Source organism: Camellia sinensis, chromosome 10 (genome assembly GCF_055761805.1).
Source record: "Camellia sinensis isolate YWXY chromosome 10, ASM5576180v1, whole genome shotgun sequence".
Taxonomy (NCBI): domain Eukaryota; kingdom Viridiplantae; phylum Streptophyta; class Magnoliopsida; order Ericales; family Theaceae; genus Camellia; species Camellia sinensis.
Window position 1 is genome coordinate 104,120,509 of NC_138970.1, and position 71,606 is coordinate 104,192,114.

Here is a 71,606-nt window from a genome sequence, read left to right on the forward strand (position 1 = left end):
TCCCACAGGTCGGGCTTAATGATAGAATTTGCGCAAATGCGTTAGGAGTAAAGCCGCGGGCCTAACTTTCTATCAACCGGCCCCCTATCATCTGGTATCGCCTAGAGCTTCTGTGGCTTATCGTCAGGGAGCCGTCCAACGTCAACGAGACTGTCTCGATTCGATACTTCAGTGGAGTTGACTTGTGTCTCCGTTGGTGTCTTTCCAAAAAGGAGATAGCATGCTTGTGCAGATTGCTAGGAACCATGGATTTGCTCAACGCTGTGTTCGGTCGGGAAGCGTAGCAGCTGATGATAGGTGCTTGGTACGGCCTGAATAGTATACAGCCAAGTTCACCCCATGATAAGGTTATACGGCGAAGGGAGCTTGACGACCATGAATTCCACATCCACTGTTTGGGAGCCCGCTCGAACGGGTAACGTGATTTTCCCTAACGGGTACTCTGGATTTGCGTTGAAGCCGAATAATGGATGAGGAGCCGGAGACAGGTCTGATTCGTTAAAGCCGAGTTTGAGAAAGGTCTCGTAGTACATGACCTCCGAAGTGCTTCCCTGGTCTATGAGGACGCGTTCGATAGTAAATCGATTCACGTGTAGTTCAATGACTAATGGATCAATATGGGAGAGCGTTATGTTGATAAGATCGGAATCGTCGAAGATGATGCTCGGAGCTTCGTGGGGCTGTTTTCACTTGTGTGCGTTGCTTCTGGGGGGCTGAATGAATTAAGTGTATAGAAAATGGCGTTAGAAGGCCGTATATCATATATATTACGCCGATGGGAGGTGACTCCTGCCGAAGGGCAACAGTTTTGATTGTGCTCTTCCGGACGTGTTGCTGGAGCCGACCATCTTGCATCAATTCCTCGAGGTGGTCTTTCAAGGCATAGCAATTGTCCGCATCATGACCATGATCTTTGTGATATTCACAATGCCTGTCCCGCCTTCTCGTGTCAGGAGGTCCCACCATCTTGGACAGTCATTTGAAGAATGGAAGATGTTGGATTTTGGTCATAATTGAGCTGATTGGCTCTAACAGCTCTATATATTTCTTGTCGGCGCGCCTGTTATCGACCTGCAATTGCTTATTTTCCTGGTGCGAGCATTGATAGCTAGATCGGCGGGAGTCCCGTCTCCTGTCTCGTTTAGCCCGCTGTCGTGGTTCAGGGCTCTGAGGTGGTGCGGAACTTATTGGCTGAGCAATCTCGGGAGGGGCCATTTTGTTGACCGCGTGTCCGACTTTAACCCGCAAGGCGTCATCTTCCACTTTGCAGTATGCCTCTACTTTCTTTATCAACCCCCAGACTGTTTTGGGGGGTCTTCTAGTCAAGGAACTGTGGAGGGCACTATCTGGGTGTAATCCCATTTTGAAGGCGGTGATGGCCATGGAGTCGTTACAAGCATCGTCAAGAAGAATAAAGCATTCCCAATATCGCGCCGAATATGCTCTTAGTGTTTCTCCTGGTAGGATTTGCATTGCCCAGAGAGAGTCGGCTTGCTTCGGCTGGACTTCGTTGGTGATGAATCTAGCCCTGAAGGATTTTTGTAGTTGGTGGAAGGTTTTGATCGAAGTCGGCTCCAGTTTATAATACCACCAGACCGCCAATGGTCCCAAATTGCTGGGAAATATTCAGCACATGAGGGCCTCGTCGTCTGCATGCAATGTCATGGCCTACTTGTAGTGGCGGATGTGGTCGGTGGGGTCTGATTTGCCGTCGTACAGGGTGAACGATGGTGCTTTGAATTTCTTGGGTAGCACAGCCTTTGCGATCCATCGTACGAATGGATCGTGTCGGTCTTCGTCTGAACTGTTCCTTCTTCGCTTGTGCATTGCACAGGGACTTTCTTCAGAAGAACTGGTGGTTTCGTGTCGTCCCTTCTTCCTAGGCTCTGGGAATAATGAGTTAGAGTCGCTATCAGTGTCTTGTCGTGCTCGAGGTTGTCGACCACCTGCCTTCAGAGGTTGTTCTGGATTTGGACGCGCAGCCTGCTTGGACTTCGCCATTTCCAGGGCCAAATCTTCACGAAGACGTTTGTTCTTAGCGATCATGTTTTCTAACCTCTGTTCATTTTGCTTTGCTTGTTCCATGATCGCCTGCATTGTCTCGTGCTCCGAAGTCGAAGGTGAGGCGAAACTCAAGGCACGTCTTGCAGCGATAGTCTCTGTTCCAAGCAAGTTTGTTGGAGTGGTTTCCTCTTAGGGTATAGGGTCGACAGTGACTGTCGGAGGATCTTCCGTCATGCTCGCCATGGATGTGCTTCAGTATTCCCACAGACGGCGCCAATTGTGGAGAAGTGGTTTGGAAATACTCTTCTGATCCTGGGGAACGCTCAAGATCCTCTTCCAGTCATTGTCCACTTGTCGCCATGGATGTGCTTCAGTATTCCCACTTGTCGCTCATTGTCCTCTTATTTACACGGCTCCATGGTTCAGTATCTATTCGGCCCATCCATTATATTCGGCATCTTTATCGTGCAGAGTAGAGCCGTGTAATATATGTCTTCTAGAGTATGCTTCTGATTATTCCAATTATTCAGCTCCCACAATTGTTGATCCCCGGAATCAAATCATTTTCAGAACATCACATAAGCATGTAATTTACATTCATGCCTATTAGGGGCTAGGGTTGCCCTGATCTAATTTGGAAATGAGATTTAGGATTTACTAAATGATACAAAAAGGCAACAATAAAATCCTAGAAAGAAGGGTACCTATTCCAGTTTGGAAGGTGGTGATGCTTTCTATATGCAAAAGGTAAGTTTGGTCACAAAAAGGTAAATCAGTTATTACAATCAATATACCTCTCATTCCTCAAGGGAATGATCAAACAGTACTAATAGCATAATATGATGCTTGCTTTATTGACATAACATAGCCCACGAATAGTGTCTGGGATATTATGCAACAAAGCACATTTTCCTTAGTCTAAAATGATGCAATGCAAATAATAATTAACTGCTAATTTCATAAAATAGAAATTGTTATGTCAAGCTAACTTAATTCCCCAGCAGAGTTGTAACACCCCGAAATAAATACAATAATCCATCCACAATATTAACAAATAACAAGAATGATAAAATAATTATCTTCCATTAATTCCAATCTCTTGTACAAAAGAGTAACATATACAAATATACATTCACAAGTCTAACCTTGGATCTATAGCATATGTTACATAGTAGAAGGAAAGATAAACAATTAAGGTAATGCCCTAAAGGCTTACAATTTCCCAAGATAGTACTTGGTTACAACAAAATTGATTTAATCCAACACAGTTTAAGCCCTTGGCTTATTCAAAATAAATACAACATATATGCAAAATGAGGCTCTTGCTTTAAGTCCTCCCAAGCTATTGCTTTGGCGGAGGCATATCATCAACACCTGAAAATATTTTTCTACATAGGGTGAGCCAAAGGCCAGTAGAAATAATCCAACACAGTATATGAGTTTTAATAGAGTTCTAAGGTGAATGCATATGCAATGCTTGTGCCCAAAACATTTTATCTCTTTCAAACCATGCAATGACAGGCTTACATCACAATTCATAAAATATTTCCTTTTCAATAGAAAACAGGGTAATGAATCATAGCTCTAAGAATTCCAAAAAAATATAACCTTTCACGAAAATTTCTGTAAATCGGTACCCACGTAAACGTAGGCTATACAAGCACTACTATTGCCATTTCACTGAAATTTCGTTCGTAAGATCGACACCCATGTACACATGCGGTTTTTAGGATTTTCACCATAGACACACAGGCTAACTTGATTCAACAAGACAACAGTTACTTCCTAGATTTACCCATTTTTCTCAAAACGGTAACATTTACAATGTGTTAGCTATGCAACAATGCTCAATGCAAATGAATGAGAAATTGGTTTCAATTCACCTAATCCTCATACAATTTCTACAACAATCAATGTTATCCTCTACCGATAGTTCAAAACAGATATTTCTAATCAATAGAAAATTCCAATAACAGTAAACATTTTCATTATTTTCAAAATGTGAGCAATATTACATATCCAACTCCACCATCATCATTAATATCCACATTCTTTCCAATCTTACAAAACGAACATCATCTTTCAATGTTTTCCAACACAAGTCAAAACCCATAGTTTTGGAATAAAACCTCTAGTTTTGGAACAAAGCCTCATTTTCTTTCAAAACCCCTTTTGAGTGAAGAAGACCATTATTTCAACATATACCAACCATCATCACCCACAACCTTTTTCCATGGTTCCATTTGAAAACCTCTCTTTTGATTTCAAAACCAAAACCCTATATTTTTGTTCAAAATTCCCAAACCACGATCTGGGTTTTTTAAAAAAAAAATCAATTAAGTTAAAAATCATACAAAAGTGTTCCCTACCTCAAGCTTAGAAGAAGAAGATGAGAACTCGACGTCAACGAAACCAAGAACTTTTCGGATCAAAAAGCGGCCCTTGACAAGCTCTATAATCTATCCCAAAGGACCAAGATAAGAAGATACCTCTAAGTGAGTAGATTTGAAGATCTTAAGTGGGAAAAAGTTAAGTTTAGAGATAAAAGAGAGGAATTACGATCTGCGAGGAAAAGAAGAAGGAAATAATAAGAGGAAAGTGTTTTGGAGCCTATTTATAGTGGCTAAGTACTGATAGAATAATAGGCCCAGAGTCAAATGAAAATAACAGGTCAAAATCTCCAAAAAGTAAAGCCCAAAACGACTCAAAAATCTAAAAATAACTCAAAGGGGTCGACCCCCAAGTCGGTGGTGTCAACCCTCAGGAAGAAATGCCAAAAACACCAATGTTTGCAACAGACAAGGTGTCGACCCCAGAACCCGTGGTGTCGACACAAATTTTTTGAGATAACTTTTTAGTGACTATTCTTGTGACAACAAGAATTGAATTTCAAATATTTTTCACAACAAATTTTTTCTTTTGAGGACAAAACAATTTAATCCCTAAATAAAAAGTAAAGAAGCACTGTCACTTGTCACCCAAATTTGCCTTTTGGCGAGAGTTGAACTCTTCCATGGGATGAAGGGGGGACGGCCCAGGGGACCATAGCACCTCCCATTTCTTTCGAAATTGTTCTATGACCTTTGTAATTTATAAATATTTTTATAATACATAAAATGGTCTATCTAAATTTTTAAAAATATTTTATTGACCCTATTTATTCTAACAATATATATGGTATGACCTTAAATTATTTCACATATTACGCAATAGCAATAATTCTTTTAATTTGATAAATAAATGCCATTTTTTTATTTATATAAATTATATTTATCAAAAAAACATTTAAAACTACAATTTAATAAATTATACGTTTCAAATCTAATTATATTATATAGCATTATAATTATATGAAATAATTGAGATAACTATTAGTAAATGATCGACACAAGTTTATTAATTTTTCTTACTAAATTCATAATAACACTTAATAAATAATTATTATTTTAAAAAAATTATTTTCTAACTATATTTAACCCGGTCCCCTCTCCTCAAAATTTCTAACTTCCTTTCTCTCCCGCCTCCCGTGTGTGAGGTCGGGAGATGCCATTGGCGTAGAAGGCTGTTGGCAGCTAGGTATTTGGTGTTTGTATTAGGGGTGGGTGTCGGCCCTTGGCCCATCTAAATTCGTCCAGTTTAATCTTATCTTTTTAAGATTTGGAATAGGAGTGGGCATACGTTGCACTGGGTTAGGTTCGAGCCGGACAAACACTACATAATAAAGAATTTTGTATCTATCCAAGTTAGTTCGACCCTAACATCGAGCCTCTATATCTGCTCAAGTTCAATCAAAAAAATAATTATAAATTTCAAGCCACCTATCGAATTATATATTAAAAAAATTAAAATATTTCATAATTAAATTAACATAAGGTCGGGTTAAGTCAACATTTTTAACCCGATATATTAATGAGTTGTGTTTGGGATTTTTACTTTCATCCCAGCCAGATCGGACTGACTTGCTATTAAATTAATTAATTAATTATAATATATTAAAATATATATTTTTTGTTGGGATATAAATTTTATCTTTATTAATTTTATTAAAACTCATATTTGTGATGATATGATTGAATTTATTTAAGAAAAATTTCAATTTGTATATAAAATTCTTTAATTTATAATGATATTAGTATATTTATTTAAGAAATATAATATGTAATTGAATTTAGTTATGGAATATTTTAATATTTTTTAACATATAACCCGGTAGATGAGCTTGCAATTTATAATTATTTTTTAAACTGAGCTTGGGTAGATGTGGAGGCTCGATGTTAGGACTGGACTACGCTTGAATAAATACAAAATTTTTATTATGGCCTATTTTGGCAATACAGTTAAAAATCAATTTTTTAACATTTTGATTTTTTTAGTCACATTATTTGACTATTTTTTTTACACGTTTTTTTTAAAAAAAAATTATTAAAAAATCAATTTTTAAATTATTTTTCAAAATAAATTGATGTAATACCTGCTTGACCTGAATCTGGCCCGACCCGACAAATGCCGACGCCTAATTTGTACGTGACGACGGATTTGTCAAGATAGGAACAAGAACAAATGATCAAAACTCCGCGTGTCATTGTCTAAGGAGCAACTTGCGCTTATACGACAGCTCTCTAAACAGGCACGAGTACTTCTTGTTAACAACCATGTCACGATGATAACGATGCCCAAACCAAATAAAAGAAGAATCAGGATCCCTTCTTTACATTTATTTTTTATATTTTTTATTTGTAGGGTCATTGAATTCACTTTTAAGCCTAATTGTAATAATTCGAACCGTTTATATTGTAAAATTTGTTCAATATATCATACGTGTAAAAAATCAAGTTGATCGAATATCAAAAAGCATATATTCGGAAAATTCGAACTAAAAATTATTTTTTTAAAGAATTTAATAAACAGTTTTCTGAACACATACTTTCTGATATCCGATCAATTTGATTTTTTACAGGTATGATATACTGAATAAATCTTAAAATGTAAACGGTTTACATTATCAAAATTAGGCCTAAAAATGAGCCCAATAACGCACAAATAAAAAATACAAGAAAAAAATACAAAGAGAGAATCTTGATTTATAAGAGGAATCTATCGTCAACCGTAATTTTGGACTATTATTAGCCAATGAAATAAAAGATTCCATGAGTGGATAATCTTGATGCTCCGTTTATATGCCCCTTTGTCTTCTTGGGCCTTTTTATACTTCAGTGGTTTTGAATATTCTAAATAAATATTTTTTTTTAAAATTTTATAAAAAAATAGAGAGAAAATATTGATAAATATAACAAAAAAATAAAATAAAAAATAAAAAATAGAGAAAATGATAAAGAAGACTTTAGTACTGCACTTTAATATATTATTGTTGTTGTTTAACCAATCATTTGAAAATTTTATCTAATTTTACACGTAAGCCAATCGAATCCAACATATCAGCACTGTCTTTATTCTTACAGTAAAGCTCGCCACTAAAATCCATTCTCATAGTGGGATGCCTGCAGCTACATAAATCCAATCATCTATGTTAGGATAAAATACACTTCAATCTTTAAAATTTATTTTCTTTTGTGTCTCTCTATTCTTTTAAATTTTAATTTTGTCAAATTTATTCTTACAGTTTTTAAATAATCATTTAAATTGTTAATGGAATAATTATAAATTTTAATTATGATTCCTAAAGTATACGCTTTGTAACATTTTGATTCTTTAACTTCTCATTTTTCGATAATTTTATCTCTTACTATTTTAAATTTACATTTGATCTTTTTTTATCAATAAGAACTAAAGTGAAATAGAACACATATTTTAAAAATCATATTTTTATTTTATTATCATTTTATTAACTATTTAGATGGTCCATTTAAAATTAAACTAAATGGACTCCAACTAAAAATTTTAAAGTTGAAATCGACAAAATTAAAATTTTAAAAAATTAAAATGACACAAAACACATATCTTAAGAAACATAAATGCAATTTATGCTAATATGTTATGGTACAGTTTAATAGAATGGTGCTATCCTGTATGCAGCTTTGTTCATTGTCATCATGTCATGCATCTTCATCAATATCAAACATTGATCTGCATTTCATATTTGAGTGAACAGAGAAAAAATGGTGGAATTAGTGAATCAATCCGAACTGTTCCAAACTGTTTGATTCGGTTTTTTTAGGGTGCAGTTTGCTTCCTATTCTAAGGGTGTGTTTGGTAACGTTTACGTTTTCAGTTTATATTTACAAAAATTTTATAAACTGGTTTTTGTTTATTTTTAGGAAAACATAAACTACAAACGCGTTTGGTAATTGACAAAATGTTTAACAAAATTTAAAAACATAAAAAAGAGTGAAAAATGACAAGTGGCGGCGGAAGACGGTGGTGGAAAGTGGTGACGGTCAGTGGTGGGTAGCTGGTGGTGGTGGCGGGTGGTGGGTGGGTGACGGTCAGTGGTGGGTAGCTGGTGGTGGTGGCGGGTGGGTGACGGTGGCGGGTGGGCGGATGGCGGGTGGTGGTGGGTGGCGGGTGGTGGGTGGTAAGTGGCCGATGGTGGGTGGCGGGTGGTGGTGGTGGTGGGTGGGTGGGTGACAGTGGCGGGTGATGGGTGGTAGCGAGTGAGTGGTGGTGGCGGGTGGGTGGCAGATGGCGGGTGGTAGTGGGTGGTGATGGTGGGTGGGTGGGTGGTGGTGGTGGTGGTGGTGGCGGGTGATGGGTGGCGGATGGTGGATGGGTGGTGATGGTGGGTGGGTGGGTGGGTGGTGGCGGCGGGTGGTGGGAGGTGGATGGCTGGTGGTGGTGGGTGGCGGGTAGGTGGTGGGTGGTGAGTGGCCGATGGCCGGTGGTGGTGGATAGCGGGTAGGTGGTGGGTGGTGGTGGTGGTGGTGGGTGGGTGACGGTGGCGGGTAGTGGGTGGTAGCGAGTGGGTGGCGGTGGCGGTGGCAAGTGGTAGTGGGTGGTGGCGGGTGGGTAGTGATGGTGGGTAGGTGGGTGGGTGGGTGACGGTGACGGGTGATGGGTGGTAGTGAGTGGGTGGCGGTGGCGGTGGCGGGTGGGTGGCGGATGGCGGGTGGTAGTGGGTGGTGGCGGGTGGTGGCGGGTGGATAGTGATGGTGGGTAGGTGGGTGGGTGGGTGGGTGACGGTGACGGGTGATGGGTGGTAGCGAGTGGGTGGTGGTGGTAGCAAGTGGGTGGCGGGTGGTAGTGCTGGTGGTGGTGAGTGGGTGGGTGACGGTAGCGGGTAGTGGGTGGTAGCGAGTGGGTGGTAGTGGTGGGTGGTAGGCGGTGGTGGCAGGTGGGTGGTAGGTGGTGGTGGCAGGTGGGTAGCGGGTGGTAGTGGTGGTGGGTGGATGGGTAACGGTGGCGGGTGGTAAGTGGTAGCAAGTGGATGGTGGGTGGTGGTGGCAGGTGGGTGGCGGGTGGGTGGTGGGTGATGGTGGTGGTGGTGGTGGTGACGGGTGGGTGGCAGGTGGTTGGTGGTGGTGGGTGGCTGGTGGTGGCAGGTGGGTGGTGAGTGGTGGTGGCAAGTAAGTGGCGGGCGGTGAATGGTAGTGGCAAGTGGTGGGTGGTGGGTGGTGAATGACAGGTGGGTGGTGGTGGTGGTGGTGGTGGCGGCGAATGGTGGGTAGTGGTGGCGAGTGGGTGGTAAGTGGGTGGCGGTGGCGGGTGGTGGCTGGTGGTAGCAGGTGGGTGGTGAGTGGTGGTGGCAGGTGGTGGTGGTGGGTGGTGGTGGCGGAAGACGGTGGTGCAAAATGGTGGCGGGTGGTGGCTAATGTTGGGTGATAAAAAAAAATTAAAAACTCAAAATGGAAACACATTTTTTGTGTTTTATTTTTTTGCTAAATTTATAAACTGAGACCACTGATTTATAAATAAAAAATTTTACCAAACAGGTTTTTATTTGAGTTTTTTAAATTTTTGTAAATATAAACAGAAAACTGAAAACGTAAGTGTTACCAAACGACACCTAAGTAATCAATAACTATTTATTATGGTTCAATTCATGGAACCTTTAAAAGAAACGATTTTCAATCTAAAAAACTGACACATTACAACATATAAGAGTTTTAGAGACCAAATTTTTTAGTCTCTAAAAGTGAAAATTTTGTTGCAAAAGACATTTATAAATCAATTTCTATCATCGTGAGGATCGTCACTAAAGGTCGTCCCGAAAAATAAAAAATAAGGCTTTTAGTGACAAAATTTTGAAAATGTCACTAATAAATACACTTTTAGAGACAAAATAATTTGGTCTCAAAATGGTTTATTTTTTGAGACAAAAAAATTGGTTCCAAAAAGATAATAATTCATCACTAATGTCCAATTTTTGTTGCTAAAAATATAATGACACTTTTCGCAACAAAAATATTTAGTCCCTAAAAATTAATTTTGTCCCTAAATTTTGGTCTCTAAAACATTAATTTTTTGTAGTGACACCATGATTACAAACCAAAATTGATTGTTTTTAATAATATTGTAATTTTTTAACAAAAAATATATACACAAAGTAAATAGAATGATTTGATAACTCGTAGTGATTTTTTAATTTTTTTATTAAGAATTCTATTTTCCAAACAAGGCATATGTGGGTGTGAGTAAAACTTTTTGGGTGGGTCCAAAATGAGGCATTATAAGATAAAAATTTTGATTTTGATTTTTTTTTTAAATTTTAGTCATTTGAAAAAAAAAGAAAAAAAGAAGAAGATGTTGTTTAGACTCGTGAGACTCATTACGGATATTTCTATGATCCTTACTATTTATTTTTTATATGACAACGTACAAACTATTTAGAAAAAATCAAGTCAATTCGATAGCTGTAGGTTACATTAGTTTATGATATTTATTTGTAAAACACAAATAAATAGCTTTTAAAAATTAGGCTAGCCATTTTTTGAGAGATAAATGTATTAAACTAACGTGATTGTAGTTATCGAATCAATTTGATTTTTTTTTTTTTTAATTTTTGAATGATCTGTATATTGCATTAGAAAAATAAATGATTCGAATAATTGAGGTGATACCATGATAAGTCATGACCCCAACAAGAGAAAAGCTAGGTCTTAGAAAAAAAAAAAACATTTAAAAATCAAACTAAACCTTAAATCCCATCAAATGGAGTCGACTACATAAATCCTTCGTATTCACTCGACTCTATCAACGGCGATTTGATTAGTCATGTTAATGTATATATGGTATATATTGCTATATATATTAGGTATTGATTTCCTAGATATATTAGATATTGCCATAGTTAGGTCTCTTATAGGACATTTTTTCTCATAATTAGATTTCTAGTAGGATACTCTCTCTTAACTTATATATCCAGGGCTTCTATTATATAAGACAATTCATTAAATACAATAAATATTATTTCATCTCTCTGTTATTCTAATATGGTATCAGAACTAGATTAAATACCTAGTAATTTCGCTTTACCGGCGGGTGATAGCCTTGCCTTGATCGCCCACTGGACCTCTACCTATTCAGCTTTCAAATTTTCGTATTAGTATCTCTTCGTTGTAATTTCTTCCTCTATCTACTAATTTATTCCTACTCCAAATATCTTTATCATATTTTTTTTTTTTTTTTTTTTTACTTGCAATCCACTTTTTTGTGTGTTTCTGTTCCACTTTGTCTTTCCCTCTATTTTAACCTCAAATAGGTTTCTATCTTCCAACCTATTTAAGTTTAAGAGGGGGTATTATACATACATCATGGTGAGCATGGTGATATACCATGCAAACCACCCAAGTCGCCTCCTTGGCGTACACTCTAAGCCACCCCTCTTGGTGCACGTCCCTAAGTCGTCCCTCTTGGCGCACCACCTAAGTCACTCTCTCTGGTGCATAACCTAAGCCGCTCTTTGCGCACCATACAAGCCACCCCCTGGCGCACTCAGTCATCTGTTGCCATCATCGTTCAACACCACGTCATAAGTTATGTGTGTGCCACACTTGGTTCAACATCCAGTCTCTGGTGCACAACCTAAGTCGCTCCTTGCGAACAATCCAAGTCGTCCCTTGGCGCACTCAATTATATGTTGCCATCATCGTTCAGTATCACGTCATAAGTTATGTGCCACGATTGCTGGTTCAAGATCCAATTCTCTATATCTATTTGACATAACCCCTTTAAACTGTCTTGACATTGATTCCGGTTAGCCAATCTCTATAACGGCCTGGCATGACCCCGTAAACTGTCATGATATTGATTCTGGTTAGCTTTTACAATGGTCCAGCATGACCCCTTTAAACTATCTCGATATTGATTCCGATTAGCTCCTATAATGGACCAACATGACCATAAACTGTTTCCCGGCATTAACTCCGGCCTCTGATCTCGACATTAGTTCTAGCCAGTTTCTATATCGGTTCAACATGACCTTAAACTGTCCCGGCATTAGTTTCAGCCAGTTCCTACAATGGTCCGACACGACCATAAACTGTCTGCTGGCATTAGTTCTAGCCTCTGATCTATTTCAAACGTCCTTGCGCTCCCGTTCAAATTTTCCAATTTATTTGCCTTTTATTTATTTAGTTTTATTTCATGTTTTAGTTTCTCTCTCCAAACTCAAGATGTTTATCCTCCTTAAGTTTGAGGGGAGATGTTAATGTATATACGGTATATATTACTACATATATTGCGTATTGATTTCTTAGATATAGTAGGTATTGCCATATTTAGGTCTCTTATAGGATACTCTTTCTCATAGTTAGATTTCTAGTAGGATACTCTCTCTCAGCGTATATATACAGGCCTTCTATTATATAGGACAATTCATTAAATACAATACATATTATTTCTTCTCTCTACTATTCTAACAAGTCAAATTACGGACATTCATATTTCTATTTACTACACTAACCTACATCAATCTAGGTCTCAATATATTTTCTCTCAACTTATTTTCTATCGGTATTATTCCTACCTATTTACGAATATACTCATTCTTAATTCTGTCTTTTCTAATTTTGCCATACATTTATCTTAGCATTTTCATCTCAGAAACACTCATCTTATCTATATGTTGTTTCTTAGTTACTCAATACTTCGTCCTATATAGCATTACTAGTCTAATAGCCGTTCTATAGAACTTTCATTTTAGTCTAGTGAATACTGGTTTATCGCACAATATTCTAGACACACTCTTAAACTTAAGCCACCTTGCCTTAATTCTATGGATCACATTCGTTTCAATCTCCCTAGTCGTGAAAAAAGACACATTACAAAAAATTAAAGTTTTAGAGGCCAAAATTTAAGGAAAAAATTATTTTTTAGAGACAAATAATTTTGTTACGAATAGTGTCGTCATTATATTTTTAGTAACAAAAATTAGACGTTAGTGACGAATTATTATCCTTTTGGGACCAAATTTTTCTCTCTAAAAAATAAACCATTTTGAAAATAAATTATTTTGTCCCTAAAAGTCTATTTATTAGTGACATTTTCAAAATTTTATCGTTAAATGCTTTGTTTTTTACTTTTCGGGACGACTTTTTAGTGACTATCCTCATGACGATGGAAATTGGTCTCTAAATGTCTTTTGCAATAAAATTTTCACTTTTAGAGACCAAAATATTTGGTCTCTAAAACTCTTATATGTTGTAGTGACATTTAGAAAATATAAAAAAAAATAAAATAAAATGCATGCTTTCAGGTACATTCTCACCATAAACTATACGTTAAATTTGAATCCATATGCAAACTTTTCTAAATATTTGTTTAAGTAGTTTGTTTTGGAAAAAGTTAGAAGTTAAAAGAACATACAATTGAGAGCGGCCACCAAAAGCAAAATCGTTTCCAGTGGAATAAATATTTATAAAACTAATAAATTTCTTTGAAGCGAACAAAAGAATAAAAAATTGGACAAGAATGAATAATTTAGCTTTATGTGTTTGTGTTTGACAAAGTTGGTCGGTTGCATAGATGGATGTTAGGTAAAACTGTTTTATATAGACAAGGCTTTAGTTGCGTTTGTGCTTTGTGTTTAAATACACAAGGCCTTAGCTCTTGAAGTCCCACCTCTCCTCCATCAATTCACCCTCACTCTCTCTCTCTCTCTCTCTCTCTCTCTCTCTCTCTCAGCCAGCAAAACATGGCAGCCAGTTCTTCATTCCTCTCAGCCACGTCAAGGAGGTAAGTATAAAATGCTAAATCATCTGGAAATTCTTTGCGATCATATTCTCCAAAAATTTTTAGGATTCATGAAGGGTGTATTTGAAAACATACTAAAATAATCAAAAAGGTAAAAAATTATTATCAAAAAATAAGTAACCTTTTTATTTTTCTACCTATCTTTCTATAAAAAGTTAAAATTAACTAAAATAGTTAATTTCCAAAACAATTCTTAATTATTTGAGTTTATGCTATGTATTTTAATAAAAGAAAAGGTATACGTGGTTCTCCTTAAATTTTATTAGCTAAAATATTAGTATGCACCACTCTTTTGTGTCTTTTTAAAAGGGAAATTCTAATATACACGTCATTTAAAAATGGTATACTATATGTATCTTTAAATATGTCATTTTATTATTTAATTATGATTAATTTTCATTTTTAATTATAATATTATTTTAGTTATGACTTATAAATTTTTTAATTATGTATTATGTTGTGTTTAGTTATAATATTTTTTTTTAATTATGACTCAAAAAATATATAATTATAATCATTTGTTATAAAATGTATATGATACACGCTCTTTAAATAATGTGTATCATAATATTTTCCTTTTAAAAATCAACATAAATAAGTGATGCGGAAAGTATTTTAAAATCACTAAATAACTTTTGATTAATGTGAATGTTTACCCACCATATCATGGGCTTTGTACTACAATGAAGAAGGTCAAGCATTCGTCCCTACTCGTAAGGGTCAGACCGTGTTACAAAAATAATGATGTTGATAATATGTCACTATAACATATAAGAGTTTTAAAAGTTAATATTTTGATTTTAAAAGTAAAAATTTTATTATAAAAGATATTTAAGGACTAATTTCTATTGTCATGAAGATAGTTGCTAAAATATTGTTTCAAAAAGTCAAAAATAAGATTTTTTAGTGACGAAATTTTAAAAATTTCACTAATAAATAGATTTTTAGAACAAAATAATTTAGTTTCAAAATTGTTTATTTTTTGTGATAAAAAATTTGATCTCAAAAGGATAATAATTCAACACTAATATCTAATTTTTGTTGTTAAAAATATAATAACGACACTTTTCGAAATAAAAATATTTAGTTCCTAAAAAATAATTTTATTTCTAAATTTTAATTTCTAAAACTTTAATTCTTTTATAGTGTGTTGACATTTTCATATCATATTTTATAATTTGTTTAATCTAGTACATTCACTTGTAGTGGATTCTGTTTAAATTTTATAATTAATCTGATAATTATAAATTATAAATTTTAAACTTTAATTATAAATTATAAGTTTTATAATTTTTATAAAATAAAAATTAATCTGATAATTATAATTATATTATTTCAACGCATTTATTTTAAAAAAATAGATAAATTACGAATACATTTTTTGCGATTTATTTAAAATATAGATTCTCTCATATAGTTTGGAAAATTACAAATACCCTCTTGTTGTGATGTTTTATTTAACAAAATTAATTGAAAAAATAAAATTCTTAACTGCTCTTCGATATAATAATAAAATTAGTTGAATTATTAATTGAAATAAATTTATGATATCATTAAGAATTATTAATTGACTGAATAATTTATTAATAAAAGAGACAAACCTTAAAAGATATATTTGTAATTTATCCTTAAAAAAATGAATAATAAATATAATTTTAAAAATACATAATAACATTGGTAATATTATAGTACATATCTTTGTGAAATGAGGAATTCTATAATACATACCTTAAAAAATTCAACAATGATAGAGACCACTAATTTTGGAACTCTAAAAAGATCACTAATGACATGGCACTCAATCAAAAAAGAAAAAAAATACAACACCAAGGCAAGAACATCAAATCATTTATGGTGGGGCCCACTGCCACATCATTAGTGATAGCACTAATTAGTGCTCTCACTCATTTTCCTAAAAAATTAGGTATCATATAACCTATTTATGATTTGATTATAACAGTTGTGTGAATCTGTTTGCGACATTGAATCTATTTGATTATAACAATTGTGTGAATCTGTTTGCCTCATCGAATCTGTTTGCATTGCTATTTTCTTCATGTAACAAAAGGATTTGGTTTGGCAATTGTTCCCACTTTCTTAATTGCAGATGCGCACACCATTTTCAGAAGAATTTTTTTACATAGAATCATATTTTTTATTTTATTTTCTCATTTTAAAGCATAAATGGGTGGGTCCTAAAATATTTATGGATGTGGGTCTCATTGTTATATATCTGATGATTGGAAAAAGAGATAAAAACTGGAATTGTGTATACGAATATCATTCATTGTGTTTGGTTTGAGTTTTCTGAATTAAGTTTTTTGAAAATTGACTTTTTTGATTTTCGTATTTTTTTGTTTTTAGTGAATATTTTTTAAATTTTAAATATTTTTTTTTACTTTTTTAAATGCACCTTACTTAGATGTATCTAAAAAGTAAAAAAATTGTGAAAAAATATTTTAAAAAATTAATAAATACATAAAAATACAAAAAAATATATTGAATTCTTATATTTTTTTTTTGTATTTTTGATATTTAGTGAATTTTTAAAAGCTTTTTTTTACAATTTTTTTTTACTTTTTAGGTGTATTTATGTTAGGTGTGTCTAAAAAGTAAAAAAATTGCTTAAAATATTAAAAAAAATCAGTAAAAATAAAAAAATACGAAAAATAAGAAAGTAGAATTTTTTGAAAAGTGAAGACAAGCAGGGGGGACAAAAGTGGATCTAGATTTTATAGCACCAGAGGCCAAACATGGAAATATAAATAAATTGAGCTACCAAGAAAAAAAGGGCAGCTCCAACCCTCCAAACAAATCCAATTCCACATTCTTATTTCTGATAAAAAAGAAAAAATGTAAATAGAAGAGCTCATAGACAAAATAGTAATGGAATTAACTTGTATTTTAGTTTAAAATCATGTCATACGGGCATATATGACTTTTAATTTTGAAAAATGCTTGGGAGCATTAATTAGTGCTCCCACTAATTAGGTGGCAGTGGGTCCCGCCATTAATGATGTGAGGTTTTGATCTTGGAGTTGTGTTTTTTTTTTTTTTTTTTTACTTTTTTAATGCATTAGTGCTATTAGTGGTGATGTTTTTAGTGGGATGAATAATTGTTGTTTAATTTTTATTTTTTAAAACAATCCTGCTGCATACCCCCAGTGCGACCCCCAGTGAGGTGTCGCGCCCCCACTGGCCGAAACCCAAAAAAAAAAAAAAAAAAAAAAAAAAAACAGTTTTTTTTTTTGTCTAATTATGGACTGCCACCTCACTGGGGGTCGACCCCAGTGGTTGTATGAGCCATTTTCCTTTTTAAAAATGTAAAAACATTAAGTAGTGTAAACTTAACTAAGGGGCTCTAGCCTAATTAGTTAACCTTTTGGTCACCAAATTTTTTTCTTTTTCCTAAAAGAGAGTTCTTGGGTTCTATTCTTAGGAGTAGAATGAGAGGTCAAGATTTTCTTGCAAGTGTATGGGTGTGAGTTTGACCTCTCATGTGCTAATCTTGCAAGTGTATGGGCGTAAATTTGACCTCCTCAATATAATAATTTAATAACAAATCACTAACTTTCACTTATTAAAAAAAAAAAAAAACAGTGTAAACTTTTAACACACTATTTATTTTTTTATCTAGTCCACTACAATTGCTCTAATAAGTCAGCAATTACAAATCAACTCAGTTACAATTGAGAGGGAGGCTGTTGGACCGGCCCTGTTTGTGTGCTTTTACGGGGTCAATAGTTAAAAGTAAAAAGTAGAATAATTATATAAAAAAAATTAATCTACAATCACTCTAAAACTTTTGTTTTTTTTTTAAATAAGATTTTTACTTATCGTGGTCATGCAAGTTCTACCTTGAAATTTTGTAAAACTAGTAGAAAAAGCCATTGGCCTTATTTGAGAAGTTAGTTATTTTAGTTAATTATTTGACTTTTGACTACTTTAAACTATTTGAGAAGTTGAATGGTTTTTTTATGGCTAATTCGATGATTGAAAAAGAAAAAATGAAATGATTATAATTGAATGTGACATTTTATTTTATTAACTATTTTAACATATTTTATCATTTAGTGAGTTATTTTAACCCAACTCTCTTCTCAAATAGGGCCAGTGTTACGTTTGTGCAAGGAGCAACATGTTCTTTTGTTTGAAATGTTTAAAACTTTAATTAGTGATTTGAAAAAAATTAACATTTCCTCATTTTACATGAATTACTACCTAAATCTCAATACACTTAATTAATAAATTATTAAGTTCCTAATTTTAATTTTTATTTCCAAATATATATATATATATATATATATATTTTCAAGTTCTTTTGTTTCTTCAATTTTTTTTTTTTTTTTTTTTTTTGTAATGTTTTAAATTATTAAAAAAAAATTAAGAATATAAAAAGTGTTCAACATTTCTGATTTATGATAAGTTTTTATTCAAGTTCATACTATTTCAGGACATTTCCATTTTCATACTACTTGACATGACACATTGCCTCTATATATTGTGTAGGCTAGAGGGGAAGGTGGCACTGATCACCGGAGGAGCTAGCGGCATCGGCGAATGCACAGCAAGACTCTTTGCCCAACACGGCGCCAAAGTAATCATTGCAGACATCCAAGACGAGCTCGGCCAGTCTGTGAGCGCGGACATAGGCCTATCCACATGCACCTACATTCACTGCGATGTCACCAACGAAGACCACATCAAGAACGCCGTCGACAAGACTGTCGAAACCTACGGAAAACTGGACATCATGTTCAACAACGCCGGCATATCGGATCCCAACAAACCCCGTGTGGTCGACAACGAAAAGGCCGACTTCGAACGCGTTCTGAGCGTGAACGTGACGGGTGTTTTCCTGGGCATGAAACACGCAGCCCGAGTCATGATTCCTGCCAAGAGCGGCTCCATCCTCTCCACGGCAAGCATAAGTTCGAGCGTCGGTGCTGCAGCCTCGCATGCTTATTGCTGCTCGAAGCACGCAGTCTTGGGCCTAACGAAAAACATGGCAGTGGAGCTGGGACAATTTGGCATTCGGGTTAATTGCTTGGCACCATATGCACTTGCAACTCCTCTGGCAACCAAGTTTGTAGGGCTTGACGATGAGCAACTTGAGATGGCTATGAGTGCCTTAGCTAATCTTAAGGGGGTAACACTCAAGGCCGAGGATGTTGCTAATGCGGCACTTTATCTAGTGAGTGATGAGGCCAAGTATGTAAGCGGACACAACCTTTTTATAGATGGTGGCTTCAGCATTCACAATTCGGCATTCCACATGTTTCAGTATCCTCCAGATTCTTCATCTTAGGCCTTTCACTGATTGTTTGTGTTGGGAATTGGATTGGATCTGACCCGATTCATAACCCATGAAACATCTAAATGGATTACAAGATTATTATCATATAATTATCATAGGATAATTATTGTATTATCTTTAATTATTTGAATCGTGTGATAAGATAACTATTTAGTTATTTATAAGAGAGTTTTAATGAAAGTGGATTTCTATCTACATATCTGTATATATCAGATATGGAGAAAAGAAATATAAGTGTGTTGTGTGGGACTTTACTTGTAAGAGATTCTGGAAAATTGTTAACAACAAAAAAAGAATTTTTACAGCACCAAATGCACGTCGTGGATACTATTCTACGACGTGCGGCGTCACGTCATATTATGACCAATTATGGAAAGTCATTCACTTTCAACGACATGTCATAGTACACCGTTAAAAACTATTTAAAAGCAAATCTTGTGCGTCATTTTTATTTTTTCTATGACTACTTTTGTATGTCATTATTTGGCAGGACAAATAACAACACTGATTGTGTGCCGTAAAATATGTAATACAACGACTTGCTCAGCCTGTCGTAGATAAGTAGAGCATACCACAGAGTTCGTGGAATGTTGTGGAATATTTCATATAATGGCCTAATTTGCTTGCTGTAGAATATGCATTATTATTATTTTTTTTTTAATTCAGCGGGTTTTATTTTGACCTGTTTTGTACAATCTAACATCACAAACAAGTTTCATAAAATAGTAATCAACCACCAAAATATTGTTTCAAGCATAAAAAATAAACCATATCCATAAATTATGAACATTCACAAATTGTCAATATATACATCCCAAACATCCAAAAACTAATCGTAAGTTCAAAACCATCCAAAAGGACTATTCTTAAGTTCTAAATTATCCAAAAAGTTATAAACCATCCAAAACTGTACATGTATAAATTTGTAAATATTACCCAAAACTATTCAAAGATTATAAAAATCTATTCATCAAAGTCTTCAAAAACTATCCATAGATGTTAGGAATTCTACTCAAAGTCAAAGCTAATGAAATGGGTTGGCCAAGCAACACTGCTTCCAATAGCATTCTCAAGCACAAACGTCTCACGATTAGGCGAAATAATGGCGCATTGACTATGACATGGTTAACCCGTACTTTCCAACACCTAGAGCCAAGAGACACGTGATGTACTAATGCTTTAGAATCTGTTGATGCAATTGTGCGTTCCGCAACCACCAGCTTTGTTCTATCCCAATTCAACAATTTACATTTGGCATTGTCCAAAGATCCATCATTTCCAGTTCCATTTGCATCATGCAACTATTATAAAAGCAATACATAAAATAAGCTAATGAATTGAAGACAAAATTTAAGTTATTATTAATGTCATATAAAATTTATCCAAATATCTTCATCCCCTTCACTGTTTTTGTTACCCTAAAAAAATTGTAATACAATATCAAGTTATATTTATTTACTCAAATTTAATAGATGATATGGGATGTATATGAAAATTTGACAAAAGCTCTTAAGTATAAAAGCAAGCAAGCAAACAAAAGTACAAGAACGAGAAAAATGCAAATGAGTAAATTAATACAAAATTTACCCAAATATTTTGTTGTGAGTGCATCCTACGTTCACCACCTCCGTGCACCCTATGTTCACCTCTACTGTTTTCCTCACCCTAAAAAAATTGTAATATAATGGCAAGAAGTATTTGTTTACTCAAATTTAGAATCTTAATGTAATCTATATGCAAAATGACAAGCTTGAGTAGAAAAGCAAGCAAGCAAAAACACAAGTATGAGAAATATGCAAGTTTACCTGGGTTTCTCCATGTGAGTGTCCATTCGCCCCTTTGCTTAGCTCCTACAAGTATTAATCAATTTTTTAATTTTTACAAATTTTGTGAAATATCCTTCTATCTAAGATGGGAAGCACATGTGACAAGCAATTCCAATTTTAATAAATGTACACGAGACCCATTATGATAATAAATTTAAATAAGAAGTCTATGGACTGTATAGTTCTTTTCATAAAATTAGAAAAAAAGACAAAGAATTAGAAAAAGCTACCTGGGTTTCTCCATGAGAATTTTTTTTGCCCGTTGCATCTTCGCTTGGTTCCTACAAGTTTTAATTGATTTGTTTTTAAACTTTAATGAAACATCAATATATATAACATATATTATCACATTCTTCATTTTTTTAAACTTGATTTTGCCTTTTTCCTTTTAACATTTTAGCTTTTATCTCTCAGAGTTCTTGTTCTAAGAGCAGCAATTTTTGATTTAGTTTTCTCATATTTTGATTTTGGTATGCTTGTGCGTCAACTTTCGAAGGCAATGCTCCAAATCCAAGCCCTCTTGCACTACCATGCCGTTTTGGACCAAACGCTTGAGCAATTGCATCATCTTTGATAGACGTTGGCCTTTGTTCTGTAGAAGGCTTGTGAAGCTCTTGAACTTTATTCTGCAATATATAACATTTATGATAAGGAAGCCAAGTTTGACAATGTAATATGTATACATTTTAATGATATTGCTTCTCCAAATGGTTTGTAGAAAGTTTTAAATAGGTTTTACAAAATTTCTTTAGTTTCCAAATTGTGGAGACATAATTTTTTTGGGATTTTGAGTTGTTCTAATGTATATAAAATTAAGAACTTTTCTTATTCAAACGGAGAACATGCTTTAGATATATATATATATATATATATATATTTGAATTTATTGAAGCTCTCTTCCCTAATCCTAGGTATGTTGCCTAGAATTTCTTAATCTTCTTAATTTCCCCCCTTCCCCCTCACCCACTTTAAAGCTCTTTAAAGTGCAGTATCGTACCTGTTTCAACACAATCTCCCTATCAATTAAGTCCCCAGGTAATTCATTTGGAAACACATCAGAAAATTCATACATAACAGGAATAGTGTCCACATTAGGACTATCAGAAGTCTCAGTCATAACATAGCACATATAACCCCTACATCCCTTCATAAGTAATTTAACAACTTTCATGGAAAAAATCAAGTATGGGGGAGGAACTATCCCATTCCCAGCAAATACAAACTCAGGTTAACCAGGTGGACGAAACACAACAGACTTATTTGCACAATCAATAGTTCCACAGTACTTCGTCAACCAGTCCATACCATGTATGCAGTCAAAATGATCAATTCTCAAATACAATATCACATCACCAATCACAATATCATATGTTTAGATCATATGCCAGATAAACATAAGCACATACCATAGAACCCCCAGATGGTGTAGATACAGATAGTAAATAATTCATGGCTTCTAAAGGTCTAGTTAATTTCTAGAAAAAGGCATGCGGCACAAAAGAGTGTGTAGAACCAGAAACTATCAAGACATGCATTTTGGGCACAAATGAAGATTATACCTGACACCACAGATTCAGTGTTCTGTATATCTCCAAGTACTAGTGTGAACACTCTCCCTTGCCTTAACATTTCATTCCCAGTGTTGCCCCTAGCATTAGTTCTTGCGTTTGACCTCGATACAGAAGTAGATCCGACTGAACTTGTTGCTAGGCGATTGGCATTCTCAGACCCAAGTGGACAATCTTTCATTATGTGGCCAACTTTGCCACACCGGTAATAGGCATGAGATGTACGGTAACACACCTTTATGCTTCCTTCCGCAATCAGGACAAAATGGAATAAACCCACTGCTCTGACTTGAGCTACTTTTAGACCCCGTGTTTTGCTTTTTGCTTCCAAATGAGCTGCCACTACAACAAAAAAAGGTTTTTATGGCGCCCAATGCACGCTGTAAAAACCCTTCTACGACGTGCAGACGCATGTTATATTATGACCAGTCATGAAAAGTCATTCACTTTCAACGACATGCTTCGTACACCGTTAAAAGTTATTTAACGACAAATTTTGTGCGTCATTGTTACTTTTTTTACGACATGTTATAGTACGCCGTTAAAAACTATTTAACGACAGATTTTGTGTGTTGTTGTTACTTTTTCTACAACTACTTTTGCACGCTGTTAATTGGTGCGACAAACAACAACGTTGATTGCACGCTGTAAAATATATAATACAACGACTTGATCAGCCTGCCGTAGATAAGTAGAACATACCACGACGTACGTGAAATGCTGTGGAATATTTTATATAATTACCTAATTTGCTTGCTGTTGAATGCGTATTTTTTTTTTTAATTCAGTAGATTTTATAAAAGACTTGTTTTGTACAATCTAATATTACAAACAAGCTTCATAAAATATTAATCAACCACCAAAATATTGTTTCAACCATGAAAAATAAACTATATCTATAAATTATAAACATTAAAAAATTGTCAATATATACATTTCAAACATCCAAAAGGACTATCCTTAAGTTCTAAATTATCACACCCCATATTTTATTACTCGGATAACATTACTAATATTCATTAATTAAGTCCATTTACAAATAACATTTCATCCTTGGATGAAATGATAAATAATTAAATATACATATTCCCTCTTGTTATACAACAATGACATCTTACAATAAAAGAAAGGACACTACTCTTTATAAAAAAATAACACTCAGCCAAACAACAAATGAAGTAATACAATCCATCACAACATTACACTTATGAAATGGTAAAACCCATTGTTTGATCTTCAAATCCGAAAAGCATTCCCTTCACACATGTACAGGCAGGGGGTGAGCAACCACTAGCTCATCAAACAATCTCACATTAAAATATTAGAAGCTATGCGGGTACCAAAATACTCATACATATACGTGAAATCATATCATGTCAAAACCATATGATTTTATTACATAATCTCTTAAATCTAATTTATTTAATTAACCACAACAAGTTAACTTAAATAAATAAATATGTTTCAATAGCATCAAGACATCATTTTCAATTCATTCAATTGAATCAAATTATTAAACAATTCATCAAATCCATTTTATACAGTTTTATGAGATGAATGCATATGCCATGTCATGCTCAAAATATTTTTCTTATCTTTTGAAAATCTTACGCACAATGCCATTTTAAAAACACATTAATCCAACAATTTCAATAAAATTCCAAGATGGTAAATACGACTCAGGTAATCCTTAGTCTGGTGTCTGCAAGTAGTCTATACAAGTACTATCAATTTGTCATTTTTACCAGTATTAACTAGAAGGCTCGACAACTGTAATTTGTCATTTTTACCAGTATTAACTTGAAGGCTCAATACCTGTAATCTGTCATTTTTACCAATGTTAACTGAAAGGCTCGACACCTATCATCTACACCACCTTTCAAGACTTACCACCGTATTTATCCCAAAATCATATCATGAAAACTTGTTTCCCAACATTCCTTTCTCAATGCAAAGTTTTCAAATCAAATTTCAAAGGTTATCATTATCAAATGAATTGATATGCCAATACAATGATTAATAATATAATGCAATATTTCTTCCACTTTCAATACTTCCACACAATATTCCCATTGTGATCAAAATTCTCATTTCTCATTTCAATATAATTTTCTAAGATGAATATAAATACTTTTATTCCAATTCATCCATGGGACAACACAATTCTCACACTTAGAGTAATCTCAACCATTTAGTCACTTCAAGACTATATCAACATTTTTAACAACAATTTTCAAAACTTCAACAATTCTCATATTCCATGAAAACCATCCTTTATATGTAAACAAATAAACAAAATTTTCAAACATCATTTATTTTGGCACACAAAATAAATATAACAACATCTTCAAAGATTGTCAACATATTTCTTAAAGATCTCTAATTTCTAGGTTTTTTCACCAAAACCACTCATCTTCATTTTGTTGAAAGAAAGTCACCAAAAACATCTCTCTTCAATCCTCATAGTTCAAAACCCTCAATTTCTATTTTAAGAGGAATAAGAAAGTAAACCCACTTTCAAAAAAATCTCTCATCTTCTTGAATCAACAATCAATTTTCAAAACAAATCAAAGGATGATTTCGAAAATTATCTAGATCTTACAAAAACATATATATATAACTATATTTCAACATAACCACTTTTCATGCCAAGCTATTTAAAGAGGTAATATTTTTACCAAATTCTCTACCAATAACAATTTCACAACTTTTTCTAAAATTACTTAACTAACATGATATTTACATAAAAAATTATGAAATATGCCCAATAGTAATTTTTCAAGGTTATGAGTTTGAAAGTTCACATTTCACATTTTTATTTTTATAAAAATGAACACAACTTAATCATCAACATATCATTTCTTATAAAATATCATGAATATAACACTTTTAGGGTTTTAATCTCAAAGCAACTCTATAATTCCTACTTAAGCATTTACTCCATATTCCTCAATATTAATTTATTTTTCTCAAAAATAAATTGCAAATTAAAGATAAAAAAAATTCAACTTTATTTTTCTCAAAATAAATCATCTAATCATAATATGATGTAGAGACAATCCATACAACCATTAAAGTTTATTTTCGGATTTCTTTGCAAAGTTATCAACACAAATTATTTTTTCCAAATCAATCTCAAAATGCCAACATTCTTAACATTTCAACATAATTTTTCTTTCAAAAATTACCAAACAAAAATCTATATATATATATATATATATATACAATACCTCTTATAATGATATATTTTCTCAAAATAACCCTAACATAATTTTAATGTAAAAATATGAAGAAAGTTCATACCTCAAATAATAAAGAAGAGCAGATTTGGAAGGCAAATCTTGCCCGATCATGAATCCAAGACTACCATTGTGAAGACTGTGATGAGCTCTCCGACTTTCATTTACAATACTTTTATAAAATCTCACTCTAAAAACTCTCACTCTAAACTCAAAGCTTGAGCAATCATGAAAAATAGAGAGAGAGAGAGAGAGAGAGAGAGAGAGAGGACACCCTGCCAACCAACAAAAAGATGAAAGGAAAAGGAAGGGAAAAGAAGGAAAGGATAAGGAAAGAGGGAGATAAGGGCAGCCCACGTGGGTTGTCTTCTAAAAAATAAATTGGTTTCTGAAAAATATAATTTTTTTAAAATAATACTTTCAAATTTTATAATATAAATTATAAAATGATATAATTTTTTCTATCACAAAATATAATATTTTTGTACACCACAAAATATAATATTTTGCTCATTATGAAATATGCACTTATTTCCTTTACTATAAAAATATATAATTTTTCACCATATGATACCCACCATAAATTCAACTTTCGAATATTATTATAATCCCATATAATAAATAATAATAACTTACTAATCACATAATTAAAAGGGACCAAATAATTAAATATAAATCATAAACAAATTCAAATTAAATTGAATCTAAATCATGGGTTCAAACATGGTCCAATTATATACCAAAATCAACCCAACTAGTTTATCTCAATTCATGGTCCAAACACTCAAAATTCAAAATCAAATTCTGCTAGACCGAACATCGATCAGTTCGCGAATTTTCATCAAATATACTCATCATTAAATTCTGAAATTTTTACCCAACGTGCTAGACTCTTATGTGAATAAGATATAAAAATTTCATAATTTTCTGAGATCGGGAACTATTTTAAAAAAATACAAAATCGAACTATTTTCACACAGAATTTACACAGTAGTCAAATCCAAAATTTGCTCAATTAAATTATATACGGTCTATTTTTTTAGAAAAATTATGGGTCATTACATAAATTATCCAAAAAGTTATATACCATCCAAAACTGTACATATATAAGTTGGTAAACATTACCCAAAACTATTCAAAAATTATAGAAATCTATTTATCAAAGTCCTCAAAAACTATCCATAGATGTTTGTTCTACTCAAAGTCAAAGCTAATGAAATGGGTTGGCCAAGCAACAGTGCTTCCAATAGCATCTTCAGGCACAAATGCAAGCCCTCTTACTCTACCATGCCGTTCTGGACCAAATGCATGAACAATTGCATTACTTTTTATAGACATTGGCCCTTCTTCTGTAGAAGGCTCGTGAAGCTCTTGAACCTTATTCTGCAATATATAACATTCAAGATAAAGAACCCAAGTCAGACAATGTTAGTAATAAGTAGGTCTTTTCTTCAATCTTCTTTCCTTGTTTTTGTTTTATTTGATGTAATTTGTGCTAAAATCATGATGTATAATATAATTAGCTCTAAAAACTTTCGTTATCACTTCTTTCTTTTCCTATGCACAATAGAAAACACTTCTCCTTTTACTAAAGTATAATGTATTTTGCACCCATAAGAGGGAAAGGGTCGAGAAAGAATCATATACATGTTAACAAAACAAAGAAAGTGATGTATGATCCCCTAATTTTATTATCTTGCAGGCCATCTTACTTCTTGGATGGTAAGAGATGCAAGTGAAACTTTGTTTTGCAAACTCACGAGGCAAAGAAAAATCCTTCAAGGATAAGTTTTGTGAATATATAGATATATTAAAAAATCAAACAAATTAGAAGAAAATTAAAAAATGTAGAAACTATACATGAATTATAGCATGCAAGTCATATGAAAGAAGTTCTAAAATACAGGACCCTTTCATCTAAAAACTCCTCCACTTTTTAACCACCCTTTCCCTTATAATTCTAAACCCTTAATGAGCAAAACTTTCATGACCCAAGTCCCATTTCTCAAATTCCTAGTGTTGGCCTACATCATAAAACCTCCAGAGTCATAGGGAAGGGGATTTTGTTATAATGTTGGCCAAACAATCTGCTAAAATACTCTACAAGTCTGGAATCATACAAGTATACCAATACGGAACAAAAATGCTCTGTACACATTTCCCATTCTCCTTGATGAAGTCTAGATCTTTCACAAAATGAATTTTTTTGTGAATACAAAAGAAAAAATCAGCAGTTCCAAAATGCATAGGGATTTGTAAAACTTGGCAATTCTGATGAGATGAACAAGTACTAGTGAGTAGAAGAAATTTCCAAGCCATAGAATTTGAGGAATATTGGGAAAAGAAAATAATTGCACAACAAATTGTCCAAAAATTCAACAAGAAACAAAGAAATGAAATTAACCATAAAGAAGAGCAAGCAAACATCTACTCACATATTATAGCACCACTACCACTACAGTCTGACAAACGGGTCTTTCTTTTCCATCCAAAGCAATTGCTGCCTTTGGTCCAGAAATAGAACTGCTAATGTTTAACAAAGCTATAGTTGAACATAAACACTTCAAACAATTCTGTCGCGAGGTTTGTGTCTGAGATCCCTGTAGTAATGTAAATTAGAAAATTTTACCTGAATTAGTGGAAGATTTCTAACCCATTCTAATTTTAACTAGACTCACCCACCAAAAATTAAACAAACTTAAAATAAATATATAAATTTAAGTTTCTAGGAAGTTGAGGAAAACATATCCCTCCATGTTGATTGGTTCTGATGAAGGGTTTGAAACGTTGCTCTCATTTTCCAACCCGGATTTTACATGAAACCCAACTGACCTCAAGTGTGCTATATTAATTATTCATCACCAGAAAATAAAAAATTAGAAAAAAATAAAAAAAATAATCAAATACACAAAATTTGAAAAAATCCTGGAATTGTGTAAATTCTGAAAAATTCAGTAGAATTGGGTTTGATTGTAAAAATTCAATTACATTTGAGAAACCAGGCATGATTTTTAGAGTTTTTGCGTGGAAGAGAGTAGTGAGTGAGAGTATTCACAGGGCAAAAGGACTGCAATGAAATGCTAAAAGAACAAATAATACTAATGGGCATTTTGATGGTTTAAAATTGAAAAAGGGCAGAGAAATTGGGGGGGACTCACAGTGCTTTAGGGAGTACAGAGAGCAGACTTGGAAAGCTAAGGAGGCCACTACAGTGGATGAGAGATGAAACGCCATCCCTCTCTCTCTCTCTCTCTCTCTCTCTCTGCGAAGAAGATACACCTATCACAGAGAATTTGTAAATGTGAACAACAAAAAAGTGCTAGAAACAATTACATGTTCTAAAATTACTATTAGATGATGCATTAACCTACTTCCTATAAGTCTCTATCTGAGTTTTCAACGCATGGTACTGTTACAAAATTCATGAAGCTTTGGATAGTTAGCTAAATTGATGCAAAAAAATTCGTATGTATTCATTCTAGACAGAAGAGGAGAGATTATGAGGGAGTAGAAGAAAGCATTGAAGCAGCAAAAAATGGGAAACTCACACAAGGAGAATAGGAAGATTGAAATGATGTTATCTATATAAAAAAATGCAAAAGAATAATTTTAAAAAAAAGGGCAAAAAACCCAAAAAGGCTGTTCACACCAACTGTATAGACAAAATGAAGCATTAATGAGCCTCTCGGGTGGCCCACGGAGTTGGGGGTACAATCCCCAGCTCTACCAATTAGTGAAGCTGTATCATGCAAGATAATTTATTTATAGCCTTCAAAAAAGGTCTCCAATGAAATTTTGATGAAATTGCAACAAATCAACGAAAAAGATATGAAAATGAGAAAAAATGACAAAAAATAAAAATAAAAATTGTGACTTAAATCGGAAACCAATATCTTAGATCACAAATAAAAAAAATGTATGTGCCTGGGAGTTAAATTCAAACACACTCATCATCATGTGCAAAAGGTTGGGGTTTGAAGATTCATATAAAGGTACTCATGCATCTACTTTAAAGTTGATAAGAAATTCATTCAAACATTTAGTTTATTATAAGAAGACTTAAAATGCCACAGCAAACATATTTTACTGAAGTAAAATTTAAAAGGAATATTAAAGGACTAAGTACTAGTTGAATGGTGAACTGGCATGGATCACACATCTGAACAGAGAATTTCCGAACAGGAAAAGTAATTACTCAATATGATAAAGTAAGAATTCAATAAATCAAAAATTCATAAAGGTAATCCTAAAGCCGACCATTGAGAGTGTCTACCTTAAAAGCATTGGGGATTGTGTTAGTCATTTTATCCAGAACAAAACCTCTTGCTATTGTTCCCAATATTTCGGAGACAATTGTGATCCCTTCAAAAACCAAATCTGGTTCGCTCTGCCAAAAGACCCAAGTTAAATGTTTTTAACATGCAATAAACACAAAAGAAAGATGAATCAGGTGTCGTATAAAGTGATATAAAAAAACTATTCTTATTACAAAAAATAAAATAAAAATCTTTGAAATTTACCATGTGATATTTATTATATTAGTTCTGACGGATAAGGCTTCTCATTATCGATTATATGAATTGTAGGATCACTATGCTACACTTTTGGAAAATGTAGATATGCTTAATGAAGCTATATGTCCTGTCTATTTCTAGGAAAAAAGGCACTCTCAAAGATTAATAAGCCGAGGTTTTGGAAACGTGTGGCATTTAACCAATAGAGAAAATAGTATATTACCTTCCGTGTCAAAACTTTCATAACATCCTTTGCTGCTTTAGACTTGGAAGCTTCATCCTTTGCCAGAGACCAACTTTCTTCGATTCTTCTTCATGAATATTTTCGCTTCTTGTTTGACATAGCTTTTCAAGACTCGCAGCCTATTAAGAATGTATGAAGATCAGTAGAGAAAAGAAGTGCATCGTAAAATCTTTCTCAGTTGGACACTCATGACAGGGGACGTACACAAAACAGTTTTTATTCTTTGATGTAATACAAGATGAAGCAAAGGCTTTTATATTTTCTGATGTAATAAAATCTACACATCAAAATGGGTTAAGGAAATGCCAAGTATCAACTCACTCACTGACCAAACTAAAATGATAGCTATGGCTATTTGAAGCGATAAGTAACTATCACCACTACTGCATTTTTTTGGACAGAAAACATTTTTGAGAAAAAGTTTTCCGCATTTAACATTTGGTATGAGCACGATAGAAAATGGAAAACAAAAATCAACAAAAACCATTTCAAGTTTATTTAGGCGGAAATTTTTTCCATGAAAATCCTTTAAACCATTGTCGCTTTAAACCATGGGAAAATGAGGTTTCACTTTTAATAATAGTATAGAGATATATATATATATATTAAAAAAACACCCACAAGAAAACAATATAAAAGTATAAGTGGCATTTTATCAAGCACCTAGGAGGCATAAATAACATATGTATAGTTTTCTTCTCTGCTGGAGACATCCCAACATAGAGATACCTAAGCAAACACAGATACACAAACATACCCAAACTGATAATAAAAAATTTCTACTGAAATTCTTCAATTGCAGAACAGGTGTTTAATGTCAAATCTATACATAATAGGATTACCTTAAGTATATTAAAAGCATTATCACCAAACTTAAAATCCAAAAATAAATAAATAAATAAATAAATCCTGACTTCAAGGTGAATTCTGCCACTTAAAGCAGCCAAAATTGATATAATTCAAGTTTAAAGAAATATCAAACACAGTGAACAAATATTTATGTTCAGTAAGAACCACAGATCAAATAAAAAGCATTTATATCAGCAAGTGGATTAGACCCTTTTTTCGCAGTATATTCAATCATACCTTTCAAAATCACAATCTCATCCTCTTCACTCCACAACCTCTGTAACAATTGCTTCTTCGTATCATCACTAGTCTTCTTCGCTGACTCCTCTTGAACAAGCACATCAGAATACACCGCTTTCTTCTTCGCCCTCTTCAATTCCTAATCGTTATTGTTCTCGCTCGTCGCAGTCCTTTTTGCTGGAGATTTCGCCGAACCAGGTTTGGATCTAGGTTTCATAGTAGCTTGGGAGGATTGTCTTCCATGGGTTTTGAAGCAAGAGGCTTGATGAGAGGATTGGTGGGAGGGGAGTCCGATTCGGAGCGTTAATTGTCTTCAGATGAAGATTGGGGATTTGGTGTTGAGGTCTGAGCGATCACTAGTTTCTTCAGAGACAAAAAGGGTTTTTATGATGAAGAAGTCTTCTTGAGTTGGTTTTGTTCAGATTCAGAGTCGTCGTACCGTCAATCGCCGCCGAAGAGAGATTGAATCCCTTCGAACCAGTTCTCTTAGGATTAGAATCTATTAGAAGTCAAATAGTTGATGTATATGTTCTTTTATATATATATTATTTTGGTCAATTGGCGCCATAAATTTCATTTTGGTACTTATTTTATTTATTTATTTTTTGTCATATCATTCATGACGTAAATTGTGCGTCATAAAAAGTATAATATTTTTAACGGCAAGCGTTGTGTGCACCGTAAAAAGTTCAATACTTTAACGGCATGCGTTATGTGCATTATGAAAAGTGCAATACTTTTCACGACTAGCGTATGTGCGTCGTGTATAATTAATGTATTAACGGCACGCCATATACACGTCATAGAAAGTTTTATTATTTACGGCGTACATTGCAAGTCGTAAAAAAATCAACGTTATTACCATTCACGGCTTACACAACAGACATGTCGTGGTTGGAAAAGTATTTACGACGTGCAAAAAAAGCAAGTCATAAAAGTGAGAAACTACGGCGTGCATTTATTGTATGCCGTTGATGTAGTGGCGTAAAAAGTCAGTTTTGTTGTAGTGTGCCCTTTCTAAACTTGTACCTAAACCTCTTACTTATCCATTATGTTGTTGTTGGGGCCTTGGTTTGTTTCATAACTGCTAAGTTAGCTTTTTCCATTAAGGCTTAGTCGAGCACATCCACATACGTAGGCAATTTCAAGATGCCAACTCGGTCAAACACTTCCAAAGTCAAGCCTCCTTCAAATTTCCATGCCTTTTTGTAATCGATATCCACCATGTGTGGAGCAAACCGGGCCCACTACAGGAAATCAGGGATTCACGGCTTTTAATTAATGGCATTTTATGAAACGCCATTTTTTCTAATAATTAATGGCTCTTTTTAAATGTCGCAATTGTTATTAATCAAAACGGTCCCATTTATGAATAGATGACGCTTAGAAACGCCTTCAAATCCTATCTCTCCACAAACCTTTATTTTGTCTCTCCAAACCTTTATTTTGAAAACCCACCGCCGTCTACAATATGAAGTTTAAATCTCTCACTCGCTCAAATCTCTCACTCTCATGCTCTCTCTCGATTCTTCTTCAGAGCGATTGCAATTTCGAAGTTTCTCAGAGCCAACCTATCTACATCCATGTGTATTCAATCTCATAGTTTGTTAGAGCGATTGCGATTTTGAAGTTCGATTTTGAGCACCGCCGTCTACAATCTTAGAAAAACCAATCGAATCTTTCAAAATCTGCTTCAGCTCCGTGAATTATCACTGTGGATTTGGAAATCTTCGTCTTCTTCGATTAGAGGTTTGTGCTTTCGGTCATCTTGTTTGTCTACAAACCTTATTTTGTTTCTCCAAACCCTTATTTTGAAAACCCACCGTCATTTACAATATGAAGCTCAAATCTATCACTCACTCAAATCTCCTACTCTCTTGCTCTCTCTTTCTCTCTGGTCCATGGGTATAGGATGCAGGTATGTTCTATGGAATCATTGTCGGTTGCTGAGGGTTTTAGATCGAATCAATATGAAGTTCTCTCTCTTGATTCTTCTTCAACTTGGTGATTTATCTCAGAGAGATTGCGATTTCGAAGTTCGATTTTGAGCACCGCCATCTACAATAACCAATCAAAACTTCAAAATCTGCTTCAACGCCGTGATTTATCTCAGTGGTGGTGTTCTATTTGTGATTTATCTCTGTCGATTTGGACCTCTTCGTCTTCTTCGATCAGAGGTTAGTGCTTTCGGTCCTTTGTTTTACAATCTCGGAACTCTACAATCTCATTGGATAGAAGGACAGAATATTCATTGGATCCTGTGCTATATTCAGAGGTTAGAACTCTACAATCAGATGTTAGAACTCTACAACCTTTGTTTTTCAATTCTATATCCTGTGCTATATTCATTGGATAGAAGGACTGAATATTATTGAATGACATTATATAACACTGCTTAATGTTCAAATTGTAAAAATTCCATGCCACTTCAATTTTCCTGTTCATATAAAAAGGTGCCTCGACATTGGACTCCCAGATGAATGCAACATGAGGTAGTAAAGAAATCTATGCTGAATTATAATTTATAAGAAAATGAAGCTATATATAAATATATTCTTATTAGTGAGATTGAGAAAACAAAAGAAGCCCCAGAAGTTATGTGTATTAAGGGTGAGAATGCATGTAGGAATTAGTAAAAGTTGAGACGAGGGTTTGTTGTGTTGTGTGGTGAAGATACCTTGTATGTTGTGTCGAAGATCACAAGTGGAATGAAACATTAGAGAGGTTGAGATAGAGTGCTTTTTTAATTTTGTTTATTTATTATTTGTAGATAAGGTGGACTTGAGATAGAGAAAGAGATTTATTTATGTGGACCTCATTTCAAAAGTTTTTCTTACATATATATTGTTTTAGAACTCTTCTTCTTTTTGGTTTGGTTGCTGGTAACTTCCTCCATATTCCTGTGTCTGTAATTTGGTATTTAATTGGACAAATGTATGGCTCAGTAAATGTGGCCGTCTGTTCTTCTCTTATTCATGTTTTGGCTTTCCTAATTCAAAATATGCTTACTTAATTTTCAGAAACTTGGTGGCATAATAGCTTTTCTGGATGAAGCTTGGTAAGTGTCATACTGCTGTAAGCATTGTCTATTTTATGTAGGGTAATGGCTTGAAAATAAATTCATCACATTCACTATTAATTTATGATTTCATTTGATAGTTCTTGTGAGATAGATGAGGCTTATTTTTTTGTTGTATGTTCCCAAGATCAACACATGAAACCTTTGCCCAAAGGCTGTACCAGACATTCAGAATCCATAAACGCTTCACTAAGCCAAAATTATCACGTTCTGATTTCACTATTTGCCATTATGCTAATGATGTAAGTTTCTATTCTTTGTGTTATTATATGGACTTATTTAATTGTTCATTCACCTCCAGAATATACACTTTTGAAACAAAAAACATTGACCAACACTTCAATTTATTTTTCAGGTCACCTATCAAACTGAATTTTTTCTGGACAAAAACAAAGATTATATGTTATTGCTAAACATCAAGCACTCTTGAGTGCTTCCAAATGTTCTGTGTCGGGTTTGTTTTCAATTTCATCTGAGGAGTCATCTAAACAATCAAAGTTCTCTTCAATAGGTTCATGGTTCAAGGTCTGATGTTCTCTCTCTCTCTCTCTCTCTCAAATTATCTAGTTCTTTTGTACAACAGCTTGACTTACGAAATTCCTGTTGTACTTTTTGCAGCAACATTTGCATGAAACTCTGAGTTCGACTGAGCCTCGTTATATTCGTTGTGTGAAGCCCAATAATCTTCTTAAGCCAGCTATTTTTGAGAATAGCAATGTTCTCAAAAATAACCTTTAGATAGTCACTAAATAGCTATTTTTGGGGTAAGGAAGGGTAACTTTTACATGGTGTTGGAAACAAAGCTGGCAGCCTTCTTTTTTTCTTTCAAATTTTATTTGTTTTATGTGTCTCCTTCCAGGGAGTCAATGAGGCAATTAGGATCAGTTGTGATGGATATCCTAAAAGAAAACCTTTTTTGGAATTTGTAGATCGATTTGGCATGCTGGCACCTGAAGTTTTGGATGGGAGGTAATTTGTTTTTGTTTTTTTTTTTTTTTTTGGGTTAGTTATATCTTGGTTACCTTTTATAATTAGGATTAGTTGTGTTGGATGTATTGATTCCTCATCAATACATCTTTTTCATGTTTGGTTGTTCGTCATACCTTTAAATCTGCCTCGAACTGTGATGGATGTTTATGATGCCAATGCTTCAATATAAAAAGGAATACTAGCTAGATTGATGATTGTTGATTCCCCTGATATCATTGATATGTTTGAAACATATCATTGATATATTTGTGATGTTCTTATATTTAGGTGCCGAAAAAAAAAAAAACAAGTAATTAGGCACTATAATTCTCATTTGCATGAAAACCAAAGATATGAGTCTTAAAACATTTGGATATATTTGTTCATTCATACTAGATGGTTTTTGGTCTGTTTGGGAAAAAGTAGAGCATCCATTTTTGGATTCTTATGTTGCCTTTTGACATCTTGTAATTAATATAAATTCAAATATTGGATTATAATTACTCTTTTTATTTTTATTTTTATTTTTTCCCAATACTCATACAGATTATTGCTAGTTTTTGATGAACTTTATTGTGTTTGCTTACATGACCTTAAATGGTAGTCATAGATATATGTAATTGCTTACATTAATTTTTACTTTTGCTGGTGTAAACTGTTAAACATGTGGCCTGTTTTTACTTCCTCGATGACTTTTGCTAAACAGATCATACTTATTACACTTACTTTTGCAGATTGGTAAGACAGGTGTTTATAAGGGCTGGTCAAATGGTAGAGCTAATTTTCTAGGAATTTTGCACTATTTGGAACATTTGCTCAAAATAAAATAAGGTAACCTCACTATGGACCTTAAAATCTTCAAATTTCATGGTCGATCATTATGATGCAGAGGACTACATTGTTGGATGTTCATGTAAAACCAGCTAAAATATGTGTAGCATTTGATCCATGACTTTGGGTTCCTCATGTCCTAGTAAAAAATGCTTGGAAAATGTGGGTTTTGTTGCTCTGCTCTTTCTTTTTTAAAATTGTATGGTGGAATTTTATGATTATGGGTACTTAGAAACTTTGATCTTTATAATGAGTTGATTTGAGGAAGAGAATGATTAAGTGGTCTTGTATTCTTCATAGTGTTCTGGGAATTATACTTAGAGGTGGAGCTAGGACTCGCAATTGCTCTCTTACAAACAAGAAAGCAAAACTAGCTATTCCTTTAGGAGCAAATTATCACCTGATTGACATTTTGGTCAGTAATTGCCTAAACAGCAACATATCAAAGATCTATGTTCTTACACAATTCAATTCTGCATCTCCAAATCGTCACCTTTCACGGGCATGCGCAAGTAACATGGGTGGCTACAAGAATGAAGGTTTTGTTGAAGTTCTTGCTGCTTAGCAAAGCCCAGAGAAACCCAATTGGTTCCAGGTAGTATAAAATCTGAACTCTAAACCTTTCAGTCTTATATTGTGCAACAGCTTTTCATTTCTATGAGACAGTATTTGTGGCTGTTTGAGGAGCACAATGTTCTAGAATTCTTAATTCTTGCTGGGGACCAGAATTTTGGCTCTAGTATCCCCTGATTAGTTTGTACTACTTCATTTGTATTATGTTAATTTGAAATCTGAATTTGATTACTTATTAAATACACATAAGGGACTCTCTTCTTACTTGTCTTCTTCTTCGTTTTGACTAGCCTCTATGTCTCTGCATCTGCTTCCTCTTTCATTTCAGGTATGCAAAACCCAATACTTATCATTCTATATATGTATATCTATTGTAATAATAGTAATTTTTACATATGGGTTTGTGTAATGCAGATGATATATTTGGGGGTTGATATTGCAAATAGGAACATCAATTTTGTCACTGAAATGTTCACTTCTGGGACTCTAAAACAGTAAGTACAAGATTAGGGGCTTTACGCAGCAAATAAGAGTGAAAGATGCGATTGTAAAGGGAACTTACTGTCCACATACAAATAAATAAGGAAATTAATTGTTCCAATGAGTAATAGATAAAAATATTATGAATAATGAATGATAGAATGCTTCCAAGCTTACAAATTAATATATTTACAGATTCACTAAAAAAAAACATATCAAAGCACACAAATCATATATTTACAATGAGTGAACATTAATATTTTTCTTCCATGAACCAAACTTGTTGCCATTGAAGGGTGAAAAACATAAAAACAAAGGCAACTAAAAGCGAAAGAAAAACAAACAAATCCTAAATTTCTAGTGGAGTATTTCCTTGTTACTTTATTAGCCTGAAAGTTAATTGGAAACCTACAAGTTTTGGAATGAAAAAACCCCAATACACAACTTTCTAATTTCGTTCATACTAAATTAAGGGCTGACACTATTATATAGTATACAAGCATAGAAGTATATATCATATAGATGAAAAGAAAACCAAACAATTTCACTATATATAATTATGGGTTTCCTGCAACTGCATAACACAACAAAGAAAAGCTTTTACCAATATATGACTCTGTTTTGAATTGAAACTTATAATCCTTTTGCAGTATAGGAAATATATAAAATAGCTTTATACATGATGTTGGAAAGTTATCTTTATGATCATTCAAATTAGAATCTCGATTCAGAACAATTCTATAGCAGCATAAGTTAAATAGATGAGGTGAATATAAATTGATTGTGAATTGGCCAGACCCAAGTTTTACATTCATTCTTAGATTCAGTAAATGTTTATATACTGAGAATTCATCATGTTTCAGTAGTTTGATTTTCTCCACTCTTCTGCTGCTACTTGCTATATAGAAGTAGGAAACCCCTTTCTCTGCTTGAAATATATTTTTCTGTGTAACCCAGACGAAATATATATATATATATATATATATGCATTTATGTGATGTTTGTTGTTTGAACCTATTCAGAGCACAGTAATATTTTTTAGTAATATTCATTCATATTTATAATGTGGGTCAGAGCTTGGTTTTGGCTATAGATGATGTTACTAGATTTGTTTCTTCAAGTTTTATTTTATTTTTCCTAAAAAACCAAAGAGTGGAATTTTTGTTTATGTAATAGTAATCTTGATTGTGAAATATTTCATGAAGCTTCTTTGATCTGGCATAAACCCTTGTTCACTTTGATTTTCCTTTATACCATTCTACATATAGTTTGTTCCTAATCTTTAAAAAAAAATGCTCTATTTCAAATTTGTCATTGATTTATAGAACTTATGAATCGCTTTTACTAGACATTCAAAACTGGTTATGAACATTTTAATAGGGTTCTTTTCTTTGGCACATGGACTCTATGTTTTGTTGCTCATTGATGCTTGATCTGTATAAAATGTCATCCAAGTGCATTTCGTGCCAATCTGTTGGAAATTTATAGCTTTCTTATAAATTAACAGTTAATGATTGTTTTATGGCGTAGTTGTTTATACAGGGTTGTTAGATTTAAAATTATAGCCCTCTAATTGTTTGTTCTAAAGCCTGAATAAAGGTAACTTGGTACAAAAGATGTATTGATGTCTTTGGTTCATCAACACATCTTGATGGTCTCTGAATAATGAATTTTCTGTATTCAAACATTAGGATTCAAATTGATTGTTTACAAGCTCTGTCAAATCATATGGTTTGGACCATGAATTGGAAAACACGTATCCATGTTCCACATATTTTCTACTAGCAGATGTGTTTGATAATTGAGGAATACTAGTTTCTTTTTAGTTTTTAGATCCTTTTAGATTTTTGACTATTACAAAGAGGTTTCTCATTGTTGCTACAAACAACTAATGAGTAAAGCTAAAGTTTGTTTTGTTTACTAGTCACTTGGTATCTAAGCCATGTCCTTTGGACTAGAGCTTGAGCTGTCCTAAACTACTCTTTTTATAAAGCTGTCTTTCTTTTACAACTTTTCAAATTTGTGTAGCTTATTCAAATCATATAATAACCATTTCAGTGCAAATTCAATCCAATAAACCGAGTTGGATTTTTTTTCAAAGGGGTCCCAAGGGTAGTATCAACTCTTGCTCAAAGAACTGATACTTATTGATATGGCATTAGCAAGGTTTGCAAGGACTGGCTTGAGACAGTCTGGAGGTGCCATTGGTAATTACACAAACGAGAGAGATTTCATCTGTGAGAGTGTGTCGACAAGCAAGCGTTCCTCACATATTGTTGAAAATGTCACATCATGAGTATTTATGCTTTAACATTCTTGCTCAACTAGAATCAGATTTGTCATTCTTTATTGGAATATGAATTCATTTCAATATGTGGGTTATCCATTAGTAGGGGTGTGCGCGGTGCGGGTCGGTGCGGTTTGAGAGAAAAATAGAAACCGTATGGCGGGTGGCGGATTGATAAAAGTGTCACTAGAATTTGCCATTTTCCTTATCAAAAACCGGCGGTTCGGTTGGCAAATAATGGCGGATTTGCCTTGGCGGTTCGGGCGGATTGGCGGTTTATAAAAAATATAATTCAAATTACAAAATTTAAATCAAAGAGTAAAAAAAGGACGAGAGATACCGTGATGTTAAGCATCTTGCGAAGCTTTCTTCTGATGCAGTAAGTGTAGCAACAACATGATAATATCAACGACTATGCCATCAGTTCATTACAAGCATCTGTGGAAGCTACAATGATCAAATACAATACATAAAATTAATATAATTCAGGGTTTACAATATATTGAAAATGTTTACTATTGAAAAGTATTTAGATTGAAAAGTAAATTGGAATTCAATTTTATTTTGGATTACTGACATCTTGAATTCCCCTCGAACAGTAATGTAATACCATATTCTAAGGTATAGAACAACAAGCAAACTTAAGTAAAAAAGAATTTTTAGAATCTTATAAAACATTATTTAATAGCGGTGCGGGTCGATGCGGTTTGGAAGAAAAATAGAAACCGGCGGATTGATAAAAGTGTCACTAGAATTTGCCATTTTTCTTATCAAAAACCAGCGGTTCGATTGGCAAATAATAGCAAATTTGCCTTGACGGTGCGGTTTTGGCGGTTTCGGCGGTTTCGGCGGTATTATGCACACCCCTATCCATTAGTACACAGAAAGCAAAAGCAGAGAAAGAGAAAGAGAGAGAGTATCATGCTGATTTGTGAAGTCACAATTATTATAAACTTATTATTATCTTGATAGAAGCGCGTTAAAATTTTTTTTCTACCTTTTTCTGCAGTTTCAAAGCCTCAGAAATGACTAATTTATTTAAATTGTTCCTCTAGGTGCAAAACCTTCTTTAACAGATGTTGAGTTGTAATGTAGATCTTATGTTTTATAGCTGTAACACTTCTCCTATTATTGATTTATGCACTTTACCTAATTTGGCTTCTATGTTTTGATGCAAGCATCCAGACCAGTGAAGATTACATATTCTATACCTATATCAGCTGAGTTTAATGAATTTAGTAACAAGGACAAGACATTAAATTAAATCAAAACTCATGGGGTTTGTCTTGATGTTTTTCCTATTATTTTTTGGGGAATGTTAAAACATGATTTGTGGATATGTTATTTTGTAGTTAATGGTGATTGTATATTAAATTGAATAAGAAAGTGAATTAATGTTGTATTTGCTACTTGACAGCTTTTCACATAATCAGCTTATCTTTTGACAAATGTTCATTTGAATGGGAATGGGAGTTATTGTTTCATTTAGTGCTATTTTTCAATTTTATTATAGGTATTTTTTTAGTTCAACCACATAGAATTGGCACAATTTCAAAAAAAAAATAAAAAAATAAAGATATAATCGTGTTTTTGAAAACGTCACTATAGCCAACGATTATATTTTTAAAATAAAAAAAAACTATGACGACATTTTTGAAACGTCGCTTAAAGTTGTCACGACGTCAGTTTAACGTTATTTAACACATTTAGCGGCGTTTTTTAAAATGTCGCCTTTAACACTTTAACAACGTTTTTAAAGCGCCACAATGTTATAGCGACGACTGCATCTTTGGTGTTTGGTGCTAAGCGTCACAAAAAGAATTAATGGCATTTTTGGCATCTATAGCGGCGTTTTTTAAACATTGCTAAAAGCTGAATTTCCTGTAGTGGCCAATTCAGTGAACTTAGCTTCATACCCGGCTATTGACATCTTGCCCTGCTTGAGTTCTTGAAATTCAGAAGCTTTACGGTCCTGGAAGCACTGAGGAAAATACTTATCGTAGAAGATTTCCTTAAATTGAACCCACGTCATGTTTCCATTATCATTTCAGATTAGCAGCCACCATCTTCGGGCTTCGTCCTTTAAAGAATAGATTGCCAAGAGCACCTTCTGAGTCTTAGAGCAAGGAAATACTTCATGTAGTTTCTCCATTTCCCGTAACCATGTCTCTGCCTTTAATGATTCAATACCACCCAAGATAGTTGGCGGTTTCATCTTCATAAACTTCTAAGTTAAGTTGATGATATCATTGTTATTCGGCTCAATTTGTACTGGCAAAGGCAGAGGGGGCAAAGGTTGTTGCCTCAAAGATTCTGTTAAAGTTGCAAGCATTTGTTCCATGCAACTCATGCGAGTCTCAGAGGATTCAGCTGTACCATCACTTCTTGTATTTTCTATTTGCTATAGGTACACAATGACAATAATAAACAGAGGCAGAGGCAATAGTTCTTTTCACAAGGTTTACATTCAGTTCATTCTATTTCAAATTCACATGTTCTTATTGTCGGTTTCTTATCCATAGAATTTACACACACACTCACACATGCAGATATAATGTCCCTAATTCCTTCTAGAACATCCTAAAGCTCAGATGGACTCGTGTGTGCGGTATAACTCATGCTCTAATAACACTCTATCATAACCCAAACCCGCCTTTATGAGTTTAGCACCGTAACTGGCTAGTAATCCCAGGATTACCAAAGGCCTCTGAACAAATTAACAAAATACGAGAGCTAGCGAAAGCAAATATATTAAACATACGTAGTCCATTGAGTTGTGTCGACAAACATGGGGCATGAAATTAAAACTTTATATACATAAACTTACATATTACATCATGTAAACGTTCATCTTACATTGACATTACACATATAATAAGACAAAATAACTGTTCACAAAACAACAAAAGTCTTAAACTTATAACTTGTTTTACCAAACTCGACCACTTGACTTTTTTCGGAACCTCCTCGAGAGGCACAAAGGTTGGCCAACAAAACCGATCTCCAGGCAATCATCACTGAGCCTGGTCACGTGCCTGATCACCTACACACATAAATAATAGAGTGAGCGAGAGCCCAGTGAATAATAACAAAGTAAAGATTTTAATGAATGATGTCCATAACAGATTCAGATTTCAATTCTCTTATCAAATTGGAAACATAGTCATATTCATAATCACGTTCAAATCATGTATGGTACATCCATTAGCATTAACATATCACTTTGGTTATGCATATCAAGTTCCATAATGGAACCTCCGGTACCGGGTAACATATCTCATACGTGGGTCACGGTATTGTCTCCCTCGGGTGAGGGCTTATGCCACGGTATTATTTCCCTCGGGCGAGGGCCTGGTCCACGGTATTGTTTCCCTCGGGTGAGGGCCTTATGACCATAAGCCACAATATTATTTCCCTTGGGCAAGGACCTCTGCTAAAGATACCACAAAGACATTCAAATAATTGGATCATCATTTATGTAATCACAAAATAACCTTTTGAATTATTCAAAAACAGTTCATATCATATCATAATGTTCAGAAAGTATTTCATATCGAACATAGCTTTACTAAGTCATTACTCACAAATAGCTTCGATGGTGGAACAAATGGATCAAACCGCTCACGGCTCGTGACCTACACAAAAATATAATAGATACACTTATTGAAACACACACTTGGATAGTACTTATCTTATTCCATTTCGTTCTTAGTGTGTTTCTAAGTCTTATCCTTATTATAGTGTCTTAATTAAGGCTTAAGAATGTCTAGGATGCAATGAGGATGCCAAAATGTGATTCAAAACACTTAGTCAAATTTGCTGAAAACAGGATCTTCGCTCGAGCGCAACTTCCTTCGCTCGATCAGAGGTTCAAAACAAGGGTGGTCACTCGAGCGCAACTTCGGTCGCTTGAGCGGTCTGTAAACTCTGCAAAAGTACTAGTTGCATGACTTTTCTACTCGACGGTCGCTCGAGCACAAGACTGAGCAAATAGGGTCAGGTTTGGTCGCTCGAGCAATGCTGCAGAATTCTAAAATTTCCAGATTGTTTTCCAAGCTTCAAAACTCAAATTCAAACCAACAAAACACATCTTTTTGGGCCCAAAACTTGAGGTGACATGCAAACTTGTAAAACATTGTAAATTCAAAATCGTTTCGCAAAATCAAAGCCCAAAAGCATGCCAATTATGCAAAATCAAACTTGAAACTCATGATGCAAATATGCATGCAATTTCTTTGAACTTAAATTCTTCAAATCATGCTCAAACAAGATAGATTGATGGAAAACACGACGAAGTCTCAAAATTAAGTTGAAAACATGACATGCAAGGAAGAATTACTTGACATCAACTTCAAAATGTTATGGAAAATGCATGCATGTATGCATTGAGTCTTAATTCTCCAATCTTAGTTCAATTCTTGCATTATCACCTTAGTTCTCTTGAATCTATGTGATAAGTGACTCAATTACATCTAAAGTTTTGAATTCTTACCTTGAGGCCTTGAATTTCCAAGTGTCGAAACCTAATCTTTCAAATTCTCTTCTATTTTTGAACAATTTCAATAGGTCTCTCATTTTCTCTATTGCTCTCTCTCTCTCTCTCTCTCCCACGCTTGTGGCTTCAAGAATGGAGAAAGTGAGAGTGCAAAGTGTGTCCTAGAGGTTTCTTGTGCCTTATATAGGCTTGATTAAGAAGTTAATTAAGTTAGACTTACAACTAATCAATTGGCATTAATTATCATAATTAATTCGTTCTGAATCAAATTCCAATTAATCCTACCATAAATTTCTAAAAATCCTAAATAACACTTATATGATGTCAATTTCGTGATCGGGTGTCGATAAGGCCTTCAATTCGCAGAACAGAATAGAAACACAGACAAATATTTCTACAGCAGACAGATATAAACACAAATAACATATAATACATGCAATTAACACAGGATTTCCTCTTAATTACTTATTAGGCTTCCTTAATCATGGTCAAATAGTTAATCACAAGTCGGGGTTGTTACATTTTTCCTCGTAATTAACTTTTAATTCTTTAAATTTATGATTGAATATTGAGATTGAGATATATTTTGATATGAGACTCTTGAAATTGAAAGCTTTTGAGAATTTCCTTTGAAATATGAAGATTATGTCTTTATAATTGTTCAATTATTTGAATGGGGAAATTTAACTTTGTTCACATGGATGTATAATTTCTTGGAATTTGTGGAAACATTGGAAAGGTAGTTTTAAGGCGATAGATAGTCGATTTTGAAAAGAGTTGTGTTGTGCTGGTACCCGCGCGGGGAGTTAAGGAGCCCAATTGCCCTGTCTAGGCTTATCGCTGGACAAATGTGGGAAAATGTTTTTGGGTGTCCACTGGTCCTGCCGTATTGTAGTCGGCAAAAGTAGAAAAACGAATGATTTTGGGTGCCTACATCCTACTGTATAGCAATCGGCAAATGTAGGGATATTTTGGATACAAAACTATATATATATGTATGTATGTACTGGGGCTCTCTTTAGGGACTTTGTGGCTCATTTACCCTTGGTTTTGAAATGTGATTTATCATGGAAATCATAATATTTGATTTTGGATGCTTAACATTTATCTTGTGTTTAAAAAGGAAAATGTTTTAGTTGTGATAATGCCATATGAATTTTCAAATGATTAGATACTTTGTTAAAAGTATTTCTACTGGGCATCTAGTTCATTCCTATCTAACATTTCAGGAATTGTTGGTGTGATTCCGCCCAAGTGACAAGGCGGTGAAGATTTTTGAATGGAGCACGCGGGCTCATTGATTGTTAATTGTTGAAGCTTCGAGGCTAATGTGTATTGGGACCATGCGTCCATTTTGTTGTACCAAGGCAATGCCTTGTTGTTTGTATGCCATTAAGGCATTATTATTTTTATTTTCTAATTTCTTGGATTAGGTAAATGTTATTGTTACAAGGACAAGAACATAAAAATTGTAATATTTGATATGTAGACAAATGGAAGGAGGACTTTTGAGATCATTGTTATTATTTGTTTGGAAAGATATCAGATTAATTAGATTAGGAGTCATGTTTTAGTTTAATAGTTTTGGGGGCATTTCAGTAAAAACGCTAAAGTGATGCAGTAAGGAAACACAATCTTTCAAGTTGCAACAGAACAGCTGCAGCAGCTGCAACCATAGCTCAGTCCAACAGAGCAATTGTGACAGATTACAAATACATTCAAGTTCTTCTCTGATTTTCTTTAATTTTAACATGAGGAGCAAGTGTAAAGCAATAGCCAGGAATCTTTCAATTGAATTGAATGAAATCACAAGCTTTAATAACATATTAAGCTTTAGCTGGTTCAATATAATTTAGTACACAGTTATAATGTAATATATACGTTAAGCTAATTCATACCATTGCTTCCTGAAGCGCTTCATTGACAGGTTTCTCCTTTTGTCTTGTATGTCCTTTGATCCAAACATCCACTCTAGATATGGAATTTGGGTCTTGACTTTAATTTTTCTGGGGGGGAGGGGAAAAAAAACATAGTGCAAAATGGTTTAAGAACAAAATCAAAATGCTTTCGAAATAAATGTCGTCTATATTGCCAAACTTACCATGTCTTCCTCTAGCTGTGCATACGTTTTTCTATTCATCATGTGTAACGCCTTCTGTTTTGCTCTCATCTCTTTGAATTTATCACTCTTTTCTTGAGTAAACATTTGAAATGTCCACATTTTTAAAGAATTTCTAATCTTTATATTAATTGTTATGAAACAAAATGAGCTGCTATTTGTTATGAAAAAAAAAAAAACTTATAATGAAGCCTTTTGAAAGTTGATTTTTCCCAAATGCCTTCCATGCAGCCATTTCAATCTTATCAAGTTTGGTGAGGGCAATATCACATGCTAACTGACCTTTACCTGCTGCAGCAAGAGTTCTTATTTTTCTTGATAGTTCAGACTTGTAATTGCGCCACAATTTTGCGAACTTTTACATCACTTGTGTCATGTGGATATCATGTATTTTATATCTAAGCTGCATTTTCATATAAGCAAACATTTAGTATTAGAAGATGGGGGAAATAATGAATTGTTGTATACAAATTAACTAGATAAACATACTACTTTCACATAAGCCCATAACTTATCCTTAATCTCATCTAGAAATTCAGACCAATAATCGATATTAATTGGCACCATCTCCCGAGCTAAGATCCCTTCTAAGGTTAGTAAGTGCACTGATTCTTGTCCTATCGGTTGGTTCCTTTCATTGAAGTCGATCTCTTCACACTTTTGTTTGCCTTTGCCATGCATCTTTAACTTTGACGGCCCCCTAGTTTTCTTCTTTGGTTCTTGACCAGAATCAACTACTCCATCTGCATTTGGTGATTCAATTTGTTGAGTATTGGAACCTATATCTGAAATTCTAATGGGCCCATCACTTCTATTATCCATTGTGGTAGTAGCTATAGCTTCTTGCTCTTTCTTATGTCTTTTTGCTGCCTTTTTAGAACTCTTTATGACACAAGAAAAAATAAAGACAAGGCAGCCAATAATTGGTTAAAAATGTGTACCCAAAATAAATAAATTAGAAAAAAACACTTGTTTGAAAGTTACCTCCGCACACATTGTTGGTTGGCAACTTCAATTACTAAATCCTTAGAAAAGAATTCCACCTGCAAAAATGAAAGAACAAAACCAAATCAAGTAATATTTTTTTATATGAGATACAAGTATGTGAAAGTGTTTTGTAAAAAGGGAAAAAAAAAACTACTAATTAATTTCATACATACCACAAATATCACATAGTGAAAAAGTGATTCTTAAACATCAATCACAATAGAACACAAGTACTTATAATGCTATTTTACTTCATTACTAGGTCAACAAAACATGAAGAGTAACTCATTCATCATGCAACACTTCCACACCCTCACAATCAGTCCTTACATAGCTCATCTTCATCACTATTAGCCATTTCAAGCCTAGTTATATCGACATGTTCACACGACATATAAGCATCATCATCATACATTTCAAAATCATGAAAACCTCTTTGGGATGCTTTAAGTACAACTTCCCAACTAGATGTATCATTATCTCTCAAATAAAACACTTGTTTTGCATGTGAGGCTAGAATGAATGGATCTCTTTCAAATTGATGTCTACCATGTTGTAAGTTAACTACAGTAAATCCATCTTCAACTTTGACACCATTTCCAGTAGCTGCCTAATCACATTTAAATAAAGGGACTTGAAATTTATAATAGTCCAACAAAATAATCTCTTTGATAACCCCATAAAAAGAGATTTTTCTCATAACTTGTGTGGTATCTCTCTTACTAGCTCGACAAAGAGTTTCTCCTTCGATGGAAACACCACTATTTTGTGTAGCCCTCTCAACATTGGTTTTATGAAAGCGATGGCCCTCCTTGGGATCACCCAAAAACTCATCTGGATTTGACCGGAAAAACTCCCTCTTCAAAAAAGATAGCCCTGCCTCAAGGACTTGGGCCTGGACTTGATTTTCAGCCTTGAGAATGTCCATAGATTCCCATAAAGCTCCAGCCATTTCGCGGGCTAAGGCGTCCATGGCCTGTTGACTAACTGGTTCAGCCACGTTGGCTTGGCCAACCCCTTCTTCCTGTACCGGAATATCATCCGGTAAAGGCATCTCATGTCTCCTAGGCCTACGACACCTACCACCACCGCGTCCATATCCTGACATCCTAATAAAGTTAACAAAAGAGATTAGCACATTTACAAATGTGCCGAACCTAACTCACTCAAGTCCTAATACGATTGGACAACAGTAAATCACTCCATATAAGCACGTAGTCACGTAAACACATACGAATTTCATTTCTGGATAGTGACCGTCCTGCGACGTTGCCAAATTTCCAATTAGAAACAGCAGTAATCAGGTGCCTTTCCAATAGGACTCCTAAAAACCCATAGACTCGATCAACATCTTAGAAATTAAATCTCATACCCATATAATTACATAAACATGTTATCACATAAGCATACAATATATACTGACGTCTCAGCTAAATGAGACAAACCCATTATTGTACTAACCACTTCCCATGTACCCAAAGTATTCAAACCCAGTACGCTTTGATACCAAGTTATAACGCCCCCAAAAAATACAATAAATCCAATCTTTAAAGTAGAGGAATAAAAGAAATAATATGCTTTCATTCATCAGAGTTCGTTTACAAAAGTAAACACATGCGATATATATTCACAAATGTTCATCCTGAATCTACAACATATGTTGCAATGTTAAGAGAATTAAAACTAAACATATAGTCATATGCCCTATAGGCTTATATCTTTCCAAGTCATTTCTTAGTTATTATTCAAATATACAATCTTCTCAATAGATAAATTATTCAAACTTTCATGGGTGAGAGACAACACATGTCCAACTCTACCATTTATATCAATACTCATCCAATTTTATAGTACCAATGCCAATTTCAGTTATTTATACAAAATAACAATTTGACCCAATTAGGGCAAACTTCCCCTTTTTCCAAATATTAACCCAAGTACCAAAATCAACAATTTTGACACAATATAACCTCATATTCAAATTCCATACCCATTTATTTCACATTCACCAAAAACCCCTCTTTTTATTTTTCACCCAAACCCTAGGTTTGTTCAAACCACTCCCAAATCTCCCCATTGTTACACAACGACAAATAACTAAGCTAAAAACCATATGAAGGTGCAAAAATATCCTACCTCAAAGAGAGAAGAGTAGCCAAGCAAGAGTGAAACTCCAAGGACATCAAAACCCACTTCTACTCAGATCAAAACGGAGCTCTTGAGACGCTCTACCTTTTTCTCAAAGGCACTAGGGTGAAGCCCCAATGGATCTAGGTGAAATAGTAGAGAGAATGTGAGTTTTAGAGAAAGAAACTCAAGATCTAGGTTTTTAGAAAGTTTTAGAGAGAGAGAGGAATAAAAAGTGATATAAAATGTTGTCTTCACGAACTATTATACACGCAATCCACTCAAGTGTGAAAAGTAACGTTCGAGCATCAGATACATTGTTCCGCTTAAGCGTAAGAAGTGACGCTCGAGCGTAGAATACACACTTCCAGAAGTTTTGCAGATGAAAGACATCACTCGAGCGCAAGATTGGACGCTCGAGCGTCCATCTGCTCGGGAGTAGGAAACGCCGCTCGAGTGTAGAATACACTTCTCCAGTATTTGCAGATCTGCAAAAGTACTAAGAGTTTGCATAGCCCACTCGAGCACAATAATGACCGCTCAAGTGGAGGAGAAATATTGCAAAGCTTGCTCGAGAGCAAGAATGGCCACTCCAGCGAAAGAACAAAATCTGGGCAACAAAGGTTTGAAAAAATAAGCAACCAATCTATTCCAAACACACAACTACAATCCAAACGACCAATCTAAGGGACAACAAGGAGAATAAGATATGGACAACAACATTGAACCAAGAAACCCGAGTCCGGAACATAATAAAATGTTGGGTCAAAACCAGAGTCGCTATGGGGAGTCCTAGTATTGTTTCACTTTCAAACTCCATATTGCGATTATGTCAAACACCTATTTCAGTACTTTCTTCATATACCCACTTCAAAATTTCATATACTCTTCAGCTAGGTAGCATTCTGCTTTGCATCCCTCAAGTCTTACACAATTTTTAACATAACCTTTGAGTATCTTCATATATCTAAACAACAATAAAATTCAGCTTAACAAATTTTTTAAAAGTTTATTTATGTTAGAGAAAAAACAATACATATATTTAAAAAATGATATTGACTTACCTTCAAATGGATACATCCAACGAAACTGCACTGGCCCTATATGAATTGTTTAAGTGTACCATAACATCAAAAAATGATGGAGGGAAGTAATCTTTCTAACATACACAATGTCTCGGCAACATCATTTTCAAGTTGTTCTATCTTATTCCTAGCAATCACCCTTTGACATAATTGATTAAAAAAGAGCATATTCGGAATATTGCATTCCTTAGTCCTTTTGGCAAAAGTTCTCTCAGTGCAACTGATAACAATTGTTGAAACAAGACATGACAATCATGTGACTTGAGTCCAACTATCTTGCATTCATATAATGAAACACAATTAGCAATATTTGAGCTATAACCATCAGGCAACTTCAAATCTTGTAGCCTAGAACAAAAAGTCTTATTTTCATCTTTTGAAAGCAAGTAAAAATGGGATCCTTTATCCTCTGCATGCAATTCACTTCTAATTCTCATTTCTGCCAAATCTTTACAAGCCTTAAGACCATCCTTTGATTTCTCCTTAACATTTAGAAGTGTGCATAAAATGCTTTCACAAACACTTTTCTCAATGTGCATCACATCCAAGTTATGACGTAAAAGCAATGCCTGTAACATCAATAAAAGATTTATTATTTAAAAAATTAGAAGAAAATTTTTAACTAAGAACTAATGTTCCACAAAAGAATATGAAATCCTATTTTCCAAGGACTTACATCCCAATATGGTAGATTGAAAAATATAGACTTCTTCTTCCATAGTTGGACGCAATCAGACTCTTTTTGGTTAGGGTGCTTTTTGGTCTGGGCCCTTTTTTTCTTTTCCTTTCCTTTGTAGTTTTTCCCCAATTAGTTTCAATGTCCCTTACTGCATGTAACACATCAGATCCACTCAATGGTTTAGGCTTCCCCCCAAGTTCTTGCTTTCCATCAAACCAACTTCTTTTCATTCGAAATGGATGATCCAGAGATAGAAATCGCCTGTGGCCCATGTACACTGTCTTCTTACTATGATTCAACCACTGTGAGCATGTGTTAATGCTACATACAGGACATACAACTTTCCTTTTTGTGGCACATCCAGCTAAGTTCCCATAAGCTGGAAAATCACTCATTATCCACATCAACATAGACTTATTGGCTGCGTCATAGACCTCCACACCATTATTCCATAATTCTTGTAGGTCTTCTATAAGTGGCTGCAAATACCTATCTATGTCATTCCCTGGTTGCTTTGGTCCCAGTATAAGTAATGTAAACATTATATTTTCCTTTGCCATGCATAACCATGGAAGAAGATTATAACGTCACTAACATCATTGGCCAACAATTTTAAGTTGAGCTAAGATTTGCAAAGGGATTAAATCCATCTGTTGCAAGACCAAGTTGAAGGTTTCGTAGATCCGATGCAAAAAAGGGCCACTTACGATCAATTGCATCCCATGCCAATGAATCAATTGGATGTCGCATCTTTCCATCTTGACTTTTGTGAGTGGAATGCCAAGTTAATTGCTTTGCTTTTTCTTGTGACCTGAACATTCTTCTAAATATTGGAGTTATGGGAAAATAATGCCACACCTTCGCTAGAACCCCCTTTTTAATCTTCTTAGTTTGCACAAGTATGTTACCTTCTGATAGCATGTCACACATTAATCTCAAATTTTCATCAAAACTCTTATCAGATGTCCCATGCACAGCTTTATGCTTGTATAAAGCGACAATTGCTGAGAATTTAGTGTACTTTGTACAACCTGGATATAAAGGAGTTTCAACATCTTCTAATGCTTGTGTGAACTCCCTCTCTCTACTTTCATTTGTAAGTTGTGAAAAATCATCATTTTCATAAACATCTCTAAACAGCCTATATGTCTCTGGAATTTCAACATTGTCTTCAACTTCTACAGATTCACTTCATCGTTCCCCATGAAGAACCCATGACGTATATTTAGGATCCATCCTTACAATGACCAAATGCTCAAAAATAATATCACAATGTTTTTGTGACAGGTTTTGACAACTTCCACAAGGGCATATGATCATATAAGGATTTCTTGAATTTGCCTTAGCCATGTTGACAAATTTTCTCGCTCCATCCACATACTCATTCGATACTCTAAAAACTTTAAATTATTATTAATTTCATCCAAACAAAATGAGTAACTTAACATTTGAAAGCATATTTATGGTTGTGTATCTAATAAACCGTGGAAAATGTACCCATGTTTTGTCCATCTTGAACTTTCCACTTGCTAACAAATTGCATCCACAAAAACTACTAAAATTAGTTACACGCATCAATGCTCAAAATAATTAGCAAAAACACTAAGATGGTATTTTAGAGTTTCAAATAATCTACAATCTAGAATTGTAATCAAACACCATTAATTGACCCCTTTTTTTATTTTTAATCAAATAATCAAATTAACCCAAAGATTTATTTTTTTAAAAAAATTAAACCCCATTAAGAAATGAATTGACCAAATACAAATTTCATATAAAGACAGACATGCATTAAAATATTTGTGTATGTATAGAGTTTTCATATTGGATATGGAAGGATTGCATTAAAAATCATCTTATAGTACAAAAGAGATCCTTTTGTAACCAATTCATTCACCGTGGATTGAATTTTTGCTCTATTCTCATTGAATATGCAAGTCAAGTGTAACTGAAAGATTAAACCAAGAATATGTCTTCCATGATATTGTAGAAAACTCAAAGTGGCATAGTTTTATGTTTTTATACAAATTATGCATATGTTTCCTTTGTTTAATAATATCCCAATGAATTCAAATGCACTTGGGACATGGCCCTCCCAATTAAAGAAAACAAATCACATATCATCCAACGGACAACTCAAACATAGGAGGCAGGAAAAGGATTACAGTAAACGTTTAAATCATAAGATTCATATTATTGATGGCTGAGAAAACAACTTCCAGTCAACAGTGCTTATATGACCTATTACATCATTGTTGAAACAACTCTCCATTTTTTAAAACATAAATAAATATACATATATATATATATATATATATTAAATAAAAATCAATATTTTATCTCCTTTTCTTCCCCTAGTGCCTTAGGGGAAAAAATATATAGATTATAGACTCAAAAAAAAAAAAAAAGAAGTTCTAAAAAAATTAACACAATAACAAATAATACATGAAAATGAGTAGTTCAACACTAACCTTTGAATCAGTAGTTCCTTGCAGATTGCTTTATGCAAATAAATAATTAGGTAATAGATTAATAATGAACATTTGAATCCAGCTTGCAATTCTAACATAAAATGAAAAAATAAGTAGCTAAGCATCAATTACTAACAAAGATAATGATCAAGAAATTGTATCATGGAGAAACAAGTTTATACATTAATTATTACTGAGCATTCACTTCTATATTGGAATGAATCAAAATGCATGTTATAGTTAGCAGCAACATTGGCACTAATCTTATGCTTATGGCCTTCCTTTTAATGAAAAAATGTTATGATGGAAAAAGACATAATTTTTTTTTGGGGGGGTAATTAAGTCATAAAAAAAGACAAAAAGATACAAGAATACAAGGGGCATTCCCCACGCTACTAAACAAAAAAAACAACCAACTGCCAAAAGATAAAAAACCTAAGCAACTACAATAGAAATATGCCCAACAACCTAAGCAACTATATTAGAAATAAAGCCTAAAAAAGTCTAAACAACCAACAGCCAAAAAGACACCCAGAAGACAATAAAAAGAGGCTATTAAAAAAGCCCAATCTGTTCAATGACCACATATGAAAAATGGGGGAATTGAACATAAACAAAATCGAGCCATATAACCACACAAATGACAATAACCAAATAAAGCACACAAGACCACACAAGACCTATACAAAACCAACAATCTATATAGACAATAGACAGCAACAACAGATCAGCCCATGCATGTAGACAGCAGACAGACAGCAATAAACTGAAACAGCTCCAGCCTATAGCATTAACAGGTAGCAAGTAGACAGCCAGCACAGGCAATAGCAACAACAGGCAGACAGCTAGCTCCAGTAATCTCACAAATTGAAAATAATCACAGGAATGTAGATGGGAAAGAATATAAAAAACTAGGAACCATTCAACTTAATCAAGCTAGCAATCCATTAAACAGAGGTGGACACTAAGCTCCAGGACACAAGAGCCTGAGCAACAAGGATCAACGCCAACTAATGGATATACTGCACAGCTCATAGAAGTTAAGCAGCCAACCAATTCTCATAAAGACCTCCCATTCAACTCACACAGATACTCAACTGATAAGAGAAAATATTAGAGATACCAGCTCAGAGACATTATAGAAATCTCACCACTACTCAACCCTCATCAAAAAAAACCACATCCTATTATGAGAAACTCACTTCCTCAACCCTCATCTCTAACCTTTATACCAGCTAGAACTTGCAATAAGCAAACAATTGGAAACATATAATAACAACTCAAGACAATATAGGATTCTCACCACCATTCAACCCTCATCAGAAACTCATATCCTATTTTAAGAACTCATCCACTCAACCCTTCTCCGTAACTCACTGTGCCAACTAGAACCTGAAATGATCAAACTGTTAGAGATTTATATCTAGTTCACTTAACCCTCAGTAGCTTACATCACTCACACAAACCTACTTTAAGAGCTCACATCACTCAACTCTCCTCCCTACACAGAGATCAGCTGAGCTGAAGCACAACCTGCATTAAAAGTGATTTAAAAAGAAGGATTTTCAATATGTGACGCACATCACTCAGCCATCATCAAATATACAGGCAATACAGGAACCTGCACTACACATATTAGTAACAACTTTGCTTACAGAAACAGGCAAAGACCATTCTTTCAGGAACTAGTCATTAGATAAGTTAGATTTGAAATTCGTGATAGATAGCACCCTGTATCTGACCATGTCCCTGATCCTGCTAACAATGGCCACCTCATTAAAATTTGTAAACTTTACCACTCATCTGAATTTTTTTTTTCAGACTTCCCCTTAAGTGTAATTTCCCTAATAATTTATTCATGAAACAAGAGAAATATCAAAAAATTTCAACAACAAATTTCAAACAAATAATAAATAAAGTAGTGATTCAAAGTCAAAAACTAACATTCCGTAAACAACCATGTGCAATATAAGAGCCAAACCAAGAAGATAAACCCCCAAAACAATATAAATAAATAAATAAACTTGACTTTACTTTCTCCACAAACTCACTGTTCTTGAAACTCTCAAAAATCTTCGAAGATGAACTTTTCTGCTCGAACTATATATATATATGCATTTGAGAGAATCAATGAATCAAATTTCATGAATTAGAATTTTCAGAAAATTAAATTAGGGAAAAATGAATTCCCAAAACAAAATCTGTTATCAACAACTCCATTACTTGACCAAATTTGGTTATACATACATACAAACATATGTGTATATATATATATATTGTATACGTAGCAAGAGGGGACAGCAATATATATTATATAATGTTTGATAAGTCAGTGTTAGGGTTTTTAGGGGAATTTGCTGAGAGGGGAAAAGGGGTAGTGGTGATGTCGCTGGTTTAGGGACAGGGCTTCAATGGTAGGTTTAGGGAAAGGGTTTAGTAGACAAGGGGATTGGAGGGGGAGGGAGGGAGGGAGGGAGGGGGAGAGAGAGAGAGCGAGTGAGGAAAGGAGAGAGGGGAAGAGCTCCATAGCTAAAATTGTTTAAAGAGAGAAGAGAACAAGGTTGTTGATGAAGGCACGAAATGGAGAGACAGAAATCGTCTTTGCCTCTTCTTTTGCCGAGAAGGGTCGACTTCTGGTGTCAAAGAAAGAGGAAGAACATAGAGCAACAGAGGAAAGCGCGATTGCTTTGCTGAGGACGGAAGCAGACAAGTCAATGGGCTGCCGTGTTTGCCTCTCGATCTCCACCGATTCAATTGATTGTAGAACTATGAAGAACAAGGGTTCGAAGAAACTATCAGTGTCTTTGAAGAACTATGGTTTGAAGAAAATGGACTGTCATCCACTCCCCTCTTTCTTAGAAATTATCAGTGTCTTTGATAATAAGAAAATAAATTAAACATTTATTTATTTATTTATTTTTATTTTTTTTTGTAAGTGGCGCCACAAATTATTGGGTTTTGGCGCCTGGATTTTTTTGATCATACCATTCACGACGTACATGATGAGCCGTGAAAAGTGACATATTTTTAAAAATAATGTTAGAGACCTTAAATATTCTATTAAAAGTTTTACTAAATGTCTCATATGGGTGTGGGACCCACACAATGTGAGTCCCATGTGGTCCCACACCCATGTGAGATATTTGGTAAAATTTTTGGTAGAATTTTTAGGACCTCTAGTATTTTTGTATTTTTAATGACTATCGTACATGTATTGTATATAACTGATGTATTAATGGCATGCTATATGTATGTTATAGAAAGTTTTATTATTTACGGCTAAAATTGTAAGTCGTAAAAAAATTATCATTTTTATTATTAACGGCTTATGCAATAGACACACCATAGTTAAGATATTATTTATAACATGCAAAAAAAGCAAGTCATAAAAGTGATAAATTACGGCTTACATTCATTGTATGTCGTTGATGTGGTGCCGTAAAAAATCAATTTTGTTGTAGCTTTTGTGTTCATCTCTCCAAGGTCACCATTATTGTACCTTGGAATTTGGAATGTATATTTCATATGGAAAACTCTAGTAGCCTCTTTACTAACGTGGAGTTTGGAAGAAGAATGGTTCATAATTCAAGATTTTGGATCTTACTAGGAGGGTGCTTTTCCCGCCTAAGGTAATCCGTATTTTCTTACAGTGGTATCAAAGCCAGGTTGTTTGTTTTCTCCTCTCGATTAGTATGGCATTGATATGTTTATTGCTTATATAATTAGATTAATTTATTTTGTGATTAATTAATATGTTGGTTATGTACCAATATATTAAGGCCAAGTTTGGGATCTTTAGGAAAAGCCAAAAAGTCATCAAAAAAGCCAAAAAGTTATCATATTTTCATGTTTTGGGCGGCCAAAATTGGTCTGACCTAGGGAGGGTAAAAATACAATTTTACCCCTGTTTTTTTATCCCTTCCTCAACACAATACTATCCTTCACCCGAATATCCCCTTCCCTCTCTCTCTCTCTCTCTCTCTCTCTTTGTCTCTCTCTATCAGTCCGTTCTGCAGAGATAGCCACAAAAGGGGGACAATCCGTCTGCGGAGATATCCACACCACCGACTGCCGGAGTTCCGTCGCAGCCTTCGCCGTGCAGCATCGCAACAGCCGTAGGGAAGTCCGAGCTCGACTCGATCGGAAATTAGCAGTAACCGACGGCTGTCGAACAATCCGTCGCCTAGATCTGCACCACTTCCGACCAGATCTACACCACGCCGGCCCGTTTCTCCCTAACTACAAGGTAACATCTCGTCCAAGCAAATTAATTTTCTCACTCTCGCTCTCCTTTCTCTGATTGTGTTCCAAAACTTTTCCTCTTTTCTACCTCTCTTCTTTTATCTCTAACACCGAAACCCTCTCTTCTCTCTACCGAAACCCTCTATGAATCCGAAACCCAAACCAGATCTATAGATCTGGTTGTAAGATGTTCATTTGGGTTCAGCGATCTGTTTCACGATGTAAGCATCTCTTACGATTTCGGTTCCAAGTTCACAATGGACCCATCTCTCTGTGAAGATGGGTAAAAAGAACATCACGGGAAGAAGATGTTGGACCTTGCAAAAAATTTCCATGTATTTCTTTTTCTGCAATTATATTTGTGCTTTTTTATGAGAAATTACTTGAAATTTTTCTGAAGTTGCATAAAATTCTTAATTGTCGTTGTTGTTGTGATTGTTGTGTGTCTACGAATTGTTGTTGTAATTTTTGAATTTTGTTATGAAAAATTATTTTCTATTTGATAGAGTTTTGGTGGAAAGGATGAGGGTGGGACAAATGGAAGAAAGAAAACCAGTGGGATGCTGATCTGCAAGTTTTGGCATTATAGCATGCAACTGGATTACTTTTTTTGGCCCAAACTGTCATATTATGGGTTTCGTAGTTGTTTTTGCAACTCATTGGCAATGCTCTAACATTGCTAGTGTGTATGTCTTTGGCTAATTTAGCTCTGTTACACACGAATATATATATATATATATGTTTAGCTTCTGAACCAAAATATTTTCAAATGCTTCATCTGATGCCATGTCCAAGTGGACTATTTGTCCAGTCTCCAATTTTTTTAGTCTAATGTGCAATTATGTATTTTGTTGGATTAATCCAATCACAAAGCCATATCGGCTGAAACCCAAACAAAAGTGGCGTAAGTGGAATAGGTCGAGCCCAGCATTGGACTTCTGGTTTTGACGCTCAATATATTGTGACAAAAAGGGGGGGGATTTTTTAAAATTGTTTGGCTTTATAAACTTGTGTCAGCAGGTTATAACAAACACACCCAGAAGTGTGAAATCACAAGTACCTACTCCATCTTATTTTTCTGAGTTTAGCTCTTCAGATTCACAGTATATATATACCCAACCAAATTATCACAACCCATCATCACCATTCCAACAAAATACTCTCAACCTTAGTACTCTCAATATATATGGCTTTGTGATTGGCTTTGTGATTGGCTTTGTGATCGTGATTCCCCGATTGTTTGTTCTTATCAGAATGAATCTTTTAGTTAATGCACACTACTTGTAAATACACTAATTGATGAGCTATTCTATGAACCATATTGTTCTAAAATTGAAGTTATAATATGCGTTGTTTTTATTAGTTTAATGGGTAAAAATATGCAGGATTTTGTTCATTTGTTTTTAATTTAAACTATCAGTTCATTTTCATTAACAAAAGATTAACAAAAATTGATGTTTGAACTATAAAACTCAAATTAATAGTACTTTAACCTATTACACTATAATCTGCAGTCCCTTTTGGCTAATTTAGCTCTGTTTCACAAATCTTTATATGTTTTTTTTTTTATTCCTAGTATGAGTTTCAAGCTTTTCGATTTTTCACGTATACCATAATTGTTGTTGCATTGTAGTACGCAAATGGAGCAGTCCCAAACGCAGTCGACGCCTTCCAAATCTTTACGCAAGCGCGGTACTAAACAGACGCAGCAGCAGTCCGCAAACGTGCATAAAGCAGCTTGGGACTCCGACACAGTGCGGATTTTTTTGGAACTTGTTATCAAAGAGTTGGACGTCGGTTTCAAGGGGAGCTTCCATACAATGACAATGCATGGATATAGAGCTGTAAGCAAGGGCTTTGTGGACCGTACAAATAAGCTGCATGACGTCAAGCAACTGCAGAACAAGTACGCATCGCTGAAAAAGGATTGGCAGTCGTGGTCAAAACTGATGGACAGCAGGCATGGGCCAACCGGCATCAGTTACAATGAATCCACGGGTTTGATACAAGCATCTGACGACTGGTGGGCGCATTACGAAAAGGTAACATTTCCATTGAGTTTTACTTACGTCATTTACATGGATACTTAACTGTTATTATTACAACTTTAACGATCAAAGTTATGTCAGATAAAGTTCTTCTTGTGGTTGAATAATGAATGGAAGGGGGAATATTATGATCATATTGGAATTATGTTGTCGGTGCTAGTTATTTGACCACGTATGTAATTATTAATTTAAAGCAAGGATGGGGGACGAAATGGGGTTGCTGATGCATTGCGACTTTTTGGTGGGGTTAATGGTTTTCAGGACTTTTTTTGCTTTGGTATTTGCTTGTTTGGGTTGTCTTTTGGAATTAGGTCATTGTCTTTGCATACATTAGGTTTTTGTTGTTGACGTTTGCTGATCATTGTCAAGTTGATTTTTTTTTTTAAAGTCAAAACTGCATAATTCGGTACTGGAGGGTTAATAATTATTGCTGATTTGATAATGAGAAATGGGTATTGTAGCTTTAATTTTTTTCCTTGGCAGCAGAGTCACAAATTATGAATTTGGGGCATTCATTCAACATTTTTTTAATTGTTATTATTATTTTTGGGTTCTTTCTTTGACTTTGAAAAGCCATCTTCCAGCTGATGTTGTGGGATAATTTTGCCTCTTTGGCTTCAACATTTGATAAGGATTGTTGTATTTTGAAGCATTACTTGAAATACGTTATTTGTTTTGTAAATTTACGTTGTTTTCTTGATCACATGACTCAGTGTTGCATTTTTGGCATTCTTTGAATTTTCTTTTTTTTAATACTTGATTTATCTTTCTCTGTAGATCAAACCGAACCTTAGTCATTTAAAATTGTTCTTGAACCAAATGATTTATCCATTTCTTATTTGGGGCAAATTCAAAATTATTCGAATTGTGTTTGAGTCAAGTACTGACTTTGGTAAATGACCCACGGCAATTTCATTATAATTCAAAATTATGCTTTGTTTAAAACTCTCATTATGCCCCTAAATTTGTGGATTCATGTTGGGATCTCTTTTTAAAAAAAATAAAATAAAAAAGGAGAAGAAGAAGAAAAGAATTTAAAAAATCTCATGTATGAAATTTGTATGGTAAGGAACTTTATAATTCTCCATTCATTTGAGTTGAGTTATTATTGATGGATATTTGCGTTACCGCATATAACACTTCAATGTTCGCTCATATTGAGTTGAAGGCTAACAGTACGGTTGACAAGAATATCACAACATCTTCCCTTACTTTTGGAAATGGATATTCTCATGGCTCCATAATTTTTGTATTGCAATTAAAAACTGAAGTGGTATTTTTTTTTGTTTTTTTTTTTGGCTTTTATGGTAAGCTCAGTGATTTAGGGATATTACGTTGAGTATTGAACTGTTTTGCTGGAGAAATGTGAGCAATGGGAGCGCGCATTGGAACAACCCAGATATGAGCAAATATGTTTTAGAACATTTATTGGTTGCCTTTAAGTCATTCACACAATCTTCCCTTACTTGAAAATGGATGTGATAACCCAACCCTTTAACCAGACTTTTAATTTCTATAGTCGAGCTTTATATCATATTGTCAAAACAGTGTCGACGTGTTACTATGCTGAAACATATTTTATGAGACTTTGAAAAGCTTTAGGAAAGCCAAACTTGGCTTTAGTTTGCAGTGTTGGTATGGTCTACATTGCTTACACAGATGCAAGAAATGTTCCTAAAACTGTTGCAACTGGGAAACCTGCCAGTTTGTAGAATCAGCTGCAACAATTTCGTGTATTACATCTCAAATGGCCTGACTTTGCGTAGCAGTCTTGGAGCATAAGTGGATATGTATCCAGCCATTATGACAACTAGTAGTAATTGGTGAAGCATGCATGCTGCCGAATAGGATCAATTTCTGCTGCTATTTGTGTACTTAAGAATATAATTATATTAATTAGGATTGTCACCTTGATTGTCTTTCAGATCTCATTGTCATTAATTTCCTTTTCACTATGATTTCTAACGTTTCTACTGCCAGTAAAATGACCATCACTTGCCACAAATTATTATTGATGGATATTTTGTTTTGTGTTTTCCCCAGGTTGACAAGAATGCGATCAAGTTCAAAACAAAACCGTTGGAGCACATGGATCTCATGCGAAGGGTGTACGAAGGCGCCACGGCAACCGGAAAATATGCATGGACACCAGGTGCAGCGTTCGAACCTGTGGCAATCGATGACGGTACTTCGGCAGCGCTTGAAGAAGACTGCGAGGACAGCAGCGGGTTACCCCCTTTCCAGCCTTCCGCGCAGCATGAACACACTGTGCACGACACTGTTGCACAAGAGGATGCCACGCCGGCAACTGTGCATGCTGCGTCATCGGGAATTAACGCTGACGACACACCAACAAGTGGCAGGAGCAAACGCAAGTCGCCAGGCCCAACACACCCACAGCGGAAAAAAGGGCAGAGTGAGGGAGCTTCTCTGTTGGCGAGTAGTATGGAAAACCTTGCATCCTCCGTGAAATTACAACAACGACAAATCCGCGTCTCACATGAGTACGCAGATTCGGCACAGTCCCTCATTCAGAAGTGTATCAGAAGGTTGTATTCGCTGGAAGGGCTCGATCCGCAAGACCCGCTAGTTCCTTTTGCTCAATCGGTACTTGACAACCCTGCAAATCAAGCCTTAATGATGGAGATTCCTACAGACGCGGCTGTCATTGCTTGGTTGCGAACGAAGAAGTCCCGTGAGCAATGCATCAGTGGCCCATCAGCAGCAAATTCTGGAATGGGTGGTGGCTGGTTCTGAGACAGTCCAGCAAATAAGTTGTCTCTTTGTTAATGTTTATGTGTGGCTTCTTTATCCTTCCTTCCCTCCCAAAAAATATTGCATTGTTTGTGGAATTTTTAGGACATTATCAGTTGATATAATATTTGTGTGATGATGTTGATGTTATACTATGTGCTTGTTGCTGCCTTTTAAATTTCGTGCATTTTTTAGTAAGCAACTGTCCAATGAAGCAACAGTCCAATTAAGATCTTGCTTTAATTCCATTAGCAGTTGAGAAGTGTTTTTGTGAGTTCATCTCTCTCTCTTTCTCTCAATTTTTTGTGAGTTCAAGGTGATCTTGGAGGGGTTAGTTGACAAAAGTGAAGGCCTAGCTTGTTCATGTAAGGAAAATGAAATGACCACACATGTTGTAGAGTTTTGCACTTTATTGTGAGTTTGTGACCTATCTCCATCTCCATGTTTGATAAATATCAGTTCTTTCATAATATCTTATGATAGAATTGGATATAATTCTCATGTGAAAAGATATTGTCCAATTTTATGATTGAGATTCTGTGCCCTTGAAATGATTTTAAAAGTACATATATATATATAGAAAGCACAATTCAAAATAGATTTTTAAAACTTTGTTAGGTATATTGATTTTAAAAAATGCTCATAGATATATAAAATTAAGGGCTAAAATTCTCTCAAATTCAAAATATAAATTTAACCGTCACGATGAGGCTTATGAGGCTCACCACAGGTTTTACTTCGATAATCCAAACCGTTTATTTTGTAAGGCTCTTCATACATATCATCTATGGGGGAAAAAAAAATTGATCCGATAATCGTAACATTTTTTATTTATCATGTTTGTCGTAGAAAAAATGATATATTTTTAAAAATATACTTATCGTTCATTTTTTCGAAAACAAATGCGATAAAATGAAAGATTACGATTATTAAATAACCATTGTTTTCTTTTATGAATAATATACATAAAGAGCCATATAAAATTAACAATTCAAATTATCAAAACAAGACTTGTAGTGAGTTTAATGAGTCCGAACATGACTGTCGAGTTGAAGCTCAACCCATTACTATTAAAGGCAAATACTAATGTGTATCCCTTTTTAATATTGGAATTGAGATCAATAATATTTTGAAAATAAATAAAAAAGTTAAAAATATATATATATTAATTTTTAGTAAAAAATAGATTGAATTAAGTAGTAAAAAAAACACAAAATTAAATATCTATATTACCACCCAAAAAAAAAAAAAAGGAAAAAGAAAAGTGTTAAATTACCAAATTGTTTAAAAAAAAAAAAAGGAAAAAAAGCTTGCATTTGGTAAAATCAAACTATTTTGTCCCAACGTAAAGGCCCATTATCCAATTTCTATTGTTAAAAAGTTAGTAAAAAACATAAATTAGCATTTGCCCATACAATGTATATTTTATATTTTTGGAAGTGTTGTCAATTTGCTGTAGCACTTTTGGGAAAATTGTCAACAAAGGTTTGAGTCCATATACGAGGACCCACAACACTGTGAACATACCACAGACCAATAATTTGGCTTTAAATTCGTGCATTGATGTAACTGTATTGTCGGCACAAGATACACTTTCGTATACACCAATAATTTGGTGGCTTTCTTACGCACGCCCCCAATAAGTGGCTTTCTTACGCACGCCCCCAATAATTTGTGTGTTGTCCAATCTGCATGGACACCACGTGAAGTTGTTGTCCTTCGTAATTTCAAAGGACCCACTTTCAAAGAAAAGAATCCCTTTCTGTATATAAGACCACATGCTCTTCTTCCATTTTTGTATATACACCACAAATCAGTTGAAACTTTGGCTTGAAAGGTCCGAGCACAATCTTCGCTCATCTCATCTTTCATTTTTTTATATAACACCACAAATCAGTGTGGTTGTCTAATTTTTTACCCTCGGCCCAATTTGCTTCTTTTATTGTCCGAAGTCATTATACTTTTGTTGATAGGCAGCCTCGTTTTTTTTTTTAAACCTGCTTGGCTCTTTATATTTTGCGTTATAAGTTTCCAAAATGGCAGACGACGCAGGTCCTAGTTACACTGCGCCCAGAAATGCATCCCGGGAAGCTGTCAATGAAATTGCACGGGAAATGGTGGTCGAAACTGATCACAACTTGCTAGAGGCATATAATAGTGCAGCTACATATTACTACAACCATTATCACAGAGTACCTCGAAATACGTCAATACTTTCGGGACGTTTATGGATGTATGAGTTGTTTAACGGGCACCAAGGCCGGTTTGAAGATGCTGTCAGTATGTCCAAACCAGTGTTCTTGATGTTATGCGAGACTCTTCATAGTTTTGGATTGACACTGCCACAGCGGGAGCATGGCGTTCCGCTAGAAGAGAAGGTAGCCATTTTCATTTGTGCATTGCAGGGAATGAAGTTGAAAGATTTGCAAGAACGGTTCCAACACTCGAAGGAGACATTGTCACGGCATTTTCATGAGGTTTTGAAAGTTATGATACCGTTCACAGCGGTTCATAGTAGGAGTCTTACGCCAGAGCAAGTGCAACAGGGGGGCCACCCGCATTTACAATCGCAACGGCGATACCGGCCATTCAAGGTGACACTATTTCACAAAATTTTAAATATCACAGTGACGACATATACCATGAATCTTTATTTATACTTTCTGCGTAATGGTGCATTGTGTAGGACTGCATCGGTGCACTAGACGGGACACACGTGATGGCTCGTGTCTCGGAAGAGTACGCCACTTCGTATTACGGTCGAAAAGGCGTCCCAACACAGAACATACTGGCCGTATGTGACTTCGATTTGTGTTTCACATTTGTGTCAGCCGGTTGGGACGGGAGCATGCATGACAGTAGGGTGTTGCACTACGTGACAACCGAACCTAAACATCGCTTCCCGCACCCCGCACCTGGTAAAATTATATTTTATTTAACAAAGTAGTTTAATTTTAAAATAATATAAGACATAGTACACATTCGTACTTGCTACCGTAATTAGCCAGTTGATCAATATGCCTCGCATTTCAGGTGTAATCTCTGTCTGAATTGCCATGTAATTTACCAGGGATTGATTCTGTGCCTACAGATGGATGCCATGGCACTATATGTATGACTACGAAACAACTTACAGTATGAGGACCAATTCAACATAATAATCCTTGAAAACTAGGAACACACACACAAGGCCCAAATTTGGATAAAATGCAGTGATGAAAACTAGTCAAGAAGGAAGCACATGGGAGAAGAAGATTATATGTATTAAAAAAAAAAAGACCTATATGAATTTGTTGGTATCAATGCACCTATTCTTTAATTATCTATGCACCTATTAACAATACCTAAATTAGTGTTGTGACTGATATCTCTTTTCAATTTAGCATTAATGGTATTGATTGTATGAATCTAAAACTGTAGTGAATTTTAGATGTATATCACAAATTTAGGTTCTTGAAAATATGTTGGGAGCTTAATCGAACTACTATCTGTTTTCTTTTTTTTTTTTTTGAGTAAATTTAGGTTATTCATAACCTAAACATAGCTCTGTTTTTAAAAAAATTGACACAAATTATTTTTCTCAAATAACATGTTTTTAAAAAAATGTTCGTTGCAGGAAAATACTATTTGGTGGATAGTGGCTACAGCAACAAGACAGGGTACCTAGCCCCATACAAGGGGTATAGGTATCACCAAAGTGCCCATCGAAATCGAAGACCACAAAATGAGTTCGAACTATTCAATAAGGCACATTCGTCATTGCGTAGCTGTATCGAGCGGACATTCGGTGCGTGGAAGTCGAGGTGGGGGGCATTGCGGAATATTCAGAAGTTGAGTTTCTCTAATCAAGTGATATTCGTATGTGCGTCGATGGCGTTACATAACTTCATACGCCGAAACAGTGCCATTGATGAGGTCACAGTTCCTATCGCAAATAGCACCGAATACGTGGCCCCCGAAATGCCCGACCACGACGAATACACACGGGTTGCCGATGTGATTGAGGAAGGGGACTCCGACCCCGCAATGACAGTTGTGCGAGCGAACATTACGTACCAACTAGCCCAGCAGCGCAACACGAATAATTGAATGGACATTAATGTTGGTTAAATTTATAATGTGTGTAACTCAGATTCAAATCTATATTATCACTTATTGTTAATTTGTTTTGCTTTTCTGAATTTGTAATACTTCTCAGCAGGAAGTTGATAAAGTTTTGTATCCAAATTAAAAATGATAAAAAAAGGAAAACAATAAACCCAAATGAATATTGTTAAAAGGAAAACAATAAAAAAAAATTGTTAGTAGGAAAAGAAATAAAAAGAAAAACAATAAAAAAAGAAATATTGACTAACAAAGGAACAGAAAGAAAACAAAAATTATAACGAAAAGAATGAAAAAAAAAATTGAATAAACAAACGAAAAGAAAAAAAATAATGTTAAAAGGCCAAGTACTGACTACAGAAAGCAAAAGAAATTATGTTAAAAGGAAAAGAATGCAAATCAAAAAAAAAATAAGAAAAATGCTTGGGAGCACTAATTAGTGCTCCCACTAATTAGGTGGCAGTGGGTCCCGCCATTAATGATGTGATGTTTTGGTCTTGGAGTTGTATTTTTTTTTTTTTAAACTTTTTTAATGCATTAGTGCTATTAGTGGTGATGTTTTTAGTGGGATGAATCATTGTTGAAAAAATAATAATAAAAAAGGAAAGGAATAAAATAAATAATAATGGTAAAAGGAACAAAATTAAAAAAATAAGTTCTTTCAAAATGGAAAATAATAAAAACAAAAATGTTATAAGAAAAATAAAAAAACAAATTGGTTTAGGAAAACAATGATAAAAGGAAGAAAAGAATGAAAATAATGAATAAAAAAACAAGGAACACATGTTTGACCGTTGCACAGGTTTACGAAATTGGGAAACAAAGTTTGAATTATGTTTACGTTGCACAGTGGAGTGGAGTGCAATTGTCATGCCTGACCTGGTGTGTCAGGTGAGAAGGGCAAGACAGACATTTTATCATGTCTACTAATATTATATTACACACATTTTCATAAAAAGTCAAAAATTTATCCCAAACAACTATCTTTTTCCTTTCACTTTTTTAGTCAAAAAAGACAAAAAGTGCACTTATTTAGTCTTCCCAAACTTGGCCTAAATATGAGTCCCAAGTTTTATTGTCCAACACTCTTTTCCTAGCTGGAATTGTGGTTGAACTCCATTCTTTGACCCATTTAAATTGCTTTTATTTGTTAATTGCTCAATTTAGTTTTTTTTTTTTTTTTTAAAAAAAATTTGTGGATGGAGGTGATATTGGTATTCATTGGTACATATGTTTTTATTTTATTGTGTATGGGTGAATGTATATCCCATAAATGTATTGGTGAATTGGCATCTCCATTTATTTCCTTTTGTATTTAGAATCAATGTAGTAGGATTCTTTTAGGTTGTAAATTATTTTTTGAATGTATTTTTCTATAGCCATGTAAGGGGATGTGTTTCACTATCACCAATATATTTCAAGGCTGCCTTAACATGTTGAACCAAAATGCCAATTGGGCTTCAACTAGAGCCCACGTGCAAATTGTATTGCATAATTGTGGACTCATTTATATCATGTATAATTTAAAATTGGATAATGGGAATTGTTCCCTATATTTTATTTTAAATTAAATAGACATTTTATTCGTACTTACATTGTGAGAGATGATTACTAGCACCTAAAAATGCAAAAAAAATTTATATCATAATGGGAAAGAATTTTATGATCTAATAATATTTAGAATAAAATATTGAAATATGCATCTAATTAAATCCTTGTGCTATGAATCAGTGAAATGACCTCAAAGAATATTATTGTTGAACTTAATAAGGGAGATAAATTGGATTGAAACAACTATGATATCTGGCATAGGAAGGTTCAGTACCTTCTCAATGAGCGAAAGTTGCTCAACCATTTGACCAACATCATGGCCATACCTAAGGCAGGGAACACGACACAGCATTGTCGCGACCAAGATGCCTATGCAAACTGGTTTAAGAGGGGTAGGAGTGTGCACTTTACCTTGTTGAGCTGCATGCATGATGACCTTATTGGGAAATTTGAGAAATTCCCAACTACCAAAGAAATGTGGGATCAATTGCGCTTGAAGTATGGAGACACGACAACAACTAGGTTGCGTGCCTTTACATTGAAGTTTAATCAATATGTGATGGACCCAAAACATACTATGGTTGAGCATCTTAGGGTGATGTCTGCCATGATTAAAGAGATGGAGGCAACTGGCAATGATCTCATTGATGAACAATAGATTATGTCAGTCATCAGATCTATACCTGACCCATTGTGGGGACATTTGAAATTGGTGGTCACACACAATGAGGCAATCAAAATTTTTGGTGACATTTCTTGACACCTTGAACTCAAGGCAGAGCTCAAAGATGCAAACCACACTACTACACTTGTTCCTAAAGCTGGAAAGCACGGGGGATACAAGCCTCAAAGCAAAGGACAACAAAAATAAGCTAAATAAAAAAAGGTTGAGAATCTAGTACCAAGGGATGGCAGAGTAACCAAGTGTCGCAAAAGCAAGCATGTTGGAAAGAATGACAAGTCCAAACTCAAATGCTATAACTATGGACAGAAGGGTCACTTTTCTAAGAAGTGTACTGAGCGGAAGAAAGTACACCTTATTACCAACTCTCTAAATATATTTGTTTGTTCACATGTTTTTATTGCTCACTCTCTCCTTGGTTGGATTGTAGATACGGTAGCAACCAAACATGTAGTTAGAGATCGGACTGGATATGTAGATTATCGTCGAATACCAATTGGTAGGAATTATGTAATAATGGGAAATAAAGCTCAAAAAGAAGTCTTAGGAGTTGGTATCTTTAAGCTTAAGTTGCATATTAGGCGCTACAACAACACCCAGGAGGTATCCACGCGTGTTAAACAGTTTGGACTCTTGATTTCTTTAATCTAGTCTCACAAGTGCAATGTGAAACATAGATGAGAGTCCAAATTTGGAAACTTTATAGAAAATCTATTTTATTACAAATTCTTTTGTCAGAAATGGACTATGTCATCAGATCTCAAAGTCACCACCTAATATTTTGGGAAAATTAGGAAACCCGTAACTCATACCAAGGCCACTATTCATCGTAACCAAGGATGCTTCGCTCAAAACCTTAGGTATGAAGGGAGAAGGTCATTAATTGAGCACCCCCGCTCACCCGATCAAACGATTGGCCTTTACTAAGCCATGATATGATTTTTACTAACTTTATAGGTTCATATTCCAATTATTTAAAAAATATTAAAATTTATTATGTGAAGCAAAGCAAATTTAGACTGTCTCGTCCATTTTGGAACAACTTGATTTCATTATCTTGAAATTTTTTTGAATAGTGCAATCATGAAAATCAATTTTATTCCAAATTAAATAACACAACCTTCACCCACTGGCATGAATAGAGTTATATCAAGTAAGCACATAGCCATATGGTATGATGCTAAACATAGTAGAAAAACAAGCATAAAAAGGATGGTAAAGTACAAAACTTACATATTTACCAACATCCCGCAAATAATTACAAAACAAAGTTAGTAAAAACATGCATAATTCTATATACAAGATCCTATATACAAGATCCTAATGGAATTCACTCATGAAATACAACTACAGATCCGACTTCTAATATATATGACAGGTGAAACATCTTACAGCATAAGGTAGCGCACAATATCATATAATAATCGATTAAAACCCACAAATGCAAATTTAGTCGGATCTTAAGGTATGAAGCATGGATGCAAAGCATGGATATGATGACAACCATGATATACTACATATTTACAGAATATCGAAAGAAAATAAAAGAATGGAATACAAAGAAGTAAGGATGGATAATTATTACATCGCTTTGAATATTACAAATCTGAATAGGGAAAGAAGAGGAAAAATATTACAGCAAAATTAAATCCTCACAAACATTCTTTGATTAAAAGAAAACAATAAAAACAGAAGCTGTAGGGGGCTTCGAAGACCGTTGGAGATTGTTCTTCTTGACAATGGGAGGCTGCTGGGTTCTATCTAGGAAAAAGTGGTTGGCCGGCCAAAAAGTTGACCAGTTGGTGCCAATAAATTGGCCGGCCGACCAATCAGACCAGGCCGAAAAACTCTGTTTATGCAAGTGGCTCAACTAACCACTTCCAGTTAACTTACAACAGATTTATAAAATGAAATTGAAGCAATAAAAGCAATGCAAGAAAGAAAAGGAAAGAAAGTAAAAGAAAATGAAAAGTGTGTAAAATTTACCTTCCAAGGAAGGATTTGATTTCTAAACTTCCTTTTGATCACCCTCAAGTTTAGGAAGTGTGTTCTTAATTCCCAGTTTGAATTCAAAATTCTAGTTGGAATGGTGTTT

At 34.4% G+C, this 71,606-nt stretch overlaps 5 protein-coding genes and 3 long non-coding RNA genes across 25 annotated transcripts; 4 read left to right on the forward strand and 4 right to left on the reverse strand.

Annotated features, from left to right (window-relative positions):
* Window positions 1-13,973: 13,973 nt before the first annotated feature.
* On the forward strand, window positions 13,974-19,697 carry LOC114303758 (secoisolariciresinol dehydrogenase). The gene is made up of 2 exons (XM_028248905.2): window positions 13,974-14,133; window positions 18,661-19,697. Exons 1-2 carry the CDS (start codon window positions 14,093-14,095, stop codon window positions 19,457-19,459), a joined length of 840 nt encoding a protein of 279 aa, XP_028104706.2. The 5' UTR covers window positions 13,974-14,092; the 3' UTR covers window positions 19,460-19,697.
* A 527-nt stretch (window positions 19,698-20,224) lies between these two features.
* LOC145788827 (uncharacterized) lies at window positions 20,225-26,420 on the reverse strand. 10 transcript variants are annotated; one of them, XM_082892008.1, is made up of 7 exons: window positions 26,166-26,399; window positions 22,854-23,198; window positions 21,824-21,920; window positions 21,525-21,575; window positions 21,274-21,318; window positions 21,056-21,133; window positions 20,225-20,769 (listed from the first exon to the last, which is right to left on the reverse strand). In XM_082892008.1, exons 3-7 carry the CDS (start codon window positions 21,860-21,862, stop codon window positions 20,455-20,457), a joined length of 528 nt encoding a protein of 175 aa, XP_082748134.1. In that variant the 5' UTR covers window positions 21,863-21,920; window positions 22,854-23,198; window positions 26,166-26,399; the 3' UTR covers window positions 20,225-20,454. The 10 variants fall into 10 exon arrangements, 6 of the variants coding, with proteins under 6 accessions (XP_082748134.1, XP_082748133.1, XP_082748131.1 ...); XM_082892007.1 differs by having other exon boundaries at window positions 22,854-23,204; XM_082892005.1 differs by having other exon boundaries at window positions 22,854-24,118.
* A 653-nt stretch (window positions 26,421-27,073) lies between these two features.
* Window positions 27,074-32,479, reverse strand: LOC114303749 (uncharacterized). 5 transcript variants are annotated; one of them, XM_082892009.1, is made up of 7 exons: window positions 31,946-32,474; window positions 30,839-30,978; window positions 30,375-30,488; window positions 29,260-29,380; window positions 28,848-28,943; window positions 28,537-28,697; window positions 27,089-27,484 (listed from the first exon to the last, which is right to left on the reverse strand). In XM_082892009.1, exons 2-6 carry the CDS (start codon window positions 30,857-30,859, stop codon window positions 28,540-28,542), a joined length of 510 nt encoding a protein of 169 aa, XP_082748135.1. In that variant the 5' UTR covers window positions 30,860-30,978; window positions 31,946-32,474; the 3' UTR covers window positions 27,089-27,484; window positions 28,537-28,539. The 5 variants fall into 5 exon arrangements, with proteins under 5 accessions (XP_082748138.1, XP_082748139.1, XP_082748135.1 ...); XM_082892010.1 differs by lacking the exon at window positions 27,089-27,484 and having other exon boundaries at window positions 28,375-28,697; XM_082892013.1 differs by lacking the exons at window positions 28,848-28,943; window positions 29,260-29,380 and having other exon boundaries at window positions 27,086-27,484; window positions 28,537-28,701; window positions 31,946-32,479.
* A 942-nt stretch (window positions 32,480-33,421) lies between these two features.
* LOC114303755 (uncharacterized) lies at window positions 33,422-35,552 on the forward strand. 4 transcript variants are annotated; one of them, XR_014342450.1, is made up of 4 exons: window positions 33,422-34,125; window positions 34,969-35,048; window positions 35,155-35,269; window positions 35,383-35,552. It is a non-coding gene; the product is annotated as an uncharacterized LOC114303755 (long non-coding RNA). The 4 variants fall into 4 exon arrangements; XR_014342451.1 differs by having other exon boundaries at window positions 33,424-34,125; window positions 34,969-35,006; window positions 35,108-35,269; XR_014342449.1 differs by lacking the exon at window positions 33,422-34,125 and having other exon boundaries at window positions 34,867-35,006; window positions 35,108-35,269.
* Window positions 35,553-35,645: 93 nt separating this feature from the next.
* On the forward strand, window positions 35,646-37,980 carry LOC114295442 (uncharacterized). Its single transcript, XR_014342447.1, has 4 exons — window positions 35,646-35,996; window positions 36,731-37,422; window positions 37,691-37,728; window positions 37,815-37,980. It is a non-coding gene; the product is annotated as an uncharacterized LOC114295442 (long non-coding RNA).
* Window positions 37,981-42,901: 4,921 nt separating this feature from the next.
* Window positions 42,902-46,856, reverse strand: LOC114295436 (uncharacterized). The gene is made up of 3 exons (XR_003640903.2): window positions 46,764-46,856; window positions 46,561-46,668; window positions 42,902-43,210 (listed from the first exon to the last, which is right to left on the reverse strand). It is a non-coding gene; the product is annotated as an uncharacterized LOC114295436 (long non-coding RNA).
* Window positions 46,857-47,080: 224 nt separating this feature from the next.
* On the reverse strand, window positions 47,081-50,996 carry LOC114295429 (uncharacterized). 2 transcript variants are annotated; one of them, XM_082892016.1, is made up of 4 exons: window positions 50,960-50,996; window positions 47,766-47,824; window positions 47,274-47,663; window positions 47,081-47,184 (listed from the first exon to the last, which is right to left on the reverse strand). In XM_082892016.1, the coding sequence occupies exons 2-4, from the start codon at window positions 47,775-47,777 to the stop codon at window positions 47,140-47,142; spliced, it is 447 nt and encodes a 148-aa protein (XP_082748142.1). In that variant the 5' UTR covers window positions 47,778-47,824; window positions 50,960-50,996; the 3' UTR covers window positions 47,081-47,139. The 2 variants fall into 2 exon arrangements, with proteins under 2 accessions (XP_082748142.1, XP_082748141.1); XM_082892015.1 differs by lacking the exon at window positions 50,960-50,996 and having other exon boundaries at window positions 47,766-49,141.
* Window positions 50,997-58,185: 7,189 nt separating this feature from the next.
* LOC114301870 (uncharacterized) lies at window positions 58,186-63,352 on the forward strand. The gene is made up of 3 exons (XM_082893427.1): window positions 58,186-58,376; window positions 60,006-60,414; window positions 62,464-63,352. The coding sequence occupies exons 2-3, from the start codon at window positions 60,013-60,015 to the stop codon at window positions 63,175-63,177; spliced, it is 1,116 nt and encodes a 371-aa protein (XP_082749553.1). The 5' UTR covers window positions 58,186-58,376; window positions 60,006-60,012; the 3' UTR covers window positions 63,178-63,352.
* Window positions 63,353-71,606: the final 8,254 nt, after the last annotated feature.

Coding starts and splice junctions, on each gene's coding strand:
- LOC114303758 (XM_028248905.2), top strand. CDS start 14,093: ATGGCAGCCAGTTCTTCATTCCTCTCAGCCACGTCAAGGAG. Junction 14,134..18,660: donor CTCTCAGCCACGTCAAGGAG/GTAAGTATAAAA, acceptor TATATTGTGTAG/GCTAGAGGGGAAGGTGGCAC.
- LOC114301870 (XM_082893427.1), top strand. CDS start 60,013: ATGGAGCAGTCCCAAACGCAGTCGACGCCTTCCAAATCTTTACGCAAG. Junction 60,415..62,463: donor GGTGGGCGCATTACGAAAAG/GTAACATTTCCA, acceptor TGTTTTCCCCAG/GTTGACAAGAATGCGATCAA.
- LOC145788827 (XM_082892002.1), bottom strand. CDS start 26,215: ATGATCGGGCAAGATTTGCCTTCCAAATCTGCTCTTCTTTATTATTTG. Junction 21,319..21,524: donor ATTCTCATGGAGAAACCCAG/GTAGCTTTTTCT, acceptor TAATACTTGTAG/GAGCTAAGCAAAGGGGCGAA. Junction 21,134..21,273: donor ACTCACATGGAGAAACCCAG/GTAAACTTGCAT, acceptor CAATTTTTTTAG/GGTGAGGAAAACAGTAGAGG.
- LOC114295429 (XM_082892016.1), bottom strand. Junction 47,185..47,273: donor AGTTATGGGCTTATGTGAAA/GTAGTATGTTTA, acceptor ATGAAAATGCAG/CTTAGATATAAAATACATGA.
- LOC114303749 (XM_082892009.1), bottom strand. CDS start 30,859: ATGAAAGTTTTGACACGGAAG. Junction 29,381..30,374: donor CAATCCCCAATGCTTTTAAG/GTAGACACTCTC, acceptor TCTCTGTGATAG/GTGTATCTTCTTCGCAGAGA. Junction 28,944..29,259: donor TCTGTACTCCCTAAAGCACT/GTGAGTCCCCCC, acceptor TAATTAATATAG/CACACTTGAGGTCAGTTGGG.